Here is a 72,089-nt window from a genome sequence, read left to right on the forward strand (position 1 = left end):
CCCCAGCTCCTGAGAGACGCTGCAGGTTGGGGTGACTTTCTCAGGGAGAGGCCCTGAGGTGAACGTGACTGAGTGCACACCTGTCTGTGTCTCACCTGCACAGCCTTGAGGAATACCGCATCCTGCAGCCCTCCAGGCCAACCCTCACCTGTGAGGTGGGCAGACAAATACCCAGTTTGGTCACAGTATCATGTGGGAGGTCCCTGACCAACATGGAATTCCAATCGAAGTCATGTGTCAGGAACCACCCAAAGAGGACGCCGGGGACCCTGCAGCAGCTCACAAAGGGCTGCCAAGTTGTCTCCTCCCAATCCTGATGCAATACCTAGCGACCTTCTCAATGCTGCGACCTGCCACACCACCCTGCAGGGCCTGGAGTCCCCCTGGAATCTCCTCTGTACCCACACACCCAGGGCAACACTCAGGGACACTAAAGGCTTTTCGTCCTTAAGAGCCCTGCTCCTTAGCCAGGGGGTGGGGTAGGCGGGCAGCAGATCCTGGCTTGGGGACAGCAGAGTGGGCAGAGGCAGCAGCATCAAGAACTGGGGGTTCTTCCCCCACCTCTGTCCTGCGGCTCCGGGGGGGAACTCGCTGCTTCTGTACTCCAGCCTGATCATGTCAGCCGGAGCCCAGCCTTTCACACTAACTTAAAACATCAGCACAGGATCAGCACCCAGTTCCAGGAAGCAATGCTGAAGAGTCTGAAGGAGCCTCAGACTTTCAAAATGACAAACAGCTGCAGCCCTGCTGCAGGAGGCTGCACAGAACTGTATCCCAAAACTCCTGCATCCCTTTCAGAACTCCTAGATTCTGGTGTTTGGGTGTCTAGGCCAAGGCGGGGGAGGGTGGAGGGGAGCGGGAGCATTGTCCTTTGTGGGAGGAACGTCTGTGCCCCAGGCTACCTCCGAGCTCCGACGGTGCCCATGCATTCATGCACCTACTTGTTTGTGGGCTTGGCATCTGTACAGCTGCATCATCCTCTGGCAGAAGCCCTAAAACGTGACTTCTTTGTGCTCCTGCCCCTCAGCCTCCAGCCCCTTCTCTTCCGAGGCAGTCCCCTCGCGGGAGCAAGCAAAGACTGGGTGAGCCCTGCCCCTGAGCAGAGCCGGGGTGGTCATCGCAGGGTACTCCCGTCTGTAGGAGTGCTGACCAGAACGTCAAAAATGAATGTGCTCAGGAAAGCGAAACTGAAGGCAGAGGGGACAGTGAACCACAGATCCACCGACTTGGCACTGGGTTCCAGGGAGCTGAGGAGGGGCTGTTGTTGTTGTTAGATGCGGTCAAATTGGTTCCAACTCATAGCGACCCTATGTACTACAGAATGAAACAGTGCACAGTCCTGTGCCATCCTCACAATCACTGTTCTGCTTGAGCCCATTGTTGTAGCCACTCTGTCAATCCATCTCACTGAGGGTCTTCCTCTTTTTCGCTAACCCTCTACTTTAACAAGCATGATGTCCTTCTCCAGGGACTGATCTCTCCTGACAACATGTACAAAGTATGTAAGACATAGCCTCGCTATCCTTGCTTCTGAGAATTCTGGCTGCACTTCTTCCGAGATAGATTTGTTCATTCTTTTGGCAGTCCGTGTTATATTCAATATTCTTCACCAACACCACAATTCAAAGGCCTCAATTCTTCTTCCGTCTTCCTTATTCATTGTCCAGCTTTTGCATGCATATGATGCAATTGAAAATAGCATGACTTGGGTCAGGTGCACGTTAGTCTTCAAGGTGACATCTTTGCTTTTCAACACTTTACAGAGGTCTTTTGCAGCAGATTTACCCAATGCAATGTGTCTTTTGATTTCCTGACTGCTGCTTCCATGGATGTAGATTGTGGATCCAAGCAAAATGAAATCCTTCGCAACCTCAATCTTTTCTCCATTTATCATGTTGCTTATTGGTTCAGTTGTGAGGATTTTTGTTTTCTTTATGTTGAGGTATAATCCATACCGAAGGCTGTGGTCTTTGACCTTCATCAGTAAGTGCTTCAAGTCCTCTTCACTTTCAGCAAGCAAGGTTGTGTCATCTGCATAACGCAGGTTAATGAGTCTTCCTCCAATCCTGATGTCCCGTTCTTCTTCATAGAGCCCACCTTCTCGGATTATTTGCTTAGCATACAGACTGAATAGGTATGCTGAAAGGATACAACCCTGACGCAGCCTTCTCCTGACTTTGAAACACTCAGTGTCCCCCCGTTCTGTTCAAACAACTGCCTTTTGATCTACATACAGGTTCCTCATGAGCACAATTAAGTGTTCTGGATTTCTTATTCTTTGCAATGTTATCCATAGTTTGTTATGATCCACACAGTTGAATGGCTTTGCATAGTCAAGGGAGGAGCTAGGCACCTTCAAAAAAGGCCACCAATGCCCAGGCTTGCCCCGACTGGGCCAGCAGGGGCTGTGCCAAGACATCTTCTTTGTGGAAGAATTGAACACAAACAAGAAGTCAATCCATCTCGCTGAGTAAGTAACACTGCCGTCGAGCTGACTCCGACTCACAATAACCCCACAAGATCTCGAGGCTGTAATGTCTAAGGGAGCCGACCGCCTCATCTTTCTCCTGCGCAGCCCCTGGTGGCTTCAAACCGCTGACCTTTTCATTAGCAGCAGATCACTTTAACCGCTGAGCCACCAGGGCTCCTTAGAATAACTAATAGTGGGTGAAAATTAAAAGGTACAGAGGTTGTCCCGATCCCCAGGTCTCAGTCTTGGTCAAGGATGTTCCCTGCCTAGACGATTAAGTCAGCACATTGAGATCTGGCTCGTAAACACTGACTCTGCTTCACCACACGTTCCGTTCTTTTTTCACTTAGAAATACCTCAGGAAAAAAACAAGTGATGTCTAGTCAGTACACAGTAAACAAAACATAAGTAACTTTGGAAGATTATGCAGCCTTTGTTATAAAAAATTTAAAAAATGGGTTACCATATTATTTGTAGGTTGTTTTCAAATACTTTGTTTTTAGAGAGTTTGTTTACAGAACAATCGTGCATAAAGCACAGAGTCCCCATGCACCCACACCTACACCCCGTTTCTCCTATTGTTAACATCTTGCATTTCTGTGGTGTGTGGTACATTTATTACAACCCACAAATCAATATTGATATATTATTCACTAAAGTACATAGATTACATCCGGGTTCACCCTTTTTGTTGTACAGTCCTACTGCTTTGACAAATGCACAATGTCACATGTCCATCATTACAGTATCCTACGGAATAGTTTCACTGCCCATAAAATCTCCTGTGCTCCTCCTATTCATTCCTCCTCCCTCTCCCGGAACCCCTGGCAACCACTGATCTTTGTACTGCCTCTGCAGTTTTGACTTTTCCAGATGTCATATACTGGGAATCACACAGTACGTAGCTTTTGGGGGCTGGCTTCTTTCACTTAGCAGTATGCATTTAAGATTACTCCATGACTTTTCCTAGCTTGATAGCTTCTTTCTTTTTATCACTGAATAATCCTCCGTTGCATGGATGCCCCACCATCTGTTTACCCATTTACCTAGTGAATGACATCTTGGTTCCTTCTAACTGTTGCTGATTATAAATAAAGTTGCTATGTGCAGGTTTTTATATGGATGTATGTTTTTGACTCTGTGGGTAAATACCTAGGAATGTGATTGCTGCATCAGAATGGTAGGCTTATGTTTACATTTGTAAGGAACTGCCAGACTGTCTTCCAAAGTGGCATTCCCATGGAATACTATTTTTTACCATCCAGTTTGGCAAAGATCACAGTTTGTTAACACCGTGTTGGCAATGGTATGGGGAAACAGGCACTTTTATATATTATTTGTTGTTGTTTATTGTTAGGTTCTGTCGAGTTGGTTCCGACTCATAGTGACCCTATGCACAACAGGGCGAAACACTGCCTGGTCCTGCGCAATCCTCACAAAATTGCTGCTATGCTTGAGCCCACTGTGGCACCCACTGTGTCAATCCATCTCATTGAGGGGCTTCCTCTTTTTTGCTGACCCTCTACTTTACTAAGCATGATGTCCTTCTCCAGGACTAATTCCTCCTGATAACACGTCCAAAGTATGTAAGACGCGGTCTTGCCATCCTTGCTTCTAAGTAGCATTCTGTTGTACCTCTTGCAAGACAGATTTGTTCGTTGTTTTGGCAGTCTACGGTATATTCAGTATTCTTCGCCAACACCACAATTCAAAGACATCAACTCTTCTTCAGTTGTCCTTATTCATTGTCCAGCTTTTGAATGCATATGAGGTGATTGAAAACACCATGGCTTGGATCAGGCACACCTTACTCCTGAAGGTGACATCTTTGCTTTTCAACAATTTAAAGAGATCTCCTGCAGCAGATTTGCTCAATGCATCTTTTGATTTCTTGACTCCTGCTTTTATGGGTGCTGATTGTGGATCCAAGTAAAAGGAAATCCTTGACAACTTCAATCTTTTCTCCATTTATCATGATATTGCTTATTTGTCCAGTTGTGAGGATTTTTGTTTTATGCTGAGGTGTAATCCATACTGAAGGCTGTGTGGTCTTTGATCTTCATCAGTAAGTGCTTCAAGTCCTCTTTACTTTCAGCAAGACGTGTCATCTGCATAACGCAGGTTGTTAATGAGTCTTACTCCATTCCTAATGCTCCACCCTTCTTCATAGACCAGCTGAAACCAGCAGTATGGCAGCCGCGCTGAATAAACAAGGGGCCCTACCAAGGGGCTGTGCCTGCCATCTTCAGCAACATAGAGAGTTAACTACCGGTGTTTAAGCTATCCCCTTATTATGCAATATAGAGTACCTCCTTATTTAGGTATACTTCTGGTTCCAACTCAGTTAAAGAAAACAAGAGAAAGGGGTCTTCAGTCCAGCTAAAACCAGTCTTGGACCAGTTCAGGCTCACCTGAACTGCACAGTACTGAAGACCTTGGCCCTCATACGACTTATTGGCATCAGAGGCCAAAAAACCCCCCACAATGCCATCTTTATGGCCCCTCTTTTGGACTGAACAGGCACAGAAGACCGTACTGCCCAAGAACGCCCACTCAGGTCAAACCAATTTGCAAGCTGGCCCCACCCTGGGGTGGTTCCAGGGGACCCGAATTCGATTTACTTTACCTGTGGGCTATTGTTCTGGGAGACACCTTGGCAACCCGAGTCCTGGTGTCCCCCTTTACTTGGCCAACTAAATAAAGCTTCTTCTTTCGCTTTCATCCCCTCTGTATCTTCTTACCCACGCCCAGCGGACCTGAAGTGTCAGGTTACACAGCTTCTCGGATTATTTGCTCAGCATATAGATTAAATAGGTATGGTGAAAGATTACAACCCTGACGCACAACTTTCCTGAATTTAAACCATGCAGTACCCCTTGTTCTGTGCGAACGGCTGCCTCTTGATGCATGTACAGATTCCTCATGAGCACAATTAAGAGTTCCCAGAATTCCCATTCTTTGCAACGTTATCCATAATTTGCTATGATTCACACAGTTGAATGCCTTAGCAAGGTCAATAAAGCACAGGTAAACATCCTTCTCGTATTCTCTGCTTTCAGCCAGGATCCATCTGACTCCAGCAATGATATCCCTGGTTCCACCTCTTCCAAATCCAGCTTGAATTTCTCTGGCAGTTCCCTGTCGATATACTGCTGCAGCCGCAAATGATCTTCAGCAAAAATTTGCTTGCATGTGATATTAATGATATTGTTCGATAATTTCTGCACTCAGTTGGATCGCCTTTCTTGAAAATAGGTATAAATATGGATCTTCCAATCCGGTGGCCAGGTAGCTGTCTTCCAAATTTCTTGGCATAGACAAGTGAGCACTTCCAGTGCTGCATCCATTTGTTGAAACATCTCAATTGGTATTCCGTCAGTTCCTGGAGGCTTGTTTTTCACCAATGCCTTCAGTGAAGCTTGGACTTCTTCACTACATACCATTGGTTCCTGATCATATGCTACCTCTTGAAATGGTTGAACATCGACCAATTCTTTTTCATACAGTGACTCTATGTATTCCTTCCATCATCTTTTGATGTTTCCTGCATCATTTAGTATTTTCCCCATAGAATCCTTCAGTATTGCAACTCGGGGCTTGAATTTTTTTCTTCAGTTCTTTCAGCTTGAGAAATGCTAAGCGTGTTCTTCCCTTTTGGTTTTCTATCTCCAGTCTTTGCACATGTCATCAAAATACTTTGTCTTCTCAAGCTACCCTTAGAAATATTCTGTTCAGTTCTTTTACTTCATCATTTCTTCCTTTTGCTTTAGCTACCTGACGTTCAAGAGCACATTTCAGAGTCTCTTCTGACATCCATTTTGGTCTTTTCTTTCTCTCTTGTCTTTTTAATGACCTCTTGCTTTCTTCATGTATGATGTCCTTGATGTCATTCCACAACTCGTCTGGTCTTCTTCAGTCATTAGTGTTTGATGGTCTCCAAATACAGGTGAGATATACTCAAGGTCATACTTTGGCTCTTGTGGACTTGTTCTAATTTTCTTCAGTTTCAGCTTGAATCTGCATATGAGTAATTGATGGTCTGATCTGTAGTCAGCCTCTGGCTTTGTTCTGACTGATCATATTGAGCTTTTCCATCATCTCTTTCCACAGATTAACCCAGAAACAAGATTAGTTGATTTAATTCTTGTGTATTCCATGTGGTGAGGTCCATGTGTACAGTCACCATTTACATTGGTTAAAAAAAGTACGTGCAACGAAGTCGTTGATCATGCAAAATTCAATCATGCGATCTTCAGCATCACTTCTATCACCAAGACCATATTTTCCAACTACTGAGCCTTCTTTGTTTCCCACTTTCGCACTCCAATCACCAGTAATTATCAATGCATCCTGATTGCATGTTCGATCAATTTCAGATAGCAGAAGTTTGGAAAAACCTTCAATTTCTTCATATTTGGCCTTAGCAGTTGGTGTGTAAATTTGAATAATAGTCATATTAACTGGTCTTCCTTGTAGGCCTGTGGATATTATCCTATCATTGACAGTGTTGTACTTCAGGAGAGATCTTGAAATGTTCTTTTTAATGATGAATGCAACACCATTCCTCTTCAAGTTGTCATTCCCAGCATAGTAGACCATATGATTGTCTGGTTCAAAATGACCAATACCAATCCATTTCAGCTCACTAGTGCCTAGGATATCAATCTTTACGCATTCCATTTCATTTCTTATGATTTCCAATTTTCTTAGATTCATACTTAATACATTCCACGTTCCAGTTATTAATGGATGTTTGCAGCTGTTTATTCTCATTTTGAGTCGTGCCACATCAGCTAACAAGGGTCCCGAAAGCTCGACTTCATCCACATCATTAAGGTAGACACTACTTTGAGGAGGCAGCTCTTCCCCAGTTGTATCTTGAGTGCCTTCCAACCTGAGGGGCTCCGGCACTACCTCAATGTCCTGCTGTTATTCATAAGGTTTTCATTGGGTCCTTCTTCCTAGTCTGTCTTAGACTGGAAGCTCAGCTGAAAACTGTCTGCCGTGGGTGATGCTGCTGGTATTTGAATACCGGTGGCATAGTTTCCAGCATCACGGCAACACACAAGCCCCCACAGTATGACAAACTTGACAGATGCATGGGGGTTATATATTATTGGCAGAGCTTAAATTGTCCCAATTCCTACAGAAGGGAATCTGGTAGCATCTATTAAAATTTGAAGTGTACATTTTAAAATGCACCCATCACCTAACAAAATTTTACTCCTAGGAACTTATTCAACAGATATTACTCACACATGTGCATGAAGGGCAAGAATCTGGCTTGCAACACTGTCTGTAGGAACAAAAGAAAGGAACAGTCTTCACTAGAAAAGGGAATAATGCATTATGGTCCATCCATGCAATATATACCATGAGCTGCTAGAGAGAGGGAGGCCAATGTGCTGAGTAGAATGATTTCCAAGACATATTAAATGAAAAAGACAAGAAAGCAAAGTGCAAACAGTATGTATGGTAATCTACCATTTGTGTAGAAAAAAGTCATTTGTGTTTGTCTATGCATAGAATACCTCTGGATACACAAGAAAATGATGGCAATGGTTGTCTTGGTTATCTTATGCTGCTATAACAGAAATACCACAAGTGGATGGATGACTTTAACAGAAATTTATTTTCTCACAATCCAGGAGACTAGAAGTTCGAATTCAGGGTGCTGGCTCCAGGGGGAGGCTTTCTCTGTTGCCTCTAGGAGAAGGTCCTTGTCAGCAATCCCCCGGACAAGGGGCTTCTTAGTGCAGGGATCCTGGGTCCAAAGGACACGCTCACTCTCTGCTCTTGTTTCTCGGTGGTATGAGGTCCCCATGTCTCTCTGTTCACTTTTCTCTTTTATATTGCAAAAGAGATTGACTTAAGATACAACCTAATCTTATAAATTGAGTCCTGCCTCATTACATTAACTGCGGATAATCTCACCTCATTAACATCACAGAGGTAGGATTTACAACACATAGGAAAATTACATGACATGACAAAATGGTAGACAATCGCACAATACCAGGAATCACGTTGTAGCCAAGTTGACACACGTTTGTGGGGAACACAATTCAATACATAACAATGGGTCCTCTGGGTAGGACGACTGAGGTCGAGCGAAAAAAAGACTTCTAATTGTGTACACTGTACTACTTGAATATATATATTTATCTTGGGTATGTACTTCCTTTGCTAAATATAAGACAATAAGAATAATAAAATACATGGAATAATAAAAAAACAAAAAAGGACAGTTCAAAGTTCAGTTTTCTGCACTACCCAGAAACAACATTTTTTTGCTGTTATATATATAACACATTTGCTGCTTTAACATTTTTGACATGTAAAATTTAGTAACATCAATTAACATTAATCATGTGCAATCATCACCAGTATCTGTTGTCAAATTTTCCATCACCATAAACAGAAGAAACTCAATGTCTGCCATGAGTCTGAGATGACTCAAAGGCAAGCTTTTTTTTTTTTAAATGAGGTAGGTTGGCATAGGGGAAGGTCAGGATGATGGAAGGTCTAACAGTTACATCGGCATTGACCAGGGACATAGGGTAGAGTCTGAGCGGTGTAATCATCCTGGAACTTGTATGAGGTGACTCCCACTAGCAGAAAGGAGGCTGCATGTGATTTCTTCTATTAATTTTACAATGTCCTCTATGATTTGCCTGCTCCCTGTATCTGAATCTACTCTCGGAGTCAGGAGTTAACACAATACACAGCTCCAGGCCATATCTGCCCAACAGCTGCTTTTGTAAATACTATATTATTGGAACATGGCCACAATCATTCATGTATGTATTGTCTAGAGCTGCTTTCACACTATGATGGCACAGTTAAGTCTTTGCAAAGGTGAACATATTCCCTGAAAGCCTAAAATGTTTACTATTTAGCCCTTTACAAAAATGTTTGCTGAACCCTACTCTTAAGTCACCATCCAGAACGGATTTTATTTCCAAAGTACACATTCTTATCAGAAAGGAATGAATACCCTACCTGTGTTTTTAGCCAAAAAACTGTCATGTCAGTTTAAGTTTGTGAATGTGCTTACCCCAGATACACCAACCGAATGACTGGACCTGAGAGAATGTATACCATGAAAACATTTTGCCAAAAATGAGCCTTTCTTCCCCTTACCCTTCGATTTTTTCTAAAATCTGTTTACAGGGTTCAAAACAGAAGTCAGGAAAAGGAGGGGTAAGATGGCAGCAAGATAGTAGCACCCTCATGATCCCCCACAACAAAGAGAACAAGTACAAACATGTGCAACCAATGATCTCAGATACTGGACACCAAATGAAGGATTGGAGAACCAGGCTAAGCACCATATTAGGGAAGAGTTGAAGCAGGGACTACAGGAAGGCAGAGATTCACGGACCGCCCACCCCCTACTCGCAGCCTGGCTCAATGTGGCCATTCTGAGACAGCCACAGGTGGCAGCAGCTTTATTCATAATTACCAAAAAGCCTACAGTAGGAGCAAAACAGGGAATCAGGCTGAGACAGACCTGGAAGGAACAATAAGGTGAGCAAAGCGTGTACAGGGACTAGGCAGACCTGAGAGAGAGTAGAGCAGGAGTACAGCATAGATTTAAGTCCTGGGAACCAGGAAAATACAGCAAATTGGTACAGACTGGCCCGAGGGAACTCACAGGCAGAGGGCAAAAGGAATGGAGTGTGCACCCCTGGTGAGGGACATACCGTAGGTTTCACAGTGAAGGTGTGGGCAGTGGCAGGAGAGTGCCAGGAATAGGACCCAGTATAACTTAGCAGACAAGAGGCAGCAACCCAAAGGGAAACACCTAGCTCACTCCTCCACTGCCACCTGAGAAATGGCCCAATGCTTCAACACTCTACCAAGCATGGTCCTTCTCCAGGGACTGGTCCTTCCTGATAACATGTACAAAGTACATGAGATGAAGTCTCACCATCCTCGCTTCCAAGGAGCACTCTGGTTGTCTTTCTCTCAAGACAGGCTTGTTCGTTCTTCTGGCAGTCCATCGTGTTTCACCAACACCAAACTTCAAAGGCATCAGTTCTTTTTTGGTCTTCCTTATTCACCGTCCACTTTTCACATGCACATGAAGAAACTGAAAATATCGTGTCTTGGGACAGATACATCTTACTCCTTAAAGTGACATCTTTGCTTTTTTAAAGAGGTCTTTTGAACATCTGCCCAATGCAATGTGTCGTTTGATTTCCTGACTGCAGCTTCCATGGGCATTGATTGTGGATCCAAGTAAAATGAAATTCTTGACAACGTCAATCTTTTCTCTCCGTTTGTCATGATGTTGCTTACAGGTCCACTTGTGACGATTTTTTTCTTTATTTTGGGGTGTAATCCATACTGAAGGCTGTAGTCTTTGATCTTCATCAGTAAATGCTTCAAATCCTCTTCACTTTCTGCGAAGTTGTATCATCTACAAGCACAGGTTGTTAATGAGTTAACGACTTGTTTTAAATTTTCTTCAGCTTCAACTGGAACTTGCATATGAGCAATTGATAGTTCCACAGTTGGCCCCTGATTGACGTTCTGACTGATGATATTGAGCTTCTCCATTGTTTCTTTCCACAGATGTAGTCGATTTGATTCCTGTGTATTACATCAGGTGAAGTCCACATACAGTCACCACTTATGTAACTATATAACTATAGATAGATATGCAAAATTTTGATAAATGTTCAAAGGACAAATGATACTTTCACTTTCAGTAGTTAGGACCAAGTTTTTCAATGGAGACACCTAAAAAGTCTGAATGGAAGGAGACAGATCTTCCTAAAAGTATTAAAGAAATAAGAAATTGAGGAATTGCTGGACATCATTCAGAAGACTATGAAATTAGAAAGAGGAGCTAGGCATTTCAGATGAACTTTACCAGTAGGAGGCTGAGTCAGTTAGGGAACTAATGTAAACAAGATTCTGACGTAGGACAGTATTGGATCTCAGGATTCCCAAAAGTGGAAGCCATAGCAATATAACAGGAGGAGTTCGCAGTCTGGCTGTGAGCCATCCAAGTGGAATCTCAAGCCCTAAATGTTTTAAGGTTTCTGAGATTGATAGCAACTCCAGATACCTAGCATAGGAAAAAAAAAAAAACTCTTTGGAAGAAGAAAAATTGTATCTTCAATTATGTCTTTAACTAAAACATGTAACATATTGACAGCTGTTGATCCTTGACTACAAATATATGAACGATTGTTGTACTTTATTTAGGATATGTTAAAAAACTGTTTTAAAAAAACAAGAAAATCTAAGGAACATAATGTCAATTAACAGAACAAATTATCAGGCGCAAAGGAAATAACAGAAACAGACACACAGTTATAAAACACCTATGCTTAGTATGGCCATGAGGATAACAGGCAGAACTGGAAACAATAACAAAAGGCACTATAGATTTGAAAGGAACCAGTTAGAAATTCTGTACTGAAACACATAACTACATGTTTCAGTACAGAATTTCTGGCTGGTTCCTTTCAAGTGATATTAAATGATTAATTAAACTCATCTACCATATCTGATTTTATAATTACAAAATCAGATGTAGTAGATGAGTTTAATATTATTTGATACATGGCAGGAGGTAGATTTCACAAACCTAAAGATTTTATAATTACAAAATCAGATGTAGTAGATGAGTTTAATATTATTTGATACATAGCAGGAGGTAGATTTCACAAACCTAAAGATAGGTACAAAAAACAGGCAGGATAATCAGTGCTATAAAAGTTGGAAGACCCTGAAGGGATGGTAAGCAAGAAGGGATAAAGAACTCATGGTAAGGTGGGCTGAAGTGGGCAAGCCCTTCTTCTAGTAATTTCCAGCTCTCTTACTTGTGGACAATCTACTTTCTGTGAAAAATCTTCTTCCAGATAGTTTCTGGTTTTAAAAAATATATATTCAGCACTTTGAATTTTATCTCACACTCTTTGTACCTCTGATTCCAGGAGTGAGATCAGAATTATTCTCAATCCCTAGTACCATTTGGGGGCTGACCTTCCTCCACTCCCATGCAAAATCCCTTGTTCATTTTACCCCCTTTCGACTGTACAGCTTCTCTCCATTCTCATTACTATTGTCTGCCCCCCTCTCAGTCACTTACTCGATTGACTGACTTTGGAAGCTGGCTCATCTTTACCCTCTCTTCTAAATTCTGCATCACTTCTGGGGGTTTCAGTGTCTGCATGGATTTTTATCTACTACTTTGGCCTCTAGTTTCATTGACATTATTGCTGGGGATTTTCCACTCCATTCCACTTCAGATAACACTTTCACAAACTTGTGGTCATGTAAAAGTACTCTGTGCCTCTGAAACCAACAGCTCTCTCTTCAAAACATTGACTCACCTCCCTAGAGCTTGATCCACATCTATGCCTTGATTAAATAAAACCTACGGTTATGCAGTTCTTTCATCTCTTCCTTCTCACGGCACTTCTGATTCTCCTACTTTCAGAAATCATGACTACAGTATCATGTATCCAATGATTTTCTGAAATTAAAAACAGCTTAACGACACAACAGAGAACCCCTGAGGGAGCAGGAGATCAGTGGGATGCAGACCCCAAATTCTCATAAAAAGACCATACTTAATGGTCTGACTGAGACTAGAGGAATCCCGGCAGTCATGGTTCCCGAACCTTCTGTTGGCACAGGACAGGAACCATCCCCGAAGACAACTCATCAGACATGAAAGGGACTGGACAGTGGGTAGGTGAGAGATGCTGATGAAGAGTGAGCTAATTATATCAGGTGGTCACTTGAGACTGTGTTGGCATCTCCTGTCTGGAGGGGGGATGGGAGGATAGAGAGAGTTGGAAGCTGGCAAAATTGTCACGAAAGGAGAGACTGGAAGGGCTGACTCATTAGGGGGAAAGCAAGTGGGAGTACGGAGTAAGGTGTATATAAACTTATATGTGACAGTCTGACTTGATTTGTAAACGTTCACTTGAAGCTCAATAAAAGTTAATTAAAAAAAAAAAACAGTTCAACGGCTTCAACTTCTTACTATCTATGCCAAAGAGCCTAAGAAATTCCACTTCACATGCCACCTGCACCATGGAAATCTTAGACTCCTGTTCGTGTTTAGTTCTGACACCAGGCACCCAGATAGAATTTTAACTAAGCCACCTAAACTAGGCCAGACTTCACAAGTTAAAAGGACACTGTCCTTCAGACTGCCAAACAGGCAGACACCAGCTTCAAGTTTGGGAGTATGAACACCTCCTAACTTCTGATCTGTTGGCTAAAAGTCTAGGGGTTCCCCCTAACCCCCTTAGAATACCAGCCTCAAGATCAGGGATGCCCAGCCCCCTTACTTCCAACACTCCTTCTGGTTCAGTAATTCACTGGAATGATTCACAGAATTCACAAAAGTGCCATCCTTATGATAACAGCTTTAATGTAAAAAAAAAAAAAAAAAAGATACAAATGAAGAGATGTATGGGCCGAGGTCTGGGAGGATTCCAGCACAGAGCTTCTATGTCCCCAGGACATGCTACCCTCCACATGGATGGCTGTTTCTCACCAACCAGGAAGTTCTCTTAAGCCTCCAACTTCTGGGTTTTTATAGGCTAGTCCTGCAATATAAGCTAAATTATGCCTCAAGAGGTTGACATCAAGCCACCAGGTGGTCCCTCTGATCTTACCCCCTCTCTCAATGATTGACCTCAGCTGTAGTCCCAAACTCAGAAACCTAAAACAGACACGAAATTGCTTTCTGCAAAGTTTTTTTTTATCAACTCAAGAGTTAGCAATTCCAAAACAATGTATATTCTAAGATTCAGCAAATTATGTATTGTGGATAATGAGGGCCATGAGTATTACCATTGCTGTTGTTAGGTGCCATCGAGTCAGTTCTGACTCATAGAGACTCTATGCACAACTGAATGAAACACTGCCCGGTCCAGTCCTGCGCCATCCTCACAATCATTGTTATGCTTGAGCCCACTGTTGCAACCACTGTGTCAACACATCTTGTTGAGGATCTTCCTCTTTTTTGTTGACCTTTCTATTTTAGCACGCATGATGTCCTTCTCCAGGAACTGTCCCTCCTGATAACACGTCCAAAGTATGTGAGACATAGTCTTGCCATTCTTGCTTCCAAGGAGCATTCTGGTTGTACTTCCTCCAAGACAGATTTGTTCGTTCTTTTCACAGTCCATGGTACACTGAATATTCTTCACCAACACCACAATTCAAAGGCGTCAATTCTTTGGTCCCCCTTATTCATCATCCAGCTTTCCCATGCATATGAGACAATTTAAAACGCCATGGCTTGGGTCAGGCACATCTTAGTCTTCAGGGTGACATCTTTGCTTTTCAACACTTTACAGAGGTCTTCTGCGACAGATCTGCCAAATGCAATGTGTCATTTGATTTCTTGACTGCTGCTTCCACGGGTGTTGATTGTGGATCCAAGCAAAATGAAATCCTTGACAACTTCAATCTTTTCTCTGTTTATCATGATGTGGCTTATTGATCCAGTTGTAAGAATTTTTGTTTTCTTTATGTTGAAGTGTAATCCATATTGAAGGCTGTGGTCTTTGATCCTCATCAATAAGTGCTTCAAGTCTTCTTCACTTTCAGCAAGCAAGGTTGTGTCATCTGCACAATGCAGGCTGTTAATGAATCTTCCTCCAATCCTGTTGCCCCATTCTTCTTCATAGAGTCCAGCTTCTCGGATTATTTGCTCAGCATACAGATTGGATAGGTATGGTGAAAGGATATAACCCTGATGCACCCCTTTCCTGACTTTAAACCACTCAGAATCCTCTTGTTCTGTTCGAATGACTGACTGCCTCTTGATCTATGTACAGGTTTCTCTTGAGCATAATTAAGTGTTCTGGAATTTCCATTCTTTGTAATGTCATCCATAATTTGTTATGATCCACATAGTCAAATGCCTTTGCATAGTCAATAAAACACAGGTAAACATCTTTCTGGTATTCTCTACTTTCAGCCAGGATCTATCTGATATCAGCAGTGATACCCGATTCTACGTTCTCTTCTGAATCCGGCTTGAATTTCAGCAGTTCCCTGTTGACATACTGCTGCAGCCACTTTTGAATGATCTTCAGCAAAATTTTACTTGTGTGTGATACTGATGATATTGTTCGATAATTTGCACATTCTGTTGGATCACCTTTCTTAGAAACAGGCATACATATGGATCTTTTCCAGTCCATTGGCCAGGTAGCTGTCTTCCAAATTTCTTGGCATACACAAATGAGCACTTCTAGTGCTGCATCTGTTTGTTGAAACATCTCAATTGGTATTCTGTCAATTCCTGAAGCCTTGTTCTTCCCCAGTGCCTTCGGTGCAGCTTGGACCTCTTCCTTCAGTACCACTGGTTCCTGATCGTATGCTACCTCCTGAAATGGCTGAACATCGATCAATTCTTCTTGGCATAGTGACTCTGTGCATTCCTCCCATCGTCTTTTGATGCTTCCTACACCATTCAATATTTTCCCCATAGAATCCTTCACTATTGCAACTCGAGGCTTAAATTTTTTTCTTCAGTTCAACTTAAGAAATGCTGAATGTGTTCCTCCCTTTCGGTTTTCTATCTCCAGGTCTTCGCACATGTCATTATAATACTTTACTTGGTCTTGTCGAGCCACCCTTTGAAATCTTCTGTTCAGCTCTTTTACTTCATTTCTTTCATTTGCTTTAGCTACTTCATGTTCAAGAATAAGTTTCAGAGTCTCTTCTGACATCCATTTTGGTCTTTTCTTTCCTGTCTTTTTAATGAGTATTACTATTAGAGAAAGGAAAAACATTCAAATAAGAGAAAAGGATAAAATGAACCCTGTGGTATTAAACTGGAATCAGAGACGGGGTACGATCAAGTGGTTTTTCAAATATATACAGATCCATACAGAAGTATAAATATGTGCCTTTGTATGTTTATACTACACATACATCTCTTAGCTCTTTCCACTTAGAGGGTCCAGTAGCAATAAGCATGCCTAATGCCCAGCATACCTAGACCAGATCTTTGTTTCTAAATATCGTTGCCTAATAAAAGGAACCAGGGATTCCTGGAGAAAAGTCTGATTCCAAGACTCAGGTAGAAAAAGGACAAGACAAGCCTCAAACACTGGCAGAAAGTAATTTTCTTAGGCTGGGTTCTCTAGAGAAGCAAAGCCAGTAAAATGTATAAATACACAGAGAGATTTCTATCAAGGAAATGGTTCATGAGGTTGTAGAGACTGTAATGTCCCAGGACCATGGTTTAGGAAAGAAGCTTCTCCTGATTCACGTAGCTGCAGGGGTTGGCAAACCCAAAATCAGAAAGCAGGGCTGCTGCTCACGAGCTGTGAATATCAAGGAATCCCAAGATCGGCAGGCAAGACCGCAAGTAAGCTGCTAGCTCAAGTCCCAAAACCCGGAGGCTGCGCAAACAGGAGCCAGCTGCAGGATCCAGAACAAGCAAAAGCTACCCCCTCCAACAGCTGTACCTGAACACCCCCCCCCCCATTAGATGCAGGATACATGCCCAAGGAAACTTCCCATTCAACTCGCCTATTTGGCCTGTGCAAAAACAGATGACTCTTGAAGAATGACAGTGGATTACTGAAAACATAACCAGGTGGTGGCTCCAACTGCAGCTCCTGTTCCAGATGTAGTCTCATTGCTTGAGCAAACTAATACATCTCCTGGTAGCCAGTATGAAGCTAGGGTCTGGCTAATGCCTTTTTCTTCATATCTGTTTTGAAGGACCATCAGAACCAGTTTGCCTTTTGCTGGCAAGGCCAGCAATATAACTTCAGGTGTCTCCCACAGGGCTACATCAACTCTCCAGCCCTATGTCATAATTTAGTCCCCAAGGTCCTTGATCTCCTTTCCCTTCCACAAGACATCACACTGATGCATTACATTGACGACATTATACTGATTGGACCTAGTAAAGAAAAAGGGTCAATGACTCTGGACTTATTGGTAAAACGTTTGCATGCTAGAGGGTGGGAAATTAATCCCACAAAAATTCAGACACATTCCACCTCAGTGAAATTTCTAGGGGTCCAGTGGTGTGGGGCATCTCAAGATACTCCTTCTAAAGTGAAGGAACTGTTACTGCATACGGCTCCTCCCACAACTAAAAAGGTGGCACGACATCTGGTGGGCATGTTTGGATTCTGGAGGCAGCATATTTATCTGGCCTATTTATCAAGTGACTCAAAAAGCTGCTAGTTTTGAGTGGGGCCCAGAGCAAGAGAAGGCTCTGCAACAGGTTCAGGCTGCTAAGCAAGCTGCTCTGCCACTTGGGCCATATGATCTGGCTGGTGCAATGGTGCTTGAAGTGTCCAGGGCCAATAGAGATGCTGTCTGGAGTCTTTGGCAGGCCCCTATTTGTTAATTACAGCGCAGACCCTTAGAATTTTGAAGCAAAGCCCTGCCATCCACTGCAGATAACTACTCTCCTTTTGAGAAACAGATTTAGGCTTGTTATTGGACCTTAGCAGAGACTGAACACTTAACCCTGAGACACCAAGTCACCATGTGACCTGAGCTGCCCATCATGAACTGGGTGTTGCCTGACCCACAGAGTCATAAAGTTGGACATGCACAGCAGCACTCCATCATTAAATGGAAGTGGTATATATGAGATCAGCCCCAAGCAGGATCTGAAGGCACAAGTTGCATGGAAGTTGTTCAAATGCCCATGGTCTCTACTCCTATCATGTTACTTTCCATCTCCCAATCTGAACCTATGGTCTCATGGGGAGTTCCTTATGATCAGCTGGCTAAAGAAAAAACTTGTGCTTGGATTATACATGGTCCTGCGCAATATGCAGGCACCACTCGAAACTGGACAGCAGCAGCACTACAACCCCTTTATGGGACTTCCCTGAAGGAGAGTGCTGAAGCCAACTCCTCCCAATGGGCAGAACTTCAAGCAGTGCACCTGGTTGTTCACTTTGATTACAAGGAGAAATGGCCAGATGTGCAACAGTATATTGATTCATGGGCGGTGGCCAATTGTTTGGCTGGATGGTCAGGGACTTGGAAGGAATATGACTGGAAAACTGGAGAGAAGGAGGTATGGGGAAGAGGTATGTGGACAGACCTCTCTGAATGGGCCAAAGAAGTGAAGATATTTGTGTCTTGTGTGAATGCTCACCACAGGATGACCTCAGCAAAGGAAGATTTTAACAATCAAGTGGATAGGATGAAATGTTCTGTGAAAACAACTCATCCTCTTTCCCCAGCTACTCCTGTCATTACTCAATGGGCTCATGAACAAAGTGGCCATGGCGGCATAGATGGAGGTTATGCATGGGCCCAGCAACATGGACTTCCATTCACCAAGGCCCATTTGGCTAGTCACTGCAGAGTACCCAATTTGCCAGCAGCAGAGACCAATACTGAGGCCCCTATATGGCACCATCCCTTGAGGTGATCAACCAGCAACCTGGTGGCAAGCTGATTACATTGGTCCACTTGCATCATGGGAAGGGCAGTGTTCTTACTGGAATGACATTTACTCTGAATATGGATTTGCCTTCCCTGCACACAATGCTTCTGCCAAAACTACCATCCACAGACTTACAGAATACCTTGTCCACCGTCATGACATCCCACACAGCACTGCCTCGGATCATGGGACTCATTTCAAAGCAATGAAGTGGGCCTATGCTCATGGAATTCACTGGTCTTTCCGTGTCCCCCATCATTCTGAAGAGCTGGCCTGATAGAACAATGGAATGGCCTCCTAAACACACAATTACAGTGCCAGCTAGGTGGAAATACCTTGCAGGGTTGGGGTAATGTTCTCCAGGAGACTGTATATGCTCTAAAATAGCATCCAATATATAGTGCTGTACCTCCCGTAGACAGAATTTACAGGTCTAGGAATCAAGGGGTGGAAATGGGAGTGGTACCACTACTACCCCTAGCGACTCACTCACAAGATTCTAGCTTCCTGTCCTCCACAATCTTATGCTCTGCAGGTCTAGAAGTCTTAGTTCCAAAGGGAAGAATGCTCCCACCTGGAGACGCATCACTGATTCCACTGAACTGGAAGCTAAGAATGCCACCTGGCCACTTTGGGCTCCTTCTGCCTCTGGATGAACAGGCAAAGAAGGTAGTTACCATGCTGGCTGGTGTGACTGATCCTGATTAACAAGAAGAAATCACACTGATATTACATAATGTAGGTAAAGAAGAGTATATCCGGAATGCAGGAGATCCCTTACAGTGTAGCATCTCTTAGTACCACCATGCCCTGTGATTAAAGTCAATGGAAAACTACAGCAATCCAATTCCAACATGACTACTAATGTCCCAGACCCTTCAGGAATGAAGGTTTTGGTCACCTCGCTCCCAGTACCAAATGTCTTAGGCTGGCTTCTCTAGAGAAGCAAAACCAGGAAAGCATATAAATTATATATAAATTTATATCAAGGAAATGGCTCATACAGTTGTAGACGCTGTAATGTCCAAGTTCGTGGGTCAGGAAAAAGGCTTCTTGATTCATGTCACCACAGGGGCTAGCAAACCCAAGTTCAGCAGGCCGGAGTACAGGGCTATTGCTCACAGGCTGTGAAGATCGACGAATCCCAAGATCAGCAGAAAAGACAGCAAGTAAGTTGCAATCTCAAGTCCCAAGAACTGGAGGTCAGACGAACAGGAGCTAGCTGTAGGATCCAGAACAAGCAAAAACCCCCCAAGCCCTGCCTGAACATCCACCCACACTCAATGCAGGCCACACACCCAAGGAAACTCCCCTTCAACTGACTGACTACTCACAGCAGATCCTGTCATGGGGGTGTTCATGTGTCAAATCTCAACACGGAAGTGATCACAACATTTTACGACAGCAAAACACTGAGAATCATGGCCCAGCCATGTTGACACACAATCTTAACCATCACAGTATTCTACAGATTATAACCAGGACATGTCAAAAAAAAAAAAAAAAATACAGTAACCTACTTAAGGGAGCTCCTAATAACCAAATCTGGAACAATTTGAGCAAGAAAATAAATAAGTAACATGGATCAGCCTATATTGGTGTAAAATATTTAATAAATGAATAATACGGAGAAAAGAGAAAGCTATTCCTTGAAGAATTCCAATTAATAAACATAGAAGAAATAACTGGAATAGAAAATATCACTTGGTAAATGCCACAGTAACAATAATCACAGGTAATAATTATCAATGGGTACTAAAGTTTAAAGTTAGTATGCCAAAGTATGATAAAAAACAGCATACTTGAAGCCTCAAAGTATCACCCAATGACAAACTTACTAATTATAAAGGAGTACTTAACTTTACAATAGGAAAAAATGCAAGGAAATGCAACAAAGATGGAAACAAACAAAATACACTCTTAAACCAAATATAAAATCAGTGTATTTTATTGTATGCAAAATGACACCAATAAAACATTACAAAATATAAAACCACACTTTCTAAAAGCTATTCCCTGCAGCTTTTTGTGTAATACCCAAAGACTTTAAGAAAGATGAAATTTTGCTGAAACTGGTGATGAGTGAGCATCTTGGGTCGAGTAGACACGAGACTATGTAGGCAGCTCCTGTCTGGAGGGGAGATGAAAGCACGGAGGGGGCAGAAGCTGGCTGATTAGACACGAAAACAGAGAGTGGAGGGAAGAAGTGTGCTGTCTCATTACAGGGAGAGCAACTGGGAGTACATAGCAAGGTGTATATAAGTTTTTATATGAGAGACTGACTTGGTTTGTAAACTTGCACTTAAAAGCATAATAAAAGAAAAAAAAAGGTAAAATTTTGCTTGGACTGAAAAAGTAACAAACACTGACGAGGACACCTCCACAGTTTACAATGAAACCATTATTTCTCCCAAAGGTAAAAAATAGCTCTAATGGCACCTTCTTTTAATTAGTGTTCCTTTCTCACAGAAAAACTTTGTTTTGCTGTTCGAAATTATAGCAGTAAGAATGAAACATCCCACCTTTCACATAGTCTTTCCACTGTGAGTTCTTCTATGTCTAGTGAGGTGCGAGGCCTGAGTAAAGGCTTTCCCACATTGTTTACATTCATAAGGCCTCTCTCCACTGTGAGTTCTTATATGGGTAGTGAGATGTGAGGAATCACTAAAAGCTTTCCCACATTCCGTACATTCATAAGGTTTCTCTCCACTGTGAGTTCTAGTATGTGTAGTGAGGGCTGAGGAACAACTAAATGCTTTCCCACATTCATTACATTCATAGGGCCTCTCTCCAGTGTGAGTTCTTATATGTGTAGTGAGGGCTGAGGAACAACTAAAGGCTTTCCCACATTTCTTACATTCATAAGGTCTCTCTCCACTGTGAGTTCTTATATGTGTAGTGAGGTGTGAGGCCTGACTAAAGGCTTTTCCACAGTCCTTACATTCATAAGGTTTCTCTCCACTGTGAGTTCTTAAATGTGTAGTGAGGGATAAAGCCCGACTGAAGGCTTTCCCACATTCCTTACACTCATAACCCTTCTCTCCACTGTGAGTCGTTATATGTCTAGTGAGGGCTGAGGCCTGGCTAAAGGCTTTCCCACATTCCCTACATTCATAAGGCCTCTCTCCACTGTGAGTCCTTATATGTGTAGTGAGGGATGAGGAACAACTAAAGGCTTTCCCACATTGCTTACATTCATAAGGTCTCTCTCCACTGTGAGTTCTTATATGAGTAGTAAGATGTGCAGCCTGACTAAAAGCTTTCCCACATTCCATACATTTATAAGCCCTAACTCCACTGTGAGTTCTTATATGTGTAGTGAGGTGTGAGCAACATGTAAAAACTTTCCCACATTCCTTACATTCATAAGGTCTTTCTCCAGTGTGAGTTCTTATATGTGTAGTGAGGGCAGAGGAATCACTAAAGGCTTTCCCACACTCCTTACATTCATAAGGTTTCTCTCCACTGTGAGTTCTTCTATGTTTAAAGAGGGATGAGGCCCGGCTGAAGGCTTTCCCACATTGCTCACATTCATAAGGTTTCTCTCCACTGTGATTTCTTATATGTGTAATGAGGGATGAGGCCCGACTGAAGACTTTCCCACATTCCTTACATTCAAAAGGTTTCTCTCCAGTGTGAGTACTTACATGTCTAGTGAGAGATGAAGCCTGACTAAAGGCCTTCCCGCATTCTTTACATTTATAAGGCCTCTCTCCACTATGAATTCTTATGTGTTGAGTGAGGGATGAGGTCTGACTAAAGGCTTTCCCACATTCCTGACATTCATAAGGCCTCTCTCCACTGTGAGTTCTTACATGTTGAGTGAGGGTTGAGGCCTGACTAAAGGCTTTCCCACATTCCTTACATTCATAAGGCATAACTCTGTTACTAAATTTTTCATGTAAAATGAGGGATGAAGGACTATAGGTTTTACAACATTCTTTACATTCATGCTTATGACCTCTCACATGTGTCCAAAAGGATGAGAAACTACAGAAATGTTTCCCACACTCATTGCATTCATAGCGTTTCTCACCAGAGCGTACTGTCACAGAATTCTTAAGCATTGAAATACAAATTAAGTCCTTCCCACATACCTTACACTCACGGGGTTTCTTTGCAATAATGGTTCTCATAGGAGTGAATGAGTGAGAGTTTTCTCCACATTCTTTACACTGACAGGTATTGCATCCAGTGTGAGATGCGGTATGATGCTTATGTGATGAGTGGTCGATGAAGGCTTTTCCAAATTCACAGCATTCAAAAGGATTTACTTCTGGAGAATATCTTTTTAGCGCAGAAAGATTTGGAATCCAGCTGAAGGTTCTCCCACACTGATTGCCTTCATTAGTTTCCCAGAGGTTCTCTACTATGCGACTTCTGTTAAAAACAGGCAACGTGCTGTTGGAGATAAATTTGTTCCCATTTCACCATTACCAAACAGAATGAAAGTGCATGGTTTTTGCCCTGACTTTTCTCATGTTTCACAGGTTAAGTCATCTCACAAAAACACTATCATTACAGTCACTGTTTTTCTGAAATATGTGACTTTCTGGTAATTGTGTCCAAGTGAAATATGTTTCAAATACTCGATACCTGACTCACATTTATGAAAACGTATATACAAATTTATAGATAAACACATATGTGTGTGTACAACCAGAACGCTCCTTAGAAGCAAGGATGGCAAGAGGCTACATCTCACATACTTTGGACATGTTGTCAGGAGGGATCAGTCTGAGAAACACATTATGCTTGGTAAAGTAGAGGGCCAGCGAAAAACAGAAAGACCCCCAATGAGATGCACTGACACAGTGGTTGCAACAATTAGCTTCAGCATAAAAACAATTATGAGGATGGCACAGGACCAGGCAGTGCTTCATTCTGTTGTACACAGGGTCACTATGAGTTGGAACCGACTCGATGGCACCTAACAACAACGTGGTGTGTATGTGTATTTTAATGTCATGATACTTTAGGACTTTCTCCTGAGGCACTGTTTTCTCTTGTTTGAATGACACTCACCTCAAATGCCTCCCTTGGTTTTTATGCTGATCTCTACTGCCATGCAATTTGGAGATTTTTCCTAACATGGAAGACAAGGTGTTATTCTTCATGAATCGCAGCATTATACATTCACTGGATAACTTTTCTCCATCATTAGGCTTTCGAGATACTAACTCAATAATTCAAGTTGAGGTTCACAACATGAAACAAAAAGGAAAGGAATTATTAGGGAAAAAAGGCTGCTGTTAACAAAGAAAGACTCAGCCATATTTCACCGTTTCAGCTCTTCAACAATGGTTAAAAAGCAGTTTACTAGGAAATACTTCCATCAGGATTGAGTGTCACGGTGACATAAATAGGTGTAATTAGGAGAGGTAAATAGAAAGATATCGGACACAATACACACAAAACATTAAAAGAGGAAAAGGGTCTCCATGACCACAGGTGTAATAGGATCGCTAAACTCAGAAAAGTAAGCTCAGGCATCTGTGAAGTTGTGTCCTCAACCTAAAAGAGACTTTTTCTAGCTGACTGATTTAAATATAATTCCCTCCATGCACGGGTGGTCCTTCAAAAAATTCTTGCTTTCCCGGTGCTTCCTGACACAGTGCCTCTGGATGAGTCCTATCTCTGCTGTCCTTGCTTCTCTGGGAAAACAAATGGGTATAGCTGACATGCTGCTCATGGAGAAATAAATATCATGAAGGAAGACAGTGCTGAGCAATGAACATTTCCCTGACACTGGGCCGATACTTTGGTCTTCAGGGTGTCTGAAGACGAACACTTATGAGTTTATATATGCAGCAAAATAATCATGTCAAACTTTAACAGACATAGTAAAACTCTCTTCAAGGTCCCAAGCCAAAAATCAATCAGTGCCCCAGAGTGACCCATGAAGCCAATGCTCTCACACAACACTTAAAGATCTTCAGGGCTTTTAATCACAAGAGAAATGAAAATTTATTTTACTACACAGAGCTTTATGTTCATGAGGAAGCCAGGAGATGTGAGCTCCATAGACCAAGGGACCATGCCTGTTTTATTTAACAATTTATTAACATTCCTCAGCCCAAATACTGGAACATGGTCCATGAGTAAAATATTTTTGTTCACTAATAAAAAATAAATAAATGATGCCATTCTTACCTACTGAGGCCAGGTTTCTGAAGTTTTCCATCATCACATCTCTGTAGAGTTTCCTCTGAGCAAGATCCAACAAAGCCCACTCTTCATGGCTAAATATCACAGCCACATCCTCAACGACCACTGAGTCCTGAAACATCCCATACATACTAGATCAGAAAAGTACCAAGGTTTTCAAGAATGAAGGGTGAAGCTGACAGTCCTGGGGAACTGAGAATTCATAGAGATTTGACACAAGGTTCTGTGTTCTATCGAAGTCTACTCTACTGTATACCCATCAGCCTCATTCTTTCACTAACTACTTTCACTTCCTCATGATTGCATCCTGTCTCACAGACTTCCAAAAAACTGAAATCATCTCTCCAGTTTGACTGTGACCAATTGCAGTCTTATCCCCCTCTCTATAGTCTAGAACATTTGAACAGTTAGAAAAAAAAAAAAACAGAAATCAGAGAAATGCTCTAATTCACATCATCACTTCCTTGTGAATGAACAATTTCATACCCTTCCATAAGACCCACCAGAAGACTCAACAAAACTTAAAGCACAAGGTGAAGATGAGGTATTAACAACTGGGAAACACAGCAGAATGGCAGTGTTTCCTTTTGCCCCTCACAGCCACAGAAGAACCAGGAGCCAGCACAAACAAACTGGCAACTCAAGGCCCTGAGCTAGTCATACTTTCTTGAACAATTCTAGGAGATCAGGGGGTGAAAGGTCCACTCACTGAAAAAAGAATATTCTTTTGGAGAAATGAATTTTTACATGTCAGTCACATATTTTTCAAAAACTCAATTGTTCTCTCATTCACTATGTCCCTATCAAAGAGACAGGCAGAGGTAATAAAACTTAAAAAGAGCCCAGGGGAGAGGCAGGAAACATGAGAATCCACATCTCCCCACAATTCTCAAATTTCTACACCTGATGTACACCGATGATTAGTCACTGCTCCCCTCAACAAACATAAATCCATACACCCTCACACAAACACAGTCTAATGTTATAAGACAACAAACAGCAATACCTCTGCAGAAACAAGAATGGCATGCCCTTTTGTTTGCTGACCAAGAACAGGTTATGATGCCCAGTTTGCAATGACTGCACACATTGAACATATCAATGTCACCAAGTTACACGTGTAAACATTGTTCAATTGGCAAATATTTTGTTACATATAATTTTTACCACATAAAAAATTGTGTAAATAATTTGAAGTACAGACGGTTTAGCTGTTAAATTGCCCATGAAGCCTCGGAAACAGAGGCACACCAGCCCTCTAGAGGCTCCACTCCAAAATTCTCTCACATTTGCAGCACCTGGAAGGCACAAAACCATGACTACCTGAACCCTGACCAAAGGAATTCCCTAGTCTGTAAGACTGACCTCTGTGAAACAGTGCCAATCCATTGGCATCCTCATGTAGTGAAGAGAAAAAGGCTGCTGAACTACACTTTGGGTGCTAAGGCAGAACAGCTTCAGAATAAGAAGACTCTTCTTGTCAGTGAAGTGAGCTGTCTATGTTATCTCTTATCAATCCTGGTATGATGGTGTCACAAAAAACTGAGCTACGGCCAAAATCTGTAAGTCTCCTCCATTGCAGTGGACCGAATCACATATTTTAAAGTCATCAAAAACTCCAACATTCATTATATGATATGTTGTTGTTTTTAGGTGCTGTTGGGTTGGTTCCAACTCATGGCAACCCTACGTACAACAGAACAAAACACTGCCCTGTCCTGCGCCACCCTCATGATCGTCATCATGCTTGAGCCCATTGTTGCAGTCACTGTGTCAATCAATATAGTAATGGCAAAATGTTCTATGTACTAAGCAACTCTGATTTCTGAAAGATTTTGCAAAAAGTTTTGACACACTAGCTCATTTATATCTCATGATTCTCCTAAGCAGATACTACTTCAGACTAAAGTTATACCAAAAAACCAAACCCAGTGTCGTCGAGTTGAGTCCAACTCATAGCGAACCTATAAGACAGGGTAGAACTGCCCCATAGAGTTTCCAAGGAGCGCCTGGTGGATTCAAACTGCCGACCCTTTGGTTAGCAGCTGTAGCACTTAACCACTACGCCACAAGGGTTTCCGACTAAAGTTACAGACTATCAATTAATCACATGCTCAATATTGCCCACATGGAGTATTACTGAGGTAGGGTCATAATGCAAGTCAATTTGCCTTCGAAGCCTAAATTCCTGACAACTGTATTTGTGTTCATATGCATACAGTTTTGTTGTTATTCTGGCTGCCATTCTCCAATAACACAAAAACTGATAATCTAGAGCCCTGCTGGAGACTAGGGAGAGCAGACAAGGGAAACATCCTATTCCGTTCCCAGAGCTACTTCTTTTGGCAAACCCTTGTGTGTCAGATAAGACTTCTCTTCAGAATCTTAACTGAGGCTACCTTTATTTATTAAAATTGATTTAAGTAATACACAGAGCAAACTTAATGCTGGCAACACAGATACTGCAGTGAACAGAAAAATCCAGATAAGCATGAATCATAAGTTCTTTCAGTGTGGGCAATAAACTTAATCATATATATACATCTGTGTGTGTGTGTATATATACACATATATATACATACATAAAAAATGTCAAGTGGCGATACCTTCTATGGAAAAACACAGTAAGGGGATAAGCAGCAAGTAACACAAGCATATTTATCTTTAGTAAGTTGGTGCAGGGAGTAAAATAATTATTTTAGAAAACATTAGTTAGTGAGACCTGGCTTGGTAAGGGAAAAAAAGATCACTTTGAATTCCAAAAACTTGGAAGCAGACTATGATGATTTTGCAAACACTCATATACATTTCACATGCTTGTTGGCTTCAACAACTCCCAACATAGAGGCACAGGAGTCAAAGGGCCCAAGAAAGGAAAGATACAGTGTTTATACCCAGAAAAGAAAAGGTCATTAACAATAGGCTAAATGCATAAAATTCTTCCAAATTTCTGGCATCGATGAGTGAACACTTCCAGCGCTGCATCTGTTTGCTGAAACATCTCAATTGATATTCCATCAATTGCCACACCCATGTTTTTCGCCAATGCCTTCCGTGCAGCCTGGACCTGTTCCTTCAGTACCATTGGTTCTTGATCATATGATACCTCCCAAAATCGTTGAAAGTCGACCAATTCCTTTGGGTACAGTGACTTTATGTATTCCTTCCATCTTCTTTTGATGCTTCCTGCATCATTTAATATTTTCCCCATATAATTCTTCAATACTGCAACTCGAGGCTTGAATTTTTTCTGCAGTTCTTTCACCCTTGAGAAATGCCAAGCACGTTCTTCTCATTTGGTTTTCTATCTCCAGGTCTTTGCACATTTCATTATAATACTTTAGTCTTTTCAAACCAACCTCTGAAATCTTCTGTTCAGCTCTCTGCCTTCATCATTTCTTCCTTTCACTTTAGCTACTCTACATTCAAGAGCAAGTTTCAAAGTCTCTTGTGACATCCATTTCTATGCCAAGAAATTTTAAAGGGCAGCTCGAGAAGACAAAACAAAGTATTATAATGGCATATGCAAAGACCTGGAGATAGAAAACCAAAAGGGAAGAACACGCTCAGCATTTTTCAAGCTGAAAGAACTGAAGAAAAACTTCAAGCTTTGAGAGTTGCAATGCTGAAGAATTCTATAGGGAAAATATTAAACGACACAGGAAACATGAAAAGAAGATAGAATGAATACACAGAGTCACTATACCAAAAAGAATTGGTCAAAGTTCAAACTTTTCAGGAAATAGCATATAATCAGGAACCAATGGTACTGAAGGAAGAGGTCCAAGGTGCACTGAAGGCACTGGGGAAAAACAAGTCTCCAGGAATTGACAGAATACCAATTGAGATGTTTCAACAAATGCATGCAGCGTGGAAGGGCTCACTTGTCTATGCCAAGAAATTTGGAAGACAGCTATCTGGCAACCTACTGGGAAAGATCCATATTTATGCCTATTCCCAAGAAAGGTGATCCAACCGAATGCAGAAATCATAGAACAATAACGTTAATATCACACACAAGTAAAATTTTACTGAATATCATTCAAAAGCAGCTGCAGCAGAATTATGGACAGGGAATTGCCAGAAGTTCAAGCTGGATTCAGAAGAGGACATGGAACCAAGGATATCATTGCTGATGTCAGATGAACCCTGGTTGAAAGCAGAGAATACCAGAAGGATGTTTATCTGTGTTTTATTGGCTATGCAAAGGCATTCGACTGTGTGGATCGTAACAAATTGTGGTAACACTGCAAAGAATGGGAATTCCAGAACACTTAATTGTGCTCATAAGGAATCTGTATAAAGATCAAGAGGCAGTCGTTCGAACAGAATAAGTGAATATTGTGTGGTTTAAAATCAGGAAAGGTGTGCATCAGAGCTGTATCCTTTCACCATACCTATTCAATCTGTATGCTTAGCAAATAATCCGAGAAGCTGGACTCTATGAAGAACGACGCATCAAGACTGGAGAAAGAAAAGGAAAAAAGAAATGATGGTTGAGACTGGGGTGGTGGCTGGAAAAATGGTGTGTGCAAGGGAAGGTCCCAGACATTTAAGGTAGAGGCAACAGAATTTCCTCATGCACTAAAGGCTGAAGAGTGAAAGAAATAGAGGACAAGGATAAATCCAAGATTTTTTCCCTTTAAAACTGGAAGGATGGTATTACGCATTGAATTGAAGCCCCCTCCCCCCAAAAAAATACGTGTTGTAAAGCCTGACCCCATACCTGTGGTTATAATCCCCTTTGGGAATGGGTTTTCTCTTTATGTTAATAAGGCAGTATTAGTGTAGGGTGTGTCTTGAGTAAATCTCTTTTGAGATACAAACAGAGATTAAGCAAACAGCAAGAAAGCAGAGCTGGAGGAAGATAGATGCCATTACACATGAAAATCACCAAGAAACCAAGAAGAAGCTGAAAAGAGACAAGTATCTTCCCCTAGAGCAGAGAGATAGCCTTCCTCTAGTGCCAGCACCCTGAATTCAGACTTCTAACCTCCTAAACTGTGAAAAAATAAATTTGTTTGTTAAAGCTAACCACTTGTACTATTTCTGTTATAGCAGCAGTAGATGCCTAAGACAGATTGTGTGCCATCAATTTGGATATGGAAGCCTACAAGGGAGCACATTTTATAGAGAGGGTGCAGAGGTTAATTACATTACATTGAGACCAAAATGAGAATAAGACGTCAAAGAAACGACTTGATGGCACCTAACAATAACAGCAACATATATGTGGCAAAAGTATAAAGGAAAGCAAAGAAATAATCATCATAAATGTTGAGATACTGATTACATCAAATAGGCAGGGTGAGGATTATGACTAAAAATCAAACTCACGGGGAGGTATGTCAGGAGTTACCTATCTCTACGATATTGATGTTCATTTTATATATCACTCAATTGTACATCTACTATAAAATTTTCTGCATCTATGTCAAAAATGCCTTTCAAATTTAGAGATGGAAGGAAACACCAACTAAAAATGGGCACATACAAAACACAAACCTCAAAGTACATATACACTGAAAAATTCCACATTTTCCTAGTAAAAACAGATAGAAAACAATGATACCCATTATTCTGTTCTACTCAACATTATCCTAAAGGCTGTAGCTGGTACATGCCAAAAGACAGCAAGAATGATAAGGTAAAGAAATAAGAACATTAAATGGTAGGGGGGTTGGGGGAAGGCCCATCCCATTTTATTTTATAGATTAAATCATTGTATATGTAGAACCCCTAAAGATGGCACAGATGATTATAGGACAGATTCTGTCAAGTATTCAGATTACAAAATAAATATCAAGAAAAGGTTTACTTCAAATACTTCATTTATACACCAGTACCAAGCAGTGAAGAAATTAACTTTTAAAAGATAACGGGCATTTTAGTAAAAATAAAAGGCACCTAAGAGTATAATTAAGTAAATTAAAGATCCTAATGAAAAAATTATAAAACATTATTAAATGACATCCAAATAGACTGAAATAAATGAAAAGGTAGAGCATGCTCTTAGAAAACTGCTCTCCTCAGATAGATCATTATTCCAGTTCACTTCCATAAATTTCAAGCAATTTAATTATTTTTTTAGAATTTCACCAAAAAAAATTCAGTAGAAATGTATTGGGAAGTACAAATGCCCACGAATAGCCAACATGTTCTAAGGAAAAAGGCATGGGGGCTTGTCCAAACATGTATATATATATAATTATACTTTTATATATTTGCTTTGGGCATCAGGATTGGAGGAAGACTCATTAACAGCTTCCGTTATTTAGATGACACAACCTTGGTGGCTGAAAGTGAAGAGGACTTGAAGCATTTACTGAGGAAGATCAAAGACCACAGCCTTCAGTATGGATTACACCTCAATATAAAGAAAACAAAAATCCTCACAGCTGAACCAATAAACAACATCACGATAAAAACGAAGAAAAGACTGAAGTTGTCAAGGATTTCATCTTACTTGGATCCACAAGCAATATCCATGAAAGCAGCAGTCAGGAAACCAAAAGACGCACTGCATTGGGCAAATCTGCTACAAAAGACCTCTTAAGTGTTGAAAAGCAAAGATATCAACCTGAAGACTATCCTAGTCATCTAGTGCTGCTGTAACAGAAATACCACAAGTGGATGGCTTTAACAAAGAAAAATTCATTTTCTCATGGTCTAGTAGGTTAGAAGTCCAAATTCAGGGCGCCAGCTCCAGGGGAAGGCATTCTCTCTCTGTTAGCTCTGGAGGAAGGTCCTTATCTTCTCCCGGTCTAGGAGCTTCTCCGCACAGGAACCCCGGGTCCAAAGGATGTGCTCTGCTCCCAGCATTGCTTTCTTCGTGGTATGAGGTCCTCAACTCTCTGCTTGCTTCCCTTTCATCTCTTGTAAGATAAAAGGTGGTACAGGCCACACCCCAGGGGAACTCCTTTTACACTGGATCAGGGATATGACCTGAGCAAGGATGTTACATCTCACCCTAATCCTCTTTAACCATAGGCAGAGATTATCATTTACAACATAGGAAAATCCTAAAATGAATGACAACCACACAATAATGGGAATCATGGCCTAATCAAGTTGCCATATATTTTTAGGGGGCACAGTTCAATCCATGACAAAGACTAAGATGCACCTGACCCAAGCCATGGTGTTTTCAGTCACCTCATATGCATGTGAAAGCTGGACGACAAATAAGGAAGGCCAAAGAATTGATGCCTCTGAATTGTGGTGTTGGCAAAGAATACTGAATATACCATGGACTGTCAAAAGAACAAACAAATCTGTCTTGGAAGAAGTACCAGAATGCTCCTTAAAAGCAAGGATGGCAAGAGGCTACGTCTTACATACTTTGGACGTGTTATCAGGAGGGATCAGTCCCTGGAGAAGGACATCATGCTTTTTAGTAAAATAGAGGGTCAGAGAAAAAGGAAGACTCTCAACAAGATGGACTGACACAGTGGCTGCAACACTGGGCTCACACATAACAACGATTATGAGGATGATGCAGGACCAGGCAGTGTTTTGTTCTGTTGTACACAGGGTTACTATGCGTCAAAACCGACTCAACCGCACCTAACAACAACATTTGCTTTATAAATAAAGCTATATTAGACAGTGTAATATAAAAGCACACAACTAGACCAATTAAAAAAACAATCAGCCCTAGAAAAGGCCCACCAATCTATATAAAGTTGATTCATGACACAGCAAGCAATGCAGGGCAGCAACAGAAAGCATGTATACTTCAATACGTGGGGTAGTGGCAACTAAATGGAGTCCCTGAATAACGCAAAGGGCTAAGCACTCTGCTACTAACTGAAAGGTTGGTGGTCTAAGTCCACCCGCAGGCATCTCTGAAGAAAGGTCTGGTGATTTACTTCCCAAGAAATCAGCCACTGAAAACCCTAGAGAGTGCAGTTCTACTCTGACACACATGGTGTAACCATGACTCAGAATCGACTCTGTGGCAACTAGCTTTTGTTTAAAAATCAACTAATTATCTAATTGGAGTAATTTATGTATTTCCATGTACTCCATATGTAAAAAATCAAGTCCAGGTAGATTAGTTCTAAATACAAGAAAGTAAAATTATACTTTCAGAAATTATAAGCAAATGATCTTATGACATCAGGATAGAGGAAAAAATTCTGAAGAGTAAGCCATAAAGAAATTCAACTATATTAAAATTTACAACTATTCATCAAAGGGCAGAGAATATGTAAAAAGTTACACAGTAGGAGAAAAATTCCCAAAGTTTGTAAAGATTTAAAATGTCACAGAAATATAAATTAACAGTGAGAAAATATGCACAGCCTGTCAGTAGTGGAGTAGTGTAATTATAGAATAAAATCACAGATGTCAATTCACACTCTTTACAAGAGCAAAAATTAATTAGATAAGCAGATGGAACAAATAAAAGACATGTACACTTTGTAGGAAGAAAAAACTGTAAAATGCATCGGTGTTTCCTAATAATTTGAACATGGCCATGATCTACAATTCAGCCATTTTCCCTCACTGCAGAGTTATTGTACAGGAGGACATGGAGCCCAGAAGTAGAAAGAACAGGAGAAGAGCAGCAAGACTCACAAGAGCAAAAGTTACACTTGAGCCACCCAAATCCTGTAAACTCTGCTATGAGTATGCAGATTGTGGCCTACTTATACAATAGGAACATACATACATAGCCACATGGGTAGACTAGAGCTATAGACATCAACATGCATGAAACTCAAAAGCATCCTAAGGAAACAAGTCACTGAAGAACCCAGATGGAGTGAAAATGAATTTACAGAAAGCTCAAAAGAGACAAAACTAAACAATAAGAGGTTATGGATTAAGACTTGGGTGATAAAGTTATGATGTTAGCAATAATATTGGTAATAGTCATAAACTTCTAAATACAAACACTAACAATCTCCAGGCAGGAGGAGATGAGATCAAGGCAGGACATACTGGGGGGTCCATAAAAACTGACCAAGATCTATTTATTATCAGCGACTCAGATCACTATTTAAATTATACAGGAGTTTATGCACTCCTTGTTTATGATATTGTTGACAATAGAAAAGTTTAAAGCATTATATAAAACACAAAAGAAAAGTAATTTTCATATATTAATTTTACAAAGTTATGTGAAAAACCTTTATTTTCATTTTACTTATCTTAGTTCGGAAAGTTTTTATACCTAAACTACCGATACCCAGATCTTAGAAATTTACACTTATAGTCACTAGAACAAGCATTGTAAAAGCAAAATAATGGCCACAATCCAAGTGTCATGGCCATACAGTTAAAAACAACAACAGAAAAAACTAAGATCAATCATATGTAGTATTCTGGAGTTTTGTAAGAATTTAGATTTAAGCTCTCTATGTATTGTTAGAAGCCCTGGCAGCGCTGTGGTTAAGGGCTTCGGCTGCTAATCAAAAGGTCAGCAGTTCGAATTCACCAGCCATTCCTTGGAAACCCTATGGGGCAATTCTACCCTGTCCTACAGGGTCATCACTGTGAGTCCAATTTGACTCGATGGCAACAATGTATTGTTATAAAAAGATCACCAAGATAATCTTAATCTGTTCATTAAAAAGTATAAATCCCATGTTATCTTTTGTGTAACAAACTAAGGGAAATAAAATTCTATTTGCTTCCTTATATATAAACACTGGCAAGATGTCTCAGACAGTAATAGAGGTGGTTATTCAAAGGCAGCTGGGGGAAGAAGGATGGGCTGGATGAGGATAAGACTAGGAACAAGTACTTATAAAGTATACTTTTAAAGTTCATATTAAGTTTCAAACTTTGAAGGTATTATCTATCGGAAAAACAATTTTAGTAAACTATATTTTATTTTTAAACAAGGTATAAGTCAAATGAGATATTAAGTGTTTTTACTAGGAATTCCCCTTCAGAATAATAAAACCACTTAAAATTTAATCATTTAGGACCCAACTGTTATTAAATGGTCTAATACACTTGTGCAAATCACAGAAGTACAAATTAGGACTCTATTTCTAAACACAGTAACAAGGGATATCAGAATCTACATCCATTTTATCTCAGCCAGAGGAAGGTCTCTAAAATGGCTAAACTACGTAACATGTTAGGGGTTCTGGCATGTCATAGATTGAACTGTGTCCCCCAAAAGTATCTGTCAACTTGGCCAGGTCCTGATTCCCTTGTATGACTGTATGACTGTCTACCATTTTATCATCTGATGTGATTTTCCAATATGTTGTAAATCCTATCACTATGTGAAATGAGATGGGTCAGTGGCAGTTATATTTATGAGATATACAAGATTAGATAGTGTCTTAAGCCAATCTCTTTGAGATTTAAAAGAGAGAAGCAAGCAGAGAGACATGGGGACCTCATACCACCAAGTAATCAGTGCTTCAGTGCTGGGAGCAAAGGGAATCCTTTGGACCTGAGGTTTCTGTGCTGAGATGCTCCCAGATCAAGGGAAGACTGATGCATCACAAGGACCTTCCTTCAGAGCCAACAGAGAGAAGAGCCTTCCCCTGGAGCCTGCGCCCTGAATTCAGACTTTTAGCCTACTGGACCGTGCGAGAATCAACTGCTCTTTGTTAAAGCCATCCACTCGTGATGTGAGAGAATCAACTGCTCTTTGTTAAAGCCATCCACTCGTGGTATTTCTGTTACAGCAGCACTATATGACTAAGACATCACATGACTTGTTAAATGTAATAGGAGTTTTTAAGAACCTTCTCAAGACTTACGTAAACTTTAGAGTAACTTTTACATCAGTTAAAATAGGCTCCTCTGTGTTTAAGAAGTTTATATCCACTAAATTGAAAAATTCTCAGTAGAAACACACCAAATCATCTAGAAATTTTCTTCCAGTGAAAACTGTAAACTCAAAAATTTAAATACACACATCTTATATGCTGAACTTCTCTAACAAAAGAGAACACTTTTTTTTTTAACTGTGCTTAATTAAAGGTGAAAGTTTACAGCTCAAGTTAACTTTTCATATAAAAATTTATACACATATTGTTTTTTGAAATTAGTTGCAATCCCTACAATATGACAACACACTCCTCCTTTCCAGCCCAGGTTTCTTGTGTCCATTCAACCAGTTCCTGTTCCTTCCTGCCTTCTCATCCTGCCTCTGGACGGGACCCACCCATTTGGTCTCGTGTATCTGACTGAACTAGGAAGCACACTCTTCACGTTATTATTTGTTTTATAGTAGAGTCTGATCTTTGTCTGAAAAGTGGGCTTTGGGAATGGTTTTAGTTCTGTGTTAACAAAGCGTCCCAGGGCCATAGTTTCGGGGGTTTCTCCGGTCTTTGTCATACCATTTAGTCTGGTCTTTTTACGTGAATTTGAGTTCTGCTCTGCACTTTTCACCCAGTCCATCAGGGACTCTCTGTTAATAACACTTTAATTTTAGATTCTAATTCAAGACTATGGAGACTAGTCAACAATTATAGGGATTAAACACCAGCTCTTTTTTTTTTTTCTAGGCATATGTGGGAGGGCACAGACTAGATTGACTCATGCTTTCCACATGCCTGAAAGCCTCAAGGCAAAACGATTCCCCACTGGGGAAAAAAAGAAAAATGGGTCTGAAGACCCCACACAGAATCCCGCTGGACTCACTGTCCCCAGCTTCATGTCTTTGGTGACGTCAGGAGAGCACTACCACCACCCAGGACCCCATAAACAGTCAGGGCCTTCACCCACGAGCTCTCTTGCCCTTTTTCTAACCCATAACACAGTGTGAGAGGTGGAGCTGTAGTTTTACAACTGCACAGAAAATGCTCCAATGCCTGGGAGATGTCAAGAAAACTGTAAGAGAGATGGCACAAGGGTGGCTCTGGAAGGCTGGGTCTCAGTCTCCACAGCCAGAGCTGCTCTGTCTTCAGGCTCTGGTCAGGAGACTCTATCACTGAACACACAGTACCAAGGCCCAGGGTGGGAATGTTAATACCCCATGGTGCCAGCTCTGAGAGTCGCATAAAGAAGGTGACCCCAGGCATCCAAATCTTGAAAAGTCACATATGTATAGAGGAAGCGCCAGTGACAGTGAAGCATGGCCCTGGCGTGCCTCCTAGGGCTCCGTTCCTTGGCCTCCTCTGCCACTTTTTTTCTTCATTGAGGAACCACAGTCCCACAGCACACAGCTGGTCCCCCAACAATTCATATCAAGCCTCACCCACTTATGGTAAGAATAACCCAACTCTCTGTTGAACTCACCATTTCCTTGTTCCAGCTTCTGGAAGTCTAAGAGAATGTCGTCTCTAAGCTGAAGAAGCCACTGCAGTAAGAAGGATGGGAGTGCAAGCAGAGCACCAGGCAGTTTGGAAGCACATGAATAAGGTTTGATCCATACACCAGACACAGCAGTTGATATCCCTACTTGTGATTTATGGATGTGCAAGATGGTCACCCTAGGTCTCCAGCTGCCTGGACTGGATTAGTTCTCCCTGAACCACACTTGAGACCTGAAATGGAAGAAGGATGGGGAGGAAACAGTGTTAAGTAGGGAGTGACAGGTTCTTGGCTTCCTCCCAGGCTCAGGGCAATGCTCACCCTGAGGGCATTTGCACTAAGGCAGAATAGGCTCCAGCCTCCAGAGCACACACTTGCATTCTTCATGCAGCTCCACGGGCTCTTCTTTCCAGCATCAAGATCACAGATGGCAGGAATTTATTCATTCCAGAGCATGAGAAGCCTGTCCAGTATGGAAAACTTGAACCTGATTTCCTTCAGGGAGTCTGGGGTCCAATGTTGAAGTTCTGGGTTCACCTATGGAACTCTGTCCCCTGTAGACCAACATATGCACCGCTACTGGATATTAACATGGATGAATTTGCAGGAAGAACATACTTTTCAAGTTTTGTCAATGAACTCATCATGGTTCATGCATTTTTAATTATGTGCAGTTAAACACTTATTTTGCTTTTCAAAATTTTTATTTCACTTATAGCATTGTAATATGGGATCGGTATTTTCCCTGTTACTTTAGCAATTAACATTTCCTTCTTCCCCATGAGTTTCTTTTTCCCCCCTTCATTCTCAAACCATGACAGCTCCAGTCCCTGAATTTTTGACAAATCTGAGAGGGCTCCTAAACACTTCGTCTTTCAACTTTATAATAAATCAATCAACAAATAAATCAGAAAGTCATTAAGTTTTCTCTAAGGAGCCATTTTCCTCCTTTGTTTCCACTTCTTTCCACCCTGCTTAATGTCCGTCAGTGGCTGTCCAAACCAAAAAAAAAAAAAACCAAATCCCTTGCCCTCGAGCTGATTCCAACTCATAGCAACCCTAAAGGACAGAGTAGAACTGCCCCATACAGTTTCTAAGGAGTGCCTGGTGGATTTGAACTGCCAACCTTTTGATTAGCAGCCATAGCACTTAACCAGTATGCCACTAGGACTTCCAGTGGCTGTCCACTGGCCTTCAAAAAGCCCAGAGTAGTCAGCATAGTTCTAAATGACCTGCTGTCATTGCCTCCTCCAATCTGGCTCACACAGCCCCTACCCCAACCCACACTTTGTTTTCTCTGCTTCAATCATCTCTGACTTTCATCAAGGAATAAATGATACTGGGCTTTCTGCTGCCTCAGGAATTTACACACTCATTTTCCCAAAGGAAATACTGTTCCCATTCCCACCTATACCACATGGTATCAGCCCTACACAGCCATGCACATAGATGAATAAAAGTAATTTTCTGAATCTTCACTTAAACAATTTTCCTTTTCAAGCACTCTAACCTGACTCTCTCATTACAGCAATCAGATGTTCCCGGTTTTTCATTATTTGTTTAAAACTGTCTCCCATGCTAGACTATAAATCTGTGGACAGACACTATGTATTTTGTTTTCTTGCTCCTTCTGTTCTATGATACTGATCACTGAGGACACACACAGAGTATCACGTTTGCATGTACTTAAGCAGCGCTATCCAATGAAACTTTCTGTGAAGACACAGGTTCTGCTTCTGCACAATCCAATATGGTAGCCACTAGCCCCATTTTTTTTTAGCCCCATGTGCCTATTTAGCACTGAACATATGACTAGTGCAACTAAGGAATTGAACTTTTTTTTTTTTTTTTTTAGTTTTAATTAATTTTAATTGAAATAGCAACATCTGGCTAGTGGACATCACAGCTCTAGTGGACTCACCAGAACCCTAAGAGACAAACACAACACGAAAAAAAAAAAACAAACCCATTGCCGTCAAGTCCATTCCGACTCACAGCAACCCTACAGGACAGAGTAAAACTGCCCCATAGGGTTTCCAAGGTGCACCTGGTGGATTCGAACTGCCAAGCTTTTGGTTAACAGGCATAGCTCTTAACTACTTGGCCGCCAGAGTTTCCTAATACAGCACAGAGGGTGTGAAAATTGCCATCTCCACAATGTAGATCTTTACAGCTTTTTGTATGCTGGAAGCCTGTCCCACAGAGAAATAGAGCTGGTAAAAGCAAAGGTAACATTCAATTCAACTTTCTAGTATTTCTATGATCAAGGTTAATGACAACCTAAATTGAATTTACCTCATTCTGAAACCTACAATAGTTAAATAGAAATGAGTGGGAGTAACTGAGGGGGCAGGAGGGGCACTCTCTGAGGAGGTGACATTTGGAGTGAGATCTAAATTATAAGATTTAACGGATTCCTATGGTTAAACGTTTTCCTCTCATGAGAAGAAATACCTGGTGCAAAGGCTGAAAGGCAGGGAAGACTCTGGCATCTTTGAAAAAGTTCTTTTTTTTTAAATGTGTTAAAAGCTTGTCTAACATGAAGGTTTTATAAATTTAAGTCAGAGAGCAATACACAAGCCTGGACGTGTAGGATCTTGTTGGCCAACATAAATCATATAGATTTTATTCTATATGATTGATAGATTACTTGGCTTACATTGTTTAAATATGTCTCTTGCTGCTGGGTAGAGATTATACCTTCTTGTGACAAAAGACAAAGTAGAAGGAAGTTCAGGGGCTGCTTTCGTAAGTAGCTGTCTGAGTCCCAGTTCCAGTGCCATCGAGTCAGAGTAGCTTGGACTATTTCCACTAATCTAGCAAATGGATGCCAGTGCCACCTACTGGTTGGGAAGGCCAGGTGAGAAGTAGATTTGTTCAGGTCAGGTTTTAAAAGCTCCATCTTGGACATGTTAGTTTTCAGAACCATGCACTTGGTGCCCCAGGTAGACTATGAGAGATCTCTGAGTCCATTGGTACCCAAGAGCCCATATCTCAAGGTTGTCTTCCTGGACATAAAGAATCAAACTGAAACCTCTGAAACAGGCTCCATTCCCACTTCTGAAGCCTCAAGCTGAAGGAAAGGAACAGCACAGTTCTGACATGTTTTAGGCCTTTGGGAAATATAAGTTGATACCGTGGTCTTACATGTGAGACAATTCTTAAGATTCTGAACTTGGAAAATTCAATACGTTTGAATGAAGGTTTCATGTTGACATGAAGTGACTACACTACCAGTCATGTCTCCAAGGCAAACTTCAGTCCAAAAAGGGGGTACTTTCAGAGTATCTATGAGTCGTGGTGGCACAGTGGTTAAGCACTCAGCTGCTAACAAAAAGGTTGGCAATTCAAACCCACTGGCCACTCCGCAGGAGAAAGATGGGGCAGTTTGATTCCATAATCATTTATAGCCTTGGAAACCCTATGGGGCAGTTCTACTCTGTCCTACAGGGTCATTATGAGTCAGAATCGACTCAATGGCAGTGGGTTTTTTGGTTTAGGATATCTATCTCTAAGGAAGGAAGGGGAAAAATAAAAGTCACTACATTTTCCTACCAATGTTGAGAATACAAGTGGTATTTAATGATCATTTTTATTTTTACTCTATGCATTTTTGAACTTTTTGACATGAAATATTTTTACAAACTAAAAAATAAGAACATTTATTTTCTCCACACACTAGTTTTCAACAGATTGTTAGATATGATACCAAAAGCATGAGCAATAAAGATAAAACATAAATTAAAAAATCTTGTGCATCAAAGAACTTTGCCAACAAAGTGAACAGAAAACCTACAGAATGGGAGAAAATACACTGAAACCTCTGAGAGTCAGAACTCTTCAGAACTGCCTTGTTTTTCCTGTTTTTCCAGGTCTCGGAAGTTCTCCGCATTTGACAAGGTGCTGTCTTACCACTTTTCTATTGCTTGTTTTAGTGGAAAAGAGTTCTCCTTTTCTGACAGGTTCTCTTACACAGGTTCCTGCTTTTGCAGGTTTTAATGTATCTGGGAGTCATATATCTCATAAGGTCTCACAGAAACCCTATAGGAGAGTAGAACTGCCCCATCGGATTTCCAAGGAGCAGCTGGTGGATATGAAATGCCGACCTTTTGGTTAGCAGCCATAGCTACTGACCACTGCGCCAGGTGGACTCCCCATTAGTCATTAGGGAAATGCAAATCAAAACCACATTAGAGCGTCTGATCTCTAAAATCTGCATGATACTGCAAAAAACTCAACAAAAAAAGACAAATAACCTACTTAAAACATGGGCAAAGGATATGAACAAGCACTTCACTAAAGAAGACATTCAGGTAGCTAACATACATGAGGAAATGCTCACTATTATTAGTCACTAGAGAAATGAAAATCAAAACTACGATGAAATTCCATCTCACTCCAACAAGGCTGGCATTAATCCAAAAAACACTAAATAATAAATGTTGTAGATGTTGTGGAGAGACTGGAACACTTAAACACTGCTGGTAGGAATGTAAAATGACACAACCACTTTGGAAATCGATCTGGCACATCCTTAAAAAGCTAAAAATAGAACTACCATATGATCCAGCAATCCCACTCATTGGAATATATCCTAGACAAATAAAAGCCAAAAATCTTCACACGAACAGATATATGCACACCCATGTTCACTGCAGTGGGCGTTAGTGGGCATGTTCACTGCAGCACTGTTTACAATAGCAAAAAGATGGAAGCAACAAGGTGCCCATCAATGGATGAATGGATAAATAAATTATGGTATATTCACACAATGGAATACTACACATTGATAAAGAACAACGATGAATCCATGAAACACTTCATAACACGGAGGAATCTGGAAGGCATTACACTGAGTGAAATTAGTTGCAAAAGGACAAATGTTGTATGAGACCACTATTATAAGAACTTGAGAAGCAGTTTAAACAGAGAAGAAAATATTCTTTGATGGTTACGAGAGTGGGGAGGGATGGAAGGAGGGAGAGGGGTATTCACGAATTAGACACTAGACAAGAACTATTTTAGGTGAAGGGAGAGATGACACGCGATACAGGAGAGGTCACAACTGGACTAAACCAAAAGCAAAGAAGTTTCCTGAATAAACTGAATGTTTCAAAGGCCAGCGTAACAGAGGCAGGGGTTTGGGGACCATGGTTTCAGGGGACATCTAGGTCAATTGGCATAATAAAATCTATTAAGAAAACATTCTGAATCGCACTTTGGACAGTGGCGTCTGGGGTCTTAAGCACTAGCAAGTGGCCATCTAAGATGCATCAATTGGTCTCAACCCACCTGGAGCAAAGGAGAATGAAGAACACCAAAGGCAGAAGGTAATCATGAACCCAAGAGATAGAAAGGGCCACATAAATCAGAGACTACATCTGCCTGAGACCAGAAGAAATAGCTGGTACCCAGCTACAACTGATGGCTGCCATGACAAGGAACAGAACAGAGAACCCCTGAGGGAGCAGGAGAGTAGTGGGATGCAGAACTCAAATTCTCATAAAAAGACCAGACTTAATGGTCTGACTAAGACTAGAAGAACCCCAGAGGTCATGGTCCCCATACGCCTTCTGTTAGCCCAAGAGTGGAACCATTCCCAAAGTCAACTTTTCAGACAGAGATTGGACTGGATTATAAAATAGAAAAAGATACTGATGAGGAATGAGCTTCTATGTCTGCAGCTCCTGCCCGGAGGGGAGGTAAGAAGGCAGAGGGGGACAGAAGCTGGCTGAATAGACACAGAAGTAGAGGGTGGAGAGAAGGAGAGTGCTGTCTCACTATCAGGAGAGCAACTAGGAGTACATAGCAAGGTGTATATAAATTTTTGTATGAGAAACTGACTTGATTTATAAACTTTCACTTAAAGCACAATAAAAATTAAATAAAAAAAAAAAAAAGACCACATGAGATACCACCTCATCCCTACTAGGATGACTACTGTCAGAAAAACAGAAAACAGCCAGAGTTGGGGAAAATATGGAGATACTGCTGATGGACTGTAAAATGGTGCAGCCTCTGTGGAAAATTTTGACAGTTCTTCACAAAGTTAAACGGACAACTACCCTATGACCCAGAAATTTCCATTTCTAGGAGCCCTGGTGATACAAATGGTTAAGCACTCAGCAGCTAACCAAAATGTTGGTGGTTTGAACCCACTCAGCAGCTCTGCAGGAGAAAGACCTAGCAATCTGCTTCCGTAAAGATTACAGCCAAGAAAACCCCATGGCACAGTTCTCCTCTGTCACATGGTATCATTGAGTCTAAAACCACCTAGACAGCACCTAACAACAACATGTATACACCCTAAAGGCTTGAAAGCAGGGATGCAAACAGATATTTTTACAGCAGTGTTCACTGCAGCACTATTCATAATATTCAAAAACCAGGTAAAACCCAAATGTCCATCAACAGATGCATGGATAAAGAAAGTGGAATATTACATGGTCATAAAAAGACAAGTTGTCATAAATGCTATGACATGGGTGAACCTTGAAAACATTATGCTAAGTGAAGTAAGTCAGACACAAAAGGACAAATGTTGTACAATTCCACTTAACTGAAATACTTAGCAGAGGCAAATGTATAGAGACCAAATGGTTACCAGGGGTGATGGCAGGCAGGAGGGAAGTTAATGCTTAAGAGGCACCAGGTCTCTGCTAAGGGTGATGGAAAACTTGGCAACTGATACTGGTGATGGTTGCACAATACGGTGAAAGTAATCAATGTTACTGAATCGTACATGTAAAAATGGTTGAAATAATGGAAGAGGAAATCACAAGAGAGAAACAGAGATGGCAACATGAGAAGAAGGCTCTGAAGGAAGAGGAATGGGATCACTAGCCAAGGAATATGGGCAGCCTCTAGAAGCCGGGAAAGGCAAGGAAATGGATTCTTCCCCAGAGTCTCTAGAAGGAATATAGCTCTGCCAACAATTGGATTTTACCCCAGTGAGGCCCATTTCAGTTGTCTGACCTCCAGAACTGTAAGATAATAAACTTGGTTGTTTTAAGCCAAAGTAACAGTTGAAATAGGAAAAGGTTTTTGTACGTATTTCACCACACACACACAAGAATAGATAGCATGAAATGACATTATTAAAACAAGAAAGAAAGCAACTTAGTCTCTTGGTCTGAGTGCGTGAGTGAAACGATGGATATTTAGATACTATGCGGATTGAGTGAGGAACGCGCACTTCGTAGATTTAATGCCAACCTTAGGCTATAAAACCTAGAGAAATAAAGTCGCATTTGAGAAACTGCAACGTGTAAAGAAAAGACTTTTTAAGGTAATTGGATCTGGATCACCTTGTTATTAACACGAAGGGGAAAAAAAAAACAAAACTGCTTCCATATCAGAATAAAACGAAACCAAAAAAAAAAAAGATTAACATCAATTATAATTCTAAGTAGTTAAAAAAAAAAAAAAAAGACAGAGAGAGTAAGAGACGGAAAAAGAAATGAAGCTAATGGCATCGGAATTTCCAGTGATTTCTAAACAGGACCCTTAAATTTAGAAACTTTAAATTTGCTTCACTGGGTTTTCAATGCTGTGACCTTTTCGGTAGCAGATTGCCAGGCCTGTCTTCCAAGGCACATCTGGATGGGTTCAAACCACCAACCTTCCAGCTAGTAAACCATGGGGCTCCCTATTTGACTCCTTTACTTTCGAAAATAATTACTACAAAAGGTAAAATACTTTTTGCAACACGGGAGTGTGGCTGACGCTCTAGGATCTGCTGAAGTACTTTGATTATTTTCATTACACATGCCCTCCATTTTGCCCTCACTCCTAATATTCGCTGATCTGACACTGGGAACATGCATGGTTTTTGCTCCAAGAAGCCTTCAACTTTTAAAGAAGAGTGGTTCTTTGGTAGCAAAAATTGGGGTTCAATCCCCAGCATCCACTCCAGCACAGATCACACACCTAGTGTGTACAAATCCCTCATGGCCTGTATTAAGCTTGTTCAGCAACATCACATTTTATATCAAACCAACTAGGATTGGCAGTATTATCTCTCACACAATCATGATGAAAATTTCTGCCTTACAGCCAAAGAAATATGGTCCTAGTTCCAACTCATGTTTCTTAATTCTTCTTCGGTCTTAAATACCCATAACCATTAAACAAGGGGGGATATATTCTTCACCACAATCTTACTGTTTGTATGACGAGCAATACTCAACAAAAGCCCTCCCTGATGAAGCACAGAAAACAAAAAGGAGCTATTTTATGCAGGGAAATTGTGATCAAGAATATGTCCCTTTGATGGTCTCCAGGAACGTCTAGCTGAATTGGCATAACATAGTTTATAAAGAAAATGTTCTACATTCTACTTTGGTGAGTAGCGTCTGGGGTCTTAAAAGCCTGTGAGTGGCTATTTAGGATACTCCACTGGTCTCACCCCTTCAGGAGCAAGGAAGACAGAAGAAAACTAAAGATAACAAGGGAAAGATTAGTCCAAAGGACTAATGGACCACATCTACCGCAGCCTCCACCAGACTGAGTCCAGTACGACTAGATGGTGTCTGGCTACCACCACTGACTGCTCTCACAGCGGTCACAGTAGGGGGTCCTGGACAGAGCTGGAGAAAAATGTAGAACAAAATTCTAACTCAAAAAAGAAAGATCAGACTTGCTGGCCTGACAAGACTGGAGAAACCCTGAGTATGGCCCCCGGACACCCTTTCAGCTCAGTAATGAAGTCACTCCTGAGGTTTACCCTTCAGCCAAAGAATGGACAGGCTCATAAGATAAAACAAGACTAAAGAGGCACACGAACCCTGGGACAAGGACTAGAAGGCAGGAGGGGACAGGAAAGCTGGTAATAGGGAACCCAAGGCTGAGAAGGGAGAGTGCTGACACATCATGGGGTTGTTAACCAAGGTCATAAAACAATATGTGTACTAACTGTTTAATGAGAAATTAGTTTGTTCTGTAAACCTTCATCTAAAGTACAATTAAAAAAAAACAGTATGTCCCTTCCGAGGACAACTAGATCAATTGGCATAACAAAGTTTACTAAGAAAATGTTCGCATCCCACTTTGGCGAGTGGCGTCTAGAATCTTAAAAGCTTGAGCGCGCCCATTTAGGATGCATCAATTGGTCCCATTCCCCTTGAAGCAATGGAGAAAGAAGAAAACCAAAGACACAAAGAAAATATTAGCCCAAGAGACTGAAGAACCACATAAACAGAGACTCCACCAACCTGAGACCAAAGTACTAGATGGTGCCCAGCTACCACCAATGACCACCCTGACCGGGAACACAACAGCAAGTCCCAGACCGAGCAGGAGAAAAGTGCGGAGCAGAACTCAAATTCATGTAAAAAGACCAGACTGAATGATCTGACAGAGACTGGAAGAACCCCCGAAGCTATGGCCCCCTGACGCTCTGTTAACCCAGAACTGAAACCATTCCCAAAGCCCACTCTTCAGACAAAGATTAAACAGGACTAGAAAAAAAAAATAATACACATGAGGAGTGTGCTTCTTTGTTCAATCAGATACATGAGCCCAAATGGGCAGCTCTTGCCCAGAGGCAGGATGAGAAGGCAGGAAGGGATAGGAACTAATTGAATGGACACAGAGAACCTGGGGTGGAAAGGAGGAGTATGCTGTCACATTGTGGGGATCGCAACTAATGTCACAAAACGATATGTGTATAAATTTTTGTATGAGAAATTAACTTGAGTTGTCTACTTTCACCTAAAGTACAAGAAAAAAAAGAATATGCCCCTTGAAGTAAGAAAAGACCTGAAATTGAGTCCAGACACTGCTACTAGTAAGTGCCCATGGGCAAGCTAGTTAATTTCACCAAGACTATTACTTTTGTAAAATGCCGCAACCCTACCTCACGGTGCTGTTTGGTGAATGAGGTGCAGTATAGAAAGTACTTGGCCGAGTGCCTCGCCCTTCTGAAAGAGCTCAATAAATGGTAAACACACATTCAGGCTGAGTGGTGACTGAGGCCTGATGAGGAGCTCAACGTGACTGTAGTGTGTGCATGTGTGTGTGCGCGCGCGCGCACGCGCAGTGGCACATGAGGCCGAAGGGTCTGGCTGAGGCTACATGGTTTAAAAAAAAGCAAGAAAGAAAAGAAAGGGAAGCATGGTGAGTGGCACTGGAGCGGGTGGGAGCAGGGCATTTAGGCTCTGGCTAGATTCTCTGGGGATCCATGAGGCCTGTGCCTCTGCATTTCCCACAAACTCCCAGGTGAAGCTCACACTGTTGGTCTGAGAACCACACTTTTGCTTAGTGAGGATTCACACAATTTTTACCTGTTTTCTCTGGAAAAGACGCCCTGGTGGCACAGTGGTTAAGCATCTGGCTGCTAACCAAAAGGCCAGCAGTTTGAATCCATCAGCCACTCCTTGGAAACTCTACGGGGCAGTTCTACTCTGTCCTATAGAGTCACTATGAATCAGAATCAACTCAAGGGCAGTGGGTTTTTTCGTTTTTTTCTCAGGAAAAGACAAGCGTCAGTGAGACAGAGGCATAATATGCTGACCATGCTATCTAATTTTAATCTGGATTTCTAGACTAACAGCTATGTTTTGGAGAAAAAATATGTTTTTCCTCAGTGGTCAAAACCACGATGTGAAACCATATGTCCTGAGGTGTTTTGAAGAAATGACCAAAATACACATACTCAGGAACAGTGCTGTCTAGGTGCTGTTGCCAACAAGACCTTTTTGCAAGACAAACTAAGAAAATACATGTAAACATCTTGCGACCGTGATGTGAGCATTCTGTGAAACTTTCTGTAATCACTAACTACAGCTATTAATGATCAGTAACCAATCAGTGTGATTATTACAATATCCGTTGATTTTTTCTAAAACTGCCTTCCTATGGTTTGGTTCCTCTTTTTACCCCGTAAGAACATTTATATAATGGAACCACCCCAACTACCTGGTTCCACGTTCAATGCGCTATTAGTTCCCCAGTTGCAGTTGTTTTACACCCTTAATAAACCTCTCTGTTCTAGCCTGATACAGCGTTCAAGTTTTTCTCTACAACACTGTTAATGCACTAAGACACAAATGTCTAACCCACCTACCCGGCCGTCCAGAAAGCAGCTGCGGCCAGGTGGGCCGGTATCTCGGAGGAAGCGGAAAAGCGAGGCGGCGAGGGGTGGCGGCGGCGGCTTTCCCGGCTACAGCAAGTCCCGAGGCTCTGGGAGGGCGGAGAGACCAGGAGTGTAGGGAAAGCGGGAGCAGCGCCCACAGACCCCGTGACAGGAGTCTGCAGGGTCACCTGGTAGTGCCTCCGACCGACTGGCGACTTAGGGAAAGCCTCTCTCACCCGGCAGCACCCGTGGAACCGAATTAGACTGCCCACCCAAGGACGCACACTTCCGCTTCCGGTTTCTGGGAGCGCTGTACCTCAGGGGCGGGGTTCCGTGCGCGAGCACACGCGGCTCCAACTCGTGACCGAGGGATTCAGTGGCTTTCTCTTGTATTTGGGTTCTGGCGACGGCTGTTCTTATTTCCTACATAATAGAGAAGAGCCCAGGTTTTCTTAAATGCGTCCATGAACTCAAATGCGGATTTCAGTAGTCAAAGATACCCTTGGGGAGCAGAGAAAGTTGGTATTCGCATATTTGGCCGTTTGAAAAAAATTTACCATGTTTTTTTAAAGAAATAATTCCTTTGCTCTTTATAAGTATTTTCTCATCTTTAGAATTGTTGAAGTCTTTAGTTTGGCTTCTGTTTCATGGTTTGTCGTCTCTTGCATATCAGGTGTCTTTCTCTAGGGGTGTAGTACGGACCGTGCAAACCCAGCCTAATCTCCCCAAGTGTTGAGGACCCTGGAGAGAGGACTTTTCCAGGGTGAGAGGCAGGAAGATATCAGTCGTTCGGAGGGCCAGTAGGTAAAAAGTGAAGTACCTTTGAATAATGGCAATTATAAACAGTTTTTACTCTTTTCTCATGTATACATGGAAACCCTGGCGGCGTAGTGGTTAAGTGCTACGAAGGTTGGCAGTTCGAATCCACCAGGCGCTCTTTGGAAAGTCTATGGGGTAGTTCTACTCTGTCCTATAGGGTCGCTATGAGTCGGAATTGACTCAATGGCAAGTAGGTTTACATATGAAAACAAAACAAACCCGTTGCCGACCTTTTAGTTAGCAGCCTTAGCTCTTAACCACTTCGCCACCAGGGTTTCCTTTCATATATACACGTATAATAAAGTGGTTCATAATGTGTACTAATTTTAAGTGTACAACGCGATGAATTTTTACATCTGGATATACACTCATATAACCTCTCAGATCAAGTTAGAGAAATTTTCCAGCAAACAAGAAGATTCCTTCCTGCCCCTTTCCCAGTTGATACTCATCCTAGGAGTTACCAGTGTTCTATTATTGCAGAGATAAGATTTGCCCATTCTTGGATTCATATAATCGGAATAATACTGTATGAAGTATATTGTGTCTGACTTCACCTAGTCAACGTAATGTCTGTCAGAGTCTACCTATGTTGTTGCACATAGCAGTAATTTGTTATTTTTTTGTTGCTGTTTTGTTCAAATGGATGAATATATCACAATTATTCATTCATTCATTTTATTCTGTAGTTAAAGTTTGTACTATAACTGATAAAGGATTATCATTTATAATACAGGCCATAACCACAAAAGGAACTTGTTTGTGAGGATCTGAAAAACTTAAACAATAGGAAAAGCTACATCAATGTGGGACAAAGTGTTCTAACCAGGTCAGTGGACTGTGGACATAAGTACCAAAAACTAAATAACAATCTATCCCAGGAAGTGAGTTAAAGATCTACCCAACATGAGCTGTAGCCTACATAACAAGTAAAAAACCATCATATGAAAGACCCAGAACCCCTGAGCCAAAAGACCAAATTGTTAGAAAAGAAAAACAAGAAAAGGTCACCCAATCAAGATCTTAGCTCTTTCTCTTTAATTTAAGCAATCATAGTCTGTAAGCAATTTACTCATAATGAATCAGCACCTGTCAAAATTGTATAAAAAGCACTTATAGACTGTACTTCTTGGCTTGCAGCCAATTTCCCATCTTTGTTTCCTGATATGGCACAATAAAAATTTCCTTGTTGCCAAAGGTTTTGGTGAAAGTTGTTTCTCTACAACATAATCCAGCATATGCTGTATCCTAATAAATATTTAATGAGTAGTTAGAAGTAATGTGTCTTATGCAGTTTTTAGAGGTCAGGTGAATCTTGGCTGGAAACAGAGAATCCCAGAAAGATATTTACCTGTGTTTTACAGACTGTCCAAAGGCATTCAATCGGAATGAGAATTCCAGAACACTTAGTTGTGCTCACGCGGAACCTGTACATAGATCAAGAGGTAGTCATTCAAACAGAACAACGGGACACTGCATGGTTTAAAATCAGGAAAGCTGTGCATCAGGTTGTATCATTTCACCGTACATATTCAATCTGTATGCTGAGCAAATAATCCACACAATATCTGATATTAAAAATAAAGTCAAAATAATTTCATGGGGTTGATAACCAATGACACAAAACAATACGTGTACTAATTATTTAATGAGGAGGTGGTTTGTTCTGTAAGCCTTTAAAGTACAATAACAATAAAAATAAAATAAAATCCTTTAAAAAAAGTTTCAGAGTAAAGCAACAACAATGTTAAAGGAATAGAAAAATAAAGTCAAAGTAAGAAAAAGGCTATTAATAATGGTCAAAGGCAGTTCACTCATTGCCACCCTTCATTCGACAAGGATTTCAGGAGCACTTTAGTATGTCCCAGGCATATTAGTATAGAGGGCATACAGTGATGTGGAAGACAGGGACCATCTTTACTCTATGGAAGTTGGTGCTTTAGTGGAGGAGACCAACCAAAGATTCAAAGGCCTACGGGAGACAGGAAAGGGGCTGTTGAGGGAATGATCTGCTTCTGCATCTCTTATCCACGCTGCCTAAGTAAAGGCCTCAGGCCGAGAGCATTCTCTGATAAGGAGGCTGGGAATTGGGTCACCTTTTCTTTCCCAGTTCCTTCTCCTTATCATATAAGCCTTCCCCCTCTTCTGGGCACACAGTAACTTCCTCTGTCTCTTGCATATGTGCAGGCACCATACAGCACCTGGCCAACCCTACTTCTATATCTATTCCTAGCAGGGAAGGAACGAGGTCTTTGCACTCCACAGTGGAAGGGCACAAGAGGTGGGATATGCCAGATTATAAGAGCCAGTCTCAAGGGGTGGGCTGAAGAGGAAAAAGGCTTTGCAAGGCCAAACATGAGTGTCCTCGTGTGGTCCACTAGTTCAAGATAGTTTGCTAAGTCATCCTTTTGTAAGTCCCTGGCATGTAACCACTATTGTCCACTACCACTATACAACCTCTGCCCTCCCACTCCAGGATGCGAAGTTCTGCTTTGATTCTGTGGCCACCGGGGACCGCCTCGAATATCAATCTCCCTAACAACCTCCCTCACCTCTACTCTGGAGTTGCCCACTTCTTTCTTCGGTCTCTCAGCACTCTCCAGTTTTGAAGGCAAATTTCAAATTATTGATCCATGCCTGGACATAAAGTGATATGGCATGAATTGGTGGCACCTATGAAAAGCTTAAAAGAGGATGATCTAACTAAGTTCTTCAAGATAAATTTTTTAAAAAATACTGTGTGGGTGATGCAATTCGTGTCTTAATTTTGACCCAAAGGAGGGAGGTCTGTGCATGTCACGAGATAGTCTGTCATGTGCAGCAGGAGAAAGTGAGACTCACACAGAAAGGTCAGAAAACAAATAGAATTCAGCACCCACAGGTGCCGGAGGGAAAATTACAGCATGCCTCAACACATGGCCAAAGGAGATTGCACCCATGGACAAGGGAACAACTTGGAACAGTAGGAGAGGGCTTATGTATGACAAGCAGGGTGTAGGTCTTGGAGTTAGCATTCAGTGAGGATTTATTGATCAGTTTAAAAGTTTCTAGTGCTTTGACAACAACATATCTGAGGAAAAATCAGATAAAAGAATTAAAGAAAACAAAGAAACTCTAAGAATTACGTGGGACTCTATCAAGAGAAATAACCAACAAGTGATGGCAGTACCAGAAAGCGGGGGGGAGATAACAGAAAATACAGAGAGGATTGTTGAAGATTTGTTGGCAGAAAACTTCTCTGATATTGGAAAAGATGAGAAGATACCTACCCAAGATGCTCATCGAACCCCACACAAGCAAAATCCCAAAAGAAAGTCACCAAGACATAATCAAACTTGACAAAACCAAAGATAAAGAGAGGATTTTTTTTAAGAGTGGCTAAGGATAAACAAAAACTCACCTACAAAGGACAGTCAATAAGACTAAGCTCAGACTACTCAGCAGAAACCATGCAGCCAAGAAGGCAACAGGATAACATACATAAAGCCTTGAAGGAGAAAAACTGCCAACCAAGAATTATATATCCAGCAAAACTGTCTTTCAAATATGAAGGCCAAATTAGGACATTCCAGATAAACAGAAATTTAGGGAATTTGCAAAAACCAAACCAAAATTACGGAAAATACTAAAGGGAGACCCTCTGGTTAGAAAATCAATAACATCAGATAACAACCCAAGACTAGAACATAGGACAGAGCACCCAGATGTCAACCCAGATAGGGAAAACACAAAAATAAATCAAAGCTAAAATGCTCAAAACAGGGAAACAGAGACGTCATTATGTAAAAGCTGACAACATTAAACCAAAAAAGAGGGACTAAAAAATGTCCTAGATCTCACATATGGAGAGGAAGTCAAGGCGATAGAAAGCAATAAAAGTTCGGTTTAAACTTAGAAAAATTGGGGTACATGTTAAGGTAACAACAAAGGAAGCTAACAATCCTACACATTAAAATTAAAAACAAGAAAAACATTAAGATTCAGCAAATACAAAAGCAACAACAATGAAAAAGAGGAAAAGACAATATATATATTTAAAAAAAGACTCAGCACAGAAAACTAAGCAGAGAAAACAAACTGTCAACAATACACAAAAAAACGACATCAAAATGATAGCACTAAACTCGTACCTGTCAATAATTACGCTGAATGTAAATGGACTAAGTGCACCAATAAAGAGACGGAGAGTGGCAGAATGGATTAAAAAACACAATACATCCATATGCTGCCTACAAGAGACACACCTTAGACTTAAAGACACAAACTAAAACTCAAAGGATGGAAAAAATATATATCAAGCAAACAACAATCAAAAAAGAACAGGAGTGGCAATATTAATTTCTGACAAAATAGACTTTAAAATCTAACCCTCCACAAAGGATATGGTAGGACACAATATAATGATTAAAGGGTCAATATACCAGGAGGATATAAACAATAAATATTTACACACCCGACAGGCCTCCAAAATACATAAAGCAAATTCTAACATCATTGAAAAGAGAGATAGACAACTCCACAATAAAAGTAGGAGACTTCAACACACCACTTTTGGTGAAGGACAGAACATCCAGAAAGAAACTAAATAAAGACACACAAGAGCTAAATGCCACAATCAGCCAACTTGACTTCATAGACATACACACAGCACTCCACCCAACAGCAGCCAAGTATACTTTCTTTACCAATGCACATGGAACATTCTCCAGAATAGACCACATATTAGGTAATAAAGCAAGCCTTACTAGAATCCAAAAGATCAAAATATTATAAAGCATCTTTTCTGACCATAAAGCCATAAAAGTAGAAATCAATAACAAAAAAAAAGCAGGGAAAAAAAGAAAACAAACACATGGAAACCGAACAATACCTTCTTCGATAACTACTGGGTTATTGAAGAAATTAAGGACGGAATAAAGAAATTCATAGAATCAACTGAGAATGAAAAAACTTCTTATCAGAACCTTTAGGATACAGCAAAAGCAGTGCTCAGAGGTCTATTTATAGCAATAAATGCACATGTCCAAAAAGAAGAAAGGGCCAAAAATTCAAGAATTATCCCTACAACTCGAACGAACAGAAAGAGAGCAGCAAAAGAAGCCCTTGGGCACCAGAAGAAAGCAAATAATAAAAATTAAAGCAGAATTAAATGAAATAGAGAACAGAAAAACAACTGAAAGAGTTAACAATTCCAAAAGCTGGTTCTCTGAAAATATCAACAAAATTGACAAACCATTGGCCAAAGTAACAAAAGAAAAACAGGAAAGGAAGCAAATAACCTGAATAAGAAACGAGATGGGCAATATTACAACAGATTCAACTGAAATTAAAAGAATCGTAACAGAATACTATGAAAAATTGTACTCTATAACAAATTTGAAGCCCTAGAGGAAATGAGCAAATTTCTAGAACACACTACCTACCTAAACTAACACAAACAGAGATAGAACAACTAAATAAAACTATAACAAAAGAAGAGATTGTAAAGGTAATTTAAAAACTCCCAACCAAAAAAGGCCATGGTTAGAGGGGATTAGAAGCTGGCAAAATGGACACAAAAAGAGAGAGAGGAGGGAGGGAGCGGGCTGTCTCATTAAGGGGAGAGTATTGGGAGTATAGGGTCGCTATGAGTCGGAATCGACTCGACGGCACTGGTTTTTTTTTATTGGGATTATGTAGCAAGGTGTTTATAAGTTTTTGTGTGAAAGACTGATTTGATTTGTAAACTTTCACTTAAAGCATAATAAAAATTATTAAAAAAAAAAAAAAAAAGCCCTGGCCCTGATAGGGAATTCTTCCACACTTTCGGAGAAGAGCTAACACCACTACTACTAAATGTATTTTATAGCATAGAAAAGGATGGCATGCTACCAAACTCATTCTATGAAGCCAGCATAACGCTGATATTAAAACCAGGTAAAGACATTACAAAAAAAGAAAATTGCAGGCCAATATCCCTCATGAACTTAGATGCAAAAATCCTCAACAAAATTCTAGCCAATAAAATTCAACAACATATCAAAAAAATAAATGACCAAGTGGGATTCATACCAAATATGCACAGATAGCTTAACATTAGAAAAACAATCAACATCATCCATCACATAAATAAAACAAAAGACAAGAGCCACGTGATCTTACCAATTGATGCAGAAAAGCATTTGACAAAGTCCAACACGCATTCATGATAAAGACTCTTAGCAAAATAGGAATAGAAGGGAAATTTCTCAACATAATAAAGGGCATTTGTACAAAGCCAACAGCCAACATTGTCCTAAATGGAGAGAGTCTGAAAGCACTCCCCTTGAGAATGGGAACCAGACAAGGATGCCCTTTATCACCACTCTTATTTAACATTGTGCTGGAGGTCCTAGCCACAGCAATTCAGTTAGAAAAAGAAATAAAGGACATCCAAATTGATAAGGAAGAAGTAAAGGTATATCTATTTGCAGATGATATGATCTTATACACAGGAAACTCTAAAGAATACATAAGAAAACTACTGGAACTAATAGAAGATTCCAGCAAAGTATCAGAATACAAGGTAAACATACAAAAATCAGTTGGATTCCTCTACACCAACAAAGAGAACGTCGAAGAGGAAATCACCAAATCAATACCATTTGCAACAGCCCCCAAGAAAATAAAATACTTAGGAATAAATCTTACCAGAAATGTAAAAGACCTACACAAAGAAAACTACAAGACACCGCTGCAAGACTCAACATTGTGAAAATGTCTATTCTACCCAAAGCAATCTATAGATACAATGCAATCCCGATCCAAATTCCAAAGACATTTTTTAATGAAATGGAGAAAAAAATCACCAACCTCATATGAAAAGGGAACAGGCCCCAGAGAAGTAAAGCGTTATTGAAAAAGAAAAACAAAGTGGAAGGCCTCACACTACCTGATTTTAGAACCTATGATACCACCACAGTAGTCAAAACAGTCTGGTACTGGTACAACAACAGATACGTAGACCAATGGAACAGAATTGAGAATTCAGACATAAATTCATCCACCTGTGAGCAGCTGATATTTGAAAAAGGCCCAAAGTCCCTTAAATGGATGAAAGACAGTCTCTTTAACAAATGATGCTGGCATATCTGGATATCCATCTTTTAAAAAAATGAAACAAGACCCATGCCTCACACCATGCACAAAAACTAACTCAAAATGGGTCAAAGACCTAAATATAAAATCTAAAACTATAAAGATCATGGAAGAAAAAATAGGGACAATGCTAGGAGCCCTAATACATGGTATAAACAGTATACAAAACACTACTAACAATGCACAAACACCAGAATAGAAACTAGATAACTAAAAAAAAGGAACTTCTAAAAATCAAACACTAATGCTCATCCAAAGACTTCACCAAAAGAGTAAAAAGAGAACCTACGGACTGGGAAAAAAATTTTGACTATGACAAATCTGATCAGTGCCTAATCTCTAAAATCTACAAGACACTGCAAAACCTCAGCAACAAAAAGACAACCCAATTAAAAAATGGGCAAAAGATAAGAACGGGAACTTTACCAAAGAAGACATTCAGACGGCTAATAGATACATGAGGAAATGCTCATGATCGTTAGCCATTAGAGAAATGAAAATCAAAACTACAATGAGATACCATCTCATCCCAACAAGGCTAGCTTTAATCCAGAATAATAAATGTTGGAGAGGTTGTGGAGAGACTGGAACACTTAAACACTGCTGGTGGGAATGTAAAATGGTACAACCACTTTGGAAATCGATTTGTCACTTCCTTAAAAACCTAAAAATAGAACTACCATATGATCCAGCAATCCCACTCCTTGGAATATATCATAGAGAAATAAGAGCCCTCACACAATTAAATATATCCACACCCATGTTCACTGCAGTACTGTTTACAATAGAAAAAAGATGGAAACAACCAAGGTGCCCATCAACAGATGAATGGGTAAACGAATTATGGCATAGTCACACAATGAAATACTATGCAATGATAAAGGACAGTGATGAATCCATGAAACAACTTATAACGTGGAGTAATCTAGAAGGCATTATGCTGAGTGAAATTAGTCAGTCGCAAAAGGACAAATATTGTACGAGACCACTATTATAAAAACTCAAGAAAAGGTTTAAACACAGGAGAAAACATTCTTTGATGGTTACAAGAATGGGGAGGGAGAGAGAGGGGTATTCTCTTATTAGATAGTAAAAAAACAAGAATTATTTTAGGTGAAGGGAAGGACAACACACAATACATGGGAAGTCAGCACAACTGGACTAAACCAAAAGCTAAGAAGTTTCCTGAATATGACCAAACACTTCGAGAGACAGAGTAGCAGGGGTGGGGGTCTGGGGACCATGGTCTCAGGGAACATCTAGGTCAATTGTCTAACGAAGTGTATTAAGAAAACGTTCTGGATCCCACTTCGGTGAGAGGTGTCTGGGGTCTTAAAAGCTAGCAAGCAGCCATCTAAAATGCATCAATTGGTCTCAACCCACCTGGAATAAAGGAAAATGAAGAACACCAAAGACACAAGGAAAATATGAGCCCAAGAGACAGAAAGGGCCACATAAGCCAGAAAGTCCATCAGCCTGAGACAAGAAGAAATAGATGGTGGCCGACTACCACTGAAGACCGCCCTGACAGGGAACACAACAGAGAATTCCTGGTGGAGCAGGAGAGCAGTGGGATACAGACCTCAAACTCTAGTGAAAAAGACCAGACTTAATGGTCTGACTGAGACTGGAGAGACCCTAAAGCCCATGGTCCCTGGACTCTCTGTTAGCCCAAAACTAAAACCATTCCCCAAAGCCAACTTCAGACAAAGATTATACTGGACTTTAAGACATAAAATGATATTGGTGAGGAGTGTGCCTCTTAACTCAAGTAGACACATAAGACTAGTTCCTGTCTGGTGGCAAGATGGGAAGGCAGAGGAGAACAGGAGCTAGTTGAATGGGCACGGGAAATACAGGGTGGAGAGAAGGAGTGTGTTTGTCACTTTGTAGGGAGAGCAACTAGGGTCACATAACAATGTGTGGATAAGTTTTTATACCAGAAACTGACTTTAATTGTAAACTTTCACTTAAAGCACAATAAAAAAATTAAATTTAAAGAATTTTCTAGTGCTTTAGCGCGGGAAAGCCCAGGACCTGACAAAATCATCAAACCACAAGTTGTGTACAGCTTACTCATGAAATGTCAACCTACCTGGACAAAAGTAACAAACCCTCTGGACCCTGTGGCAGAGTTGGGGTTACAAATGGCAGGGCCAAGAGGAGCCTGTCCTGAGGAGGCTCAGAGGAGACTGTCCTCCGGGGGGCCGAGAGGTAACCTGCAGAGCTGAGAAAGCTGTCCTGCTCTTGATCCTCAGTTACAGCCTATTGGTCCTGATCCTGAGTTGTACCCTGTTATTTCCTTAATAAACCACTTAGCTATAAGAACAGTTTGTGAGTTCTGTGAGACTTTGCAGCAAATTGCCGAACCCAAACAGCAGAGGGAACAGTGCTGAGGAAAGGGAGAGCAGCTCAGCAGCTTGTAGAACGTGGAAATCTGGGATGTATTTGACCTCTGCCTCATAGGAAGTGGCTTTGTGCTGATTCTTAAATTTGAAATTATTTTTACAATATTAATATATTATTTTTCCTCTATTCAATATTAATTCATGATCTTATTAATTTTATATCTTGAATAATACTCCAGAGCTGAAAGAGTATCAATAATTCTATTATAGTAAGGAATTTTGTAATGAAAAACTCACCGGGAATAAAAACTGTCCTGCATCATATGTTGTAGGGGTGAGGCTGCAGGAACTGTTTTTAATGATGGATTATCATCTATGACAACAAAAGCCCGAGCAGCGAAAGTTAAAATAGATAAATGGTATCTCATAAAAACTGAATACTTTTGTTCATCAACGAAGTGAAAAGACAACCTACAGACTGGGAGATAATTTTCAGAACTACGTATCTGATAAGGGTCTAATATTCAAAATATACATGTTTTTAAAAACTTCTACAATGTAACAGCAAAAAGACAAAGAACCCAATCAAAAAATGAGCAAGGAACTTGAACTGACATATCACGAAATAGGATATGCAAATGGCCAACAAGCACATGAAAAGATGCTCGACTTCATTAATCATTGCCAGCCTAGACAGATGCAAATCAAAACCACAATGAGATAGCACCTTACCCCCATTATAATGGCAATGATCAAAAAAACAGAAAACAATAGATGTTGACATGGTTGTGGAGAAACAAGGAACTTCATTCATTGCTGATGGGAATGTAAAATGGTACAGCCACTCTGGGTAACAGTTTGGCAGTTTCTCAAAAAGTTAAACATGGATCTGCCATATGACCCAGCAATCCCAATCCTAGGAATATACCCAAAAGAAGTGAAAGTAGGAATGCAAACAGAAACATGAACACCAGTGTTCACTGTAGCATTTTCTGCAGTACCCAAAATATAGAAACAACCAAAATGTTCATCGAAAGATGAATGGGTAAACAAAATGTGGCATACACATACAATGGAATATTACACAGCTATAAAGAGAAATGAAGCCCTGATGGATGCCATAATAACGGATGGACCTTGAAAACACTCTGCTGAGTGAAATAAGTCAGTTTCAAAAGGACAAATACTGTATGGTCCCAATTATATGAAATATTTAGAAGAGGCAAATGTATAGAGGCCAAAGTTCATTAGTGTTACCAGGGGCGAGTCAGAGGGTGAAATGGGGGGATACTGTTTAAGGGGTACAGTTTTCTGTTAAGGGTGATGAAAAAAATTGGAATCATAGTGTAGTGATTATTGCACAACATGGTAAATGTAATTAATGTCACTGAATTGTATGCATAAAAATGGTTGAAATGGCCAATGTTTTCTTATATATATATTTCACTACAATAAAAAAAAATCTTTTAAAGGAAATGGAAACACTTATACACTGCTGGTGGGAATGTAAAATGGTACAACCACTTTGGAAATTGATTTGTCACTTCCTTAAAAAGCTAGAAATAGAACTACCATACGATCCAGCAATCCCACTCCTCGGAATATATCCTAGAGAAATAAGAGCCTTTACACGAACAGATATATGCACACCCATGTTTATTGCAGCACTGTTTACAATAGCAAAAAGACGGAAACAACCAAGGTGTCCATCAACGGATGAATGGATAGATAAATTATGGTATATTCACACAATGGAATACTACGCACGGATAAAAAACAGTGAGGAATCTGTGAAACGTTTCATAACATTGAGGAACCTGGAAGGCATTATGTTGAGTAAAATTAGTCAGTTGCAAAAGGACAAATACTGTATAAGACCACTATTATAAGAACTTGAGAAATAGTTTAAACTGAGAAGAAAATATTCTTTTGTGGTTACGAGAGAAGGGACGGTGGGAGGGTGGGAGAGGAGTATTCACTAATTAGTTGGTAGATAAGAACTACTTTAGGTGAAGGGAAAAACAACACACAAGACAGTGGAGGTCAGCACAACTGGACTAAACCAAAAGCAAAGAAATTTCCTGAATAAACTGAATGCTTTGAAGGCCAGTGTAGCAGGGGCAGGGGTTTGGGGACCATGATTTCAGGGGACATCTAAGTCTATTGGCATAATAAAATCTGTTAAGAAAGCATTCTGCGTCCCACTTTGGAGAGTGGCGTCTGGGGTCTTAATCGTTAGCAAGTGGCCACCTAAGATGCATCAATTGGCCTCAACCCACCTGGATCAAAAGAGAATGAAGAACACCAAGGACACAAGGTGATTACGAACCCAAGAGACAGAAAGGGCCACGTGAACCAGAGACTACATCATCCTGAGACCAGAAGAACTAGATGGTGCCCGGATACAACTGATAACTGCCCTGACAGGGAACACAACAGAGAACCCCTGAGGGAGCAGGAGAGCAGTGGGATGCAGACCCCAAATTCTCATATACCAGACTTAATGGTCTGTCTGAGACTGGAGGGACCCCAGTGGTCATGGCCCCCAGATCTTCTGTTGGCCCAGGACAGGAACCATTCCCGAAGCCAACTCTTCAGACATGGATTGGACCGGACAGTGGGTTGGAGGGGGATGCTGGTGAGGTGTGAGCTTCTTGGATCAGGTGGACACTTGAGACTATGTCGGCATCTCCTGCCTGGAGGGAGATGAGAGGGTGTAGGGGGTTAGAAGCTGGCGAAATGGACACAAAAAGAGAGTGGAGGGAGAAAGAGGGTAATTTGGTTTGTGTAAGTTTTTATACGAGAGACTGACTTGATTTGTAAACTTTCACTTAAAGCACAATAAAAATTATAAAAAAAAAAAAGGAAATGGATTTGATGCTATCAAGATGTGGTGGAAATTTGGCGATTGGTTTTCCTAATAATTTTCATCTAGGAAGTGTGATGATTGAACAGGGCTAGGGTAATCATTCCGCCACCCATCTGTCGGTTTGTCATTCTGTGGTGGCTTGTATGTTGCTGTGATACTAGAAGCTATGCCACTGTTGTTTCAAATACAAGCAGGGACACCCACAGTGAACAGATTTTAGCAGAGCTTCCAGACTAAAACAGAATAGGAAGAAAGGCCTGGAGAACTACTTTGAAAATTTGTTGTGCTGTTAGGTGCCATCAATTCGATTCCAACCCTTAGCTACCCTATGTACCACAGAATGAAACACTGCCCGGTCCTGTGCATTCCTTAGAATCATTGTTATGTTTGAGCCCTTTGTTGCAGCCACTGTGTCAATCCATCTTATTGAGGGTCTTCCTCTTTTCCGCTGACCCTGTGCTTTACCAAGCATGATGTCCTTCTCCAGGGACTGATCCTTCCTGTCAACATCTCCAAATTATGTAAGACACAGTCTTGCCAACCTTGCTTCTAAGGAGCATCGTGGTTGTACTTCTTCCAAGGCAGATTTGTTAGTTCTTTTGGCAGTACATGGTATGTTCAATATTCTTCTCCAACACCACAATTCACAGGCATCAATTCTTCTTTGGTCATCTTCTTCATTGTCCAGCTTTTGCATGCATATGATGCGATTGAAAATACCATGGCTTGGGTCAAGTACACCTTAGTCTTCAAGGTGACATCTTTGCTTTTCAACACTTTCAAGAGGTCCTTTACAGCAGATTTGCCCAGTGCAATACGTCTTTTGATTGCTTGACTGCTGCTTCCATGGGTGTTGATTGTGGATCCAAGTAAAATGAAATCCTTCACAACCTCGATCTTTTCTCCATTTATCATGATGTTGCTCATTGGTCCAGTTGTGAGGATTTTTGTTTTCTTTATGTTGAAGTGTAATCCGTACTGAAGGCTGTGGTCTTCGATCCTCATCAGTGAGTGCTTCAAGTCCTCTTCACTTTCAGCAAGCAAGGTTCTGTCATCTGCATAACGCAGGTTGTTTATAAGTCTTTCTCCAATCCTGATGCCCCATTCTTCTTCATATAGTCCAGCTTCTCAGATTATTTGCTCAGCACACAGATTGAATAAGTATGGTCCCCTTGTTCTGTCCGAACAACTGCCTCTTGATCTATGCATAGGTTCCTCCTGAGCACAATTAAGAGTTCTGAAATTCCCATTCTTCGCAATGTTATTTATAATTTGTTATGATCCACACAGTCGAATGCCTTTGCATAGTCAATAAAACACGCGTAAACATCCTTCTAGTATTTTCTGTTTTCACCAAGGATCCATCTGACATCAGCAATGATATCCCTGGCTCCACATCCTCTTCTGAAACCAGCCTGAATTTCTGGCAGTTCCCTGTCAATATACTGCTGCAGCCGCTTTTGAAAGATCTTCAGCAAAATTATGCTTGCATGTGATATTAACAGTAGTGTTCGATAATTTCCACATTTGGTTGGATCACCTTTCTTGGGAATAAGCATAAATATGGATCTCTTCCAGTCGGTTGGCCAGGAAGCTGTCTTCCAAATTTCTTGACATAGATGAGTGAGCACCTCCAGTGCTGCATCGGTTTGTTGAAACATCTCAGTTTATATCCTGTCAATTCCTGGTGCCTTGTTTTTCCCCAATGCCTTCAGAACAGCTCGGACTTCTTCCTGAGTACCATTGGTTCCTGATCATATGCTACCTCTCGAAATGGTTGAACATCGACTAATTCGAAAATTAGCCAATGAAAACCCCATGGATCAGAAAAGAATATTGTTGTGGCTGAACTCAAACAAACCAATGATCACGAGGATGATATAGGACCCAGCAATGTTTTGGTCTGTTATACATAAAGTCATCACAAGTGAATCAGAGCCAACTCAACAGCAACTAACAACAGGTTAATCATTTGTAATCATTTAAACAAGATGTTAGTTGTCAAAAGGGGGTGTTAGCCATTTTTGTGGTTATAGTATGAAAAAGGCCAGGTTGGCCAGTGAAGTCCATCATGAACCTGAAGGGAAGGCTCAGGGTGGTCACCCCAGGTAAGCTATGTATCACGTACAGGGACCATGTTGGGCTGATCAGGGTAGTCCAGGACAAATATCCTAACTGAGCCAGTAGGCTGGCCACTCTCTTTTGACAACTAACATCTCCTCCTCTAAATGATTACCCTGTTGTTCGTTGCCATAGAGTAGCCTCTGACTCATGGTGACCCTAAGTATAACAGAATGAAAGTTTCTGAGTCCTGTGTTATCTTCATGATCATCAGTATGTTAGAGTCCACAATATTCTTTTCTGATCCATGGGGTTTTCACTGGCTAATTTTCAAAGTAGCTCTCCAGGCCTTTTTTTTTTTCCTAGTCAGTTTTAGTCTGTGGTTAAAGATGGACACTGTGTCCAAACCTCATTCTCACATAGGAGGACAAGTCTGTGCTGTACAGGGAGGTCCAGGATAAACATGCTAGCAGATCCACAGTCCCATGTAGGAGGCTCCAGACTGGGCCAGCCCTGGAGATCCAGAATGGACACCATGGCAGAGCTGAAGTCTCATGTAGGGAGAAAAAGCTGGGCCTACCAGGAAGGTCCTTGGTAGAGGAACACTCTCATTTGGGAGAAAAGAGCCTGGGCTAGCCAGAAAGGTCCAGAACAGATAATCCAGGTATAAAAATGGTGTAGGGGTAGCATGTGACCTCCTCTAAATTCTTCAGGGAGGAGGAAGGGTCGAGATCAACAGCCCAAGGCTGATTCCTATGAGGCAGAGGTCAAACATGTCTCTCTCTCTGCCACCTTTACCAATTCTGACACCAACCATCCCTCTCACGGCACTCTCTACTTCTCTCATGAGTTTGATACTTCATTGGAATGGCCACAAAGAACTCACAGACAATACTCATGATTGTGGTGTTTATTAGGGAAGTAACAGGTTAAAATTCAGGTTCAGGAATACTCAGGTTACAGTTCTTCTGTCAGAACAGCCTCTTCTCAGCCGTACCCACAGGCAGGTCTCTGCCTGGCCCTTGACCCCTTCCCCAGCCACTGTTACAAAGCTCTTTTAGTGCTGTCAATAACTGCCCAGTGGGTCTTAAACACTAGCAAGCGGCCATCTAAGATGCATCAATTGGTCTCAACCCACATGGAGCAAGGAAGAATGAAGAACACCAAAGACACAAGGTAGGTATGAGCCTAAGAGACAGAAAGGACCACATAAACCAGAGACTACATCAGCCTGAGACCAGGAGAGCTAGATGGTGCCTGGCCACAACTGATGACTGCCCTGACAGGGAACTCAATAGAAAAACCCTGAGGGAGCAGGAGAGCAGTGGGATGCAGACCCCAAATTCTCATAAAAAGACCAGACTTAATGGTCAGACTGGGACTGGAGGGACCCCGGAGGCTATGGTCCCCAGACCTTCTGTTAGCCCCAGACAGGAACCATTCCCAAAGCTAACTCTTCAGACAAGGATTGGACCGGAATAGGGGATGGAAAATGATACTGGTGAAGAACGAGCTTCTTGGATCAAGTACACACATAAGACTATTTTGGCATCTCCTGTCTGGAGGGGAGATGAGAGGGCAGAGGGGGCCAGAAGCTATCCGAATGGACACGAGGAGAGTGGAGGAAAGAACTGTGCTATCTCATTAGAGGGAGAGCAATTAGCAGTGTATGACAAGGCATATGTAAATTTTTATATGAGAGACTGACCTGATTTGTAAACTTTCACTTAAAGCACAATAAAAATTAATTTTTAAAAAAAAGGTGCCCAGTGCTACCCTACTCTGTCAGTAAGCCTCCTGCCCGAAGGCATTCAGCTTTTTCCATCCATGGGCTGGGAAGCCCACCATGCTGTCTCCTGCCACTCCTCTGGTTCTGCCTCTGCTGTTGCCATTTCTCTGCCGCTGCTTCTTGTCATCTTGCTGTCTTCAGTGTTACAGCTCTCTCTGTCTCTTGGGTCTAGAATAGTATTAGCACAGGGATTCCAGGGAGGTCTGGAATGGTCTCTGCTTTTAGAGACCCAACCCAGTGAGGATCTTAGAAAATTGTTTGAGAGGCACATTCTAAATGTGGGTCTCACAGAAGGCCTTGACTGACCAGGGGCCTTCCATGGGCCACCCCATCCAGGCTGAGCCAGTCCTAGCTTCTAGAGGAGAATTGAGGACACTTTACAAGAGGTGCCCCCAACACTTGGACCACACATATGGCCACACGCTGGCTTAGGATATCCTTCAGAGAGGTACTTAGAAAATTTTTTGGGAGATGCTGCAAATGAATGGAACCTATGTGGGAACCTAGGGCATGCTCCCTGGCCTCCCTGGCCAGACATGGCCAGTGCCCGCCTTAGGAAGGCGACTCAGGAAAGTTTTCAGGAACAGCATCTGGTGACCAGGCCCCACACGGGACTACAGCCATATCACAGGGCACCCCTAGGTGCCCCAGGCCAGTGCCCTCCTCCCAAAGTCTTGGAAACATTCTCGGGAGGTGCTTGTGACAACCATGACACTGTGGCCAGGCCTGGGGTGCCTTCTGCCGTCATTATTGACCAGATGGTCACCAGTGGGGACTTAGAAACATGTTTGGGAGGTGTCTCATACAACCACACAGGACCAAGGACCCCAGGTGGCCCCCTACAGAGGGACACTTAGCAAAATTTCAGAAGATGAAACCAGTAATCTGGCCCCGCACAGGATTGTGTCTAGGCTGGGTGCACCCTCCTCAGACCTCAGTTGCTGGACCACCTAGTTCCTGCCCCATGAGAGTGTTACTCGATTAGGGTCCACGCCCTGCAGCAGTCGAGCCAATGAAACGTACTCCAAGTCAGAAAGAGAGAGAAAGTTTATTAGGAGGTAACACAAATTGGAAGTCCAACAGCAACATCGGCTGTTTTCGTGGAGACGCAAAAGGCAATTTCTGCATCAGAGCTTATATATCATTTTTGCAAGGGTTACATAGTGTCTTCAGGCATGTAGCCCACAGATGGTCAGATGAGTATACATCACAAGACAATTACAAGAAACTCTTTATTAGACTAAAGATATGCATGCCAGACATCTGGACCCTAACTGAGATAAGGAGCAAAAAAAAAAGAAAGTTACAGACTAAAAGCACCAGGCAGCCTTCCTAGCTGTCCCCTTGTAGGCTGAAGGCCATCCCCCAAGAGAACAAAGAAAAGGAGGGAGACCAAGGCCAAAAGAGCCAAGAAGGCCCCACACCCCTTTGGAAAGCGACCAGTGCAGCTGGTGTAATAAAAAAAAGGACACTGAAATCAAAAGTGTACAAAATACCAAGCAAAAAAATTATAGATTACTTAGAGTATCGTTATGGCATTAGTTATGTCAACCTCTTAATTGCCAATTTTGAAAAGGAGAAAACATGTTGCAGAGTACTAGGGCCACAAGGGGGATATGGAAGTATTTTCAAGGGGTGGATAGGAAAACTGGTCCATGCAGGTCCACAAACAAGATAGGTATGGGCTCCCCAGCCTCAGGACTGGCAGTGTGGATCCTGGCCTGGTAGCGGACTTCAAAATATTTTCAGGGGGTCCTCCAACAACCAGGCCCAATCTGGGCCATGAGCAGGACCTGGGCACGCTCTCTAGGCCTCTTTGTCTGACTGGGGTTTTTTCTACAGAGAGAGACTTAGCAAAATTTTAGGAGACCCATCCATCAAAAGGGACCCTCATGTGACTGCAGCTCTCGGGGTATACTTAGAAACATTTACTGGTCCAAGATGCTCACCTTTGACCTTTCTGGTTAGCTAGGATGGCCCCACAACTGGAGGGTGACTTACCAAGGTTTCCAGGGGTGTCTCCAATGGGAACTGCAGCTATGCACAGGGCACCCTAGCTCAGCTTCCCTAGCAGCCTGGGCCAAGCTCCCCTCTTCAGAGGGTGGCCTTGGAAACACTTTCAGGAAGCAAATCTGGCAACCGAGCCCCATGCGGACTGCAGTCACAAGTGGGCTGTGAGCCGGGCACCCTCACATGCCTGCCTGGCTGTTCCTGGCCAGTCAGGGCCCCATGAGGGGGACTTGGAACAATTCCACGCGGGGACGTGGCCAGCCCAGAGCGTCCTACCCAGGTTATTCCCCCTACGGCCCAAGTGTGTCCTGTGGGCAGAGGCGACCTCCGTGGGCCGGTCGTTCCACCCAGGCAGTTCCCAGACGCTGGCCCCCACCATAGCTGCAGTGACAACCTCAAGGGAATCGTTCTGAGGCGGTATGGGTTGTCGCCTGGACGATCCTGCCGTCACTGCCGGCCTCCTGGATCTCTGCTTTTGGCTCCACAACCGAATCCCATCCCAAGCCCCACAGCTGGAACTCTGGGGGACGATACAAAAGCAGCCGCCAGGTGGCGACGGACAACCGGCACTACCTTGACGGACCTGGACCGCAGAGGCCGGCCTCGTCTGTGTCTCACTGAACCATGCAAGGTCCCACAGCAGTCGGGGGTGGAGGTCATGCTAGGACTCTTCTCGGGCCTCCCTGACTAGCCTAGGTCGTCTCTGGCCTTGGCCAAGGGACACAGAAATAACTTCTGGAAGGTGTCCCTGATGACCAGGCCCCACATGAGACTGTTGACCTGGTGGGGGCGCACTCCACAGGCTTCCCTAGCCATCCTAGGTCATTCTCACCCTCCTAGGGAAGACAAACAATTTTCAGGAATCCTGTGTGGCTACCGAGCCCCACACGAGATCGCCTCCAACGGCATAGCTAGCCATCCTAGAAGGGGACTTAGAAATATTTTCGGAAGATACATGCAGCTAAAAGGGTCCACATATGACTGTGGCTGGGGCCAGAGCTCCCTCCCTGGGCCTCTCTGGATGACTAGGACCAGCATTTTCCTCTAAAAGGAGACAGAAAATTTTGTAGGGGTCGCATCCAGCAGCTGGGCCCCACAGGGGTCGTGGCAGGACCGCCTAAGGTGTTTCTTCTCAGCTCAGGCCAGTGGCCTTCTCCAGAGCAGGACTTGAAAATTTGCTCAGGAGGCCCATGTGATGACTGATGCAAACTCAGAAACATGGCTGGATCCAGAATGCCCTTTCTTGGCTCACTGCCTGGCCCTGACCAGTCCTCACCAAGGTGGGGGGGCTTAAGCATCTTCTCAGGAAGCATCTCCAGAGACAGGGCAAGACCACAGCATCCATGGCTGGCCAGGCCGGTCCTGGTCTTCACAGGGTGACTTAGAGATGGTTTCAGGGAGCCCATCCAATGCCCAGGCCCTAAGCGTGTCGTCCTTTCCATAATATTTTCCAGGAGTGGTCCTAAAAATTGGCACCCAAGCAGGACCAACACCAGGCTCGATGCCTTCACAACTAGCCTTCTTCCCTCCTGGCCTAGGCTGGTGCCCCCTCCCAGAGTGAAAGAATATAATGACCACGGCACAAGAGGAAGTTGGCCAAGCTGTGGTCACACTCCCAAAGCCACACTGGCCTACCCAGTCTGGTCCACGCCACTGGAGGAGATTAGAAATATTTTGGGTGGGTGCCTTCTAAAATAGGGCACCCTCCCTGGACCTCCCTGGCCAGCCCTGGCCTGTCCACACCACTGGAGGGGGACTTAGAAATACTTTAAGGGATTCTCCTATGACTAGATCCAATGAGGGACCACAACCTCCCTGGACCTCCTCCAGGGATGCCCAGTTCTCCCAACCAGAAGGAGACTTGGAAATATTTTCAAGGGTGCACCCATCGAACAGGCCCCAGATGGGACCAAGTGTGATTGTTAAGGCTGTGTGTCAGCTTGGCTGGGCCGTGATTCTCAGTGGTTTGGTGCTTATGATGTAGCTTGGCAGCAGTATAATGATGTAATCACTTCTATGATGAGATCTGATATGATGTGATCACCTCCATGATGGGATCCACTGTGAGTAGCCAATCATTTGAAAGGGAATTTCCTAAGAGGTGTGGATTGCATCCAATATAGGTGGGCCCTCTGGCAAGGCTCACAGGCTATTGCTCACTCTGGATTCTGCAGCTGGCTCCTGTTCATCTGATGTCCAGTTCTTGGGACTTGAGGTAGCAGCTTACCTGCCCATCTTGGAATTCATCAATGTCTGGCAGTCTGTGACCCAGCAGCCTGACAGCTTACCTGCCAATCTTTGGATTTGTCAGCCCCCGCAGCCTGTGACCTAGAGTCCTATTATCTGACCTGCTGATCTTAGGTTCACCAGCCCCTGCAGCTACGTGAGTCAGGAGGAGCCTCCAGCCTGATCCATGGATTTGGGACTTTCCAGCCTTATCTTAGTTATCTAGTGCTTCTATAACAGAAATATCACAAGTGGATGTCTTCAACAAACAGAAGTTTATTCTCTCACACTCTACTAGACTAGAATTCCAAATTCAGGATATCCGCTCCAGGGGAAGGCTTTCTATCTCTGTCAGCTCTGGAGGAAGGTCCTTGTCATCAATCTTCCCCTGGACTAGGAGCTTCTCAGTCCAGGGACCCCGGGTCCAAAGGGCATGATCTGCTCCTGGCACTACTTTCTTGGTGGTATGAGGTCCCCAATCTCTCTGCTCACTTCTCACTTTTATGTCTCAAAAGGGATTGACTTCAAACACAACCTAATCTTGTAATGAGTCCAGCCTCTTTAGTGTAACTGCCTCTAATCCTGCCTCATTAATATTGTAAAGGTAGGATTTACAACACACAGGAAAATCACATCAGATAACAAAATGGTGGGCAATCACACAGGCTTCACTGGTTTTGCTTCTGTAGAGAACCCAGCTTAAGACACCAAGGCTAGGCCAGGGCAGCCTACTTGGGCCTTCCTGTTCTACTCAGACTGGTCTTGGCCTCTGGAGGGAAGCTTAGCAAACTTCTAGGGGGGAAAAAAACTCGTGGCCATCGAGTCAATTCTAACTCATAGCGACTTTACAGGACAGAGTAGAACTGCCCCATAATTTCCAAGGAGTGGCTGGTGGATTCCAACTGCCAACCTTTGGGTTAGCAACCTAGCTCTTAACCACTGTGCCACCAGGGCTCCTTCTGGGGGGATGCCTTCTGTAAAACTAGAGTGGCAAGGGTGCCTGACCTCTTCTAACTTCACAAGAGGGGAGGAGAATCAAGATTAACAGCCCAAGCCTGATTCCTATGAGGCAGAGGTCAGAGATACCTTCACTCTCCAACCTTTTTACCAATTCAGACACCACCTATTCTCCCCACAACACTCTCTACTTCTCTGTTGGGTTCGATAACTTGTTGCAATCACCACACAGAACTCAAGACCATACTCACGATTATGGGGTTTATTAGGGAAGTTAACAGGTTACAATTTAGGATCAGAAACTACTCAGGATACAGTTCATCAATCAGGACAGCTTCTTCTGAGCTGTGCCCGCAGGCAGGGCTCTCTCTGGCCCTGGCCTCTGCCTTGCTGGGGTGTTACAAAGCGGGTAAGTGCCCAGAGGCACCTTACTCTGCCAGTAAGCCTCGCCTGAAGACTCTCAGCTCTCTTGCTCTGTGGGTCAGGAAGCCCACCTCGGTCTTTCCTGCTGTCTCCTGGTTCTGCTGCCTCTGCTGCCGCAGTTTATGTACCACTGGTTCTTGAAATCTCTCACCATCTCTAGTGACACAACTCTGTCTCTCTGTCTCCTGGGTCCAGGGGTTTCCCAACACAGGGATCCCCCATCCGAAGGACACACTCCACTCCCGTCTCTTTATCTTGGTGGTTGTTAGGTCCCCATTTTTGCCTTTGTGATGGCTCATTTTAAGCCTAACATGATGTCAAAACTGACCCATCCCCTCACTAGGATTGCATACACCTTATTTGCTTGATTCCACCCCTCCCACAAGGGTGCTATGTACCTTATTTACAAGCTATCCAATCCCCTTGGTGGGCCACATGGTGCTGTACCTTCTAACACATGCGGAATCAAGACCCTGTCTGGCACACCCTCCTCTGGCCTCTGGCTGATGGAGGCTGGAGCCTACCACCTGAAGGAGACTTAGAAATGTTTTTGGGAGGTGCCTACTAAGACCAAGCCCCTCCTGGGGCCATGGCCTAGGCAGGACACTGTCCCCAGATCTCAATAGCTGGTTTGAGCTAGTTCTCTCCTTGGATAGAGTGTTAGAAAAATGTTGGAAAGGCACATCCAGTAACATGGTTTCACCACGGCCAGACCTTTCTTGCCAGCCCAGGCCTGTGCTCCCCTCTGAAACATTTTTGGGAGACCCATCGTATAAGCGATGGGTTGTTGCTGGACCCAGAGCACCTTGCCCTGGACTTCTTGTTTGGCCCAGGCTGGTCCCAGACTGGGAGCAGGACTTGTGAAAATTTTCAAGGGACACCTGCCATGACCAGGCCCTACATGGGACCTTGGAATGGTGTGGGTAGCCTCCCGGAGCCTCCTTGGCTGGCCCATGCTGGTCCCTGCCACAGGAGTGGGACTTAGAAACATTTTCAGGGAGTGCTTCCTGTGACAGGCCCCATGCTGGATGGCGAATAGGTGGAGGGCACTGTCCTTGGGCCTCCATGTCCACCCCAGCCGGTCTTGGCCTCTATAGAAGAACGT

General features: G+C 42.1%; 1 protein-coding gene across 8 annotated transcripts; it reads right to left on the reverse strand.

Moving 5' to 3' along the window:
• Positions 1 to 13,914: 13,914 nt before the first annotated feature.
• On the reverse strand, positions 13,915 to 48,672 carry LOC100659156 (zinc finger protein 883-like). Of its 8 annotated transcripts, none has more exons than XM_064280742.1 (6): positions 48,358 to 48,672; positions 37,614 to 37,846; positions 37,278 to 37,525; positions 25,047 to 25,173; positions 23,919 to 23,979; positions 13,915 to 23,273 (listed from the first exon to the last, which is right to left on the reverse strand). In XM_064280742.1, exons 3-6 carry the CDS (start codon positions 37,278 to 37,280, stop codon positions 21,419 to 21,421), a joined length of 2,046 nt encoding a protein of 681 aa, XP_064136812.1. In that variant the 5' UTR covers positions 37,281 to 37,525; positions 37,614 to 37,846; positions 48,358 to 48,672; the 3' UTR covers positions 13,915 to 21,418. The 8 variants fall into 8 exon arrangements, with proteins under 8 accessions (XP_064136812.1, XP_064136811.1, XP_064136810.1 ...); XM_064280741.1 differs by having other exon boundaries at positions 13,915 to 23,294; XM_064280740.1 differs by having other exon boundaries at positions 23,919 to 24,069.
• Positions 48,673 to 72,089: the final 23,417 nt, after the last annotated feature.

The sequence above is a fragment of the Loxodonta africana genome, chromosome 3 (assembly GCF_030014295.1).
Source record: "Loxodonta africana isolate mLoxAfr1 chromosome 3, mLoxAfr1.hap2, whole genome shotgun sequence".
Taxonomy (NCBI): Eukaryota; Metazoa; Chordata; class Mammalia; order Proboscidea; family Elephantidae; genus Loxodonta; species Loxodonta africana.

Bases quoted from the DNA above. Each gene is read 5' to 3' on its own strand.
- LOC100659156 (XM_023552362.2), bottom strand. The intron at 24,070-25,046 runs GTAAGAATGGCA...TTATTGAGTTAG, and splicing joins CAGAAACCTGGCCTCAGTAG to TATCTCGAAAGCCTAATGAT. The intron at 23,295-23,918 runs GTGAGTGTCATT...TATCTCCAACAG, and splicing joins AACCAAGGGAGGCATTTGAG to CACGTTGCCTGTTTTTAACA.